Source organism: Miniopterus natalensis, chromosome 4 (genome assembly GCF_054644295.1).
Source record: "Miniopterus natalensis isolate mMinNat1 chromosome 4, mMinNat1.hap1, whole genome shotgun sequence".
Lineage (NCBI taxonomy): Eukaryota > Metazoa > Chordata > Mammalia > Chiroptera > Miniopteridae > Miniopterus > Miniopterus natalensis.
Window position 1 is genome coordinate 84998071 of NC_142084.1, and position 71312 is coordinate 85069382.

At 40.4% G+C, this 71312-nt stretch overlaps 3 protein-coding genes and 1 non-coding gene across 6 annotated transcripts; 2 read left to right on the forward strand and 2 right to left on the reverse strand.

Moving 5' to 3' along the window:
* Positions 1–9908: 9908 nt before the first annotated feature.
* On the reverse strand, positions 9909–30828 carry SOX30 (SRY-box transcription factor 30). Of its 2 annotated transcripts, XM_087816093.1 has the most exons (5): positions 29820–30828; positions 27953–28192; positions 26421–26600; positions 19586–20084; positions 9909–10290 (listed from the first exon to the last, which is right to left on the reverse strand). In XM_087816093.1, exons 1-5 carry the CDS (start codon positions 30826–30828, stop codon positions 9909–9911), a joined length of 2310 nt encoding a protein of 769 aa, XP_087672219.1. The 2 variants fall into 2 exon arrangements, with proteins under 2 accessions (XP_087672219.1, XP_087672220.1); XM_087816094.1 differs by lacking the exon at positions 19586–20084 and having other exon boundaries at positions 10172–10290.
* LOC148093398 (U2 spliceosomal RNA) lies at positions 24947–25144 on the reverse strand. Its single transcript, XR_015714435.1, has one exon. It is a non-coding gene; the product is annotated as a U2 spliceosomal RNA (small nuclear RNA).
* A 7242-nt stretch (positions 30829–38070) lies between the features above and the next one.
* THG1L (tRNA-histidine guanylyltransferase 1 like) lies at positions 38071–44074 on the forward strand. 2 transcript variants are annotated; one of them, XM_016209539.2, is made up of 6 exons: positions 38071–38261; positions 39064–39240; positions 39993–40162; positions 40850–40938; positions 42208–42315; positions 43604–44074. In XM_016209539.2, the coding sequence occupies exons 1-6, from the start codon at positions 38071–38073 to the stop codon at positions 43763–43765; spliced, it is 897 nt and encodes a 298-aa protein (XP_016065025.2). In that variant the 3' UTR covers positions 43766–44074. The 2 variants fall into 2 exon arrangements, with proteins under 2 accessions (XP_016065025.2, XP_087673073.1); XM_087816947.1 differs by lacking the exon at positions 38071–38261 and having other exon boundaries at positions 39091–39240; positions 40088–40162.
* Positions 44075–46775: 2701 nt separating this feature from the next.
* On the forward strand, positions 46776–55041 carry LSM11 (LSM11, U7 small nuclear RNA associated). The gene is made up of 4 exons (XM_087816952.1): positions 46776–47226; positions 51869–52008; positions 53859–53942; positions 54402–55041. Exons 1-4 carry the CDS (start codon positions 46776–46778, stop codon positions 54810–54812), a joined length of 1086 nt encoding a protein of 361 aa, XP_087673078.1. The 3' UTR covers positions 54813–55041.
* The last annotated feature ends 16271 nt before the right edge of the window (positions 55042–71312 follow it).

Here is a 71312-nt window from a genome sequence, read left to right on the forward strand (position 1 = left end):
TCTTAGATGGCTGTATTTTTGTATGGGATAATTCAAGCTTCCTTCTTAGAGTTCCCAGTCATAAGAAATACTTAATAAAAATACTGCCTCAGGTCATACACTCCAACCCAGCTTGACATTGCTGAAATGTGTTGGGGCTATTTGAGTCAGGACGGACTGGGAGGACTACGGCGGCATTTTTAGCCCATTTTTATGGGCTGCTCCCCTCTGAATTGCTCAGGTCTGTCCTATCGGAAGAAAACAAGCAATTATTCAAACTATGTCCAAGTATTTATTTGTTGGGACTATGTGCAGAGAGCATGGCAAAGGGGTTGGTATGCAGGCTCTTGTCAGACTTACCCAAGCCTGGTCCCTGTGTGGCATCAGGCAAGTTGCTCAACCATTCTGAGCTCCCCCAGCAGGATGGCTGCTATGAACCCTCTGAGCTCGTGCCTGATGTCTGGCATTTGGTAAACTTTCAGCAAATGTTAATTCATTATTAGTTTGCTCTCACACGAGGACTGCGAAAGCCTGGTTTTGCCTTTGGGAATTCTATACTCTTATCTTGATACACAAAACATACAGACAGGAAAAGAAAAGAACAACAGAAATGATGAGATCTTATGTTGGTAAAATTGCTAAAGAACATGCACTTTAGTTTTGAGGCACTGCGGGGGCCCCTGCTTCGAGATTTACTAGAGAGCAATTTGTCAGCGGGTGTCAAAAGCCTTTACAATGTGTTCGCCCTTAAGAAAACAATGAAGCCTGTGAGCATATATACTTAGAGTAGCAAAAATCTGGTAACAGTCTAAATGTCTAACGGCAGAAGTCAAATGCATACTTAGACAATGTAATTGATGAACATTGATTTACACAAAGCAGATCACAAAACAGTATGTATAGCATGGGTCCATTTTGCGGGTATGACCTGAAGTAGTGTTTCTGTTGAGAATTTCTTGTAACCAGGAACTCTAAAAAGGAAGCTTGCTTACTCCCTTAAAAAAATACAGGTATAGCCCGACCGGGCATGGCTCAGTGGTTGAGCATCTACCTAGTTAGGATCCAGGAGATCGAGGTTTGATTCCCGATCAGGGCACATGCCCAGGTTGCGGGCTCGATCCCCAGTTGGGGGCTTGCAGGAGGCAGCCGATCAATGACAACTCTCTCATCATGGATGTTTCTATCTCTCTCTCTCCCTCTCCCTTCTTCTCTCTGAAATCAATAAAGATATATTTACAAAATAAATAAATAATAAATAAAAATAATAAAAATGCAGATATATAGGTGTCTGTACATATATACGGGGTGTCCCAAAATAATGTATACTCACTTTAACAGCTGATAGCTCAATTTTGAAAAGGAAATGTATTTTAATAAACACTGCTTTTATAAGCATTCAAAGTGTGTGTACACATTTTGGGGGGACACCTTATATATCAATCTATATCTATATATAGTCTATGGACCTTGGCTTAACGCAATGTTTCATGTATGGGTGGTGCTTTTAAGTAGGTTTTTTGTTTCAGTCATTTGTATTTCTATGGAGATATATTGCTTTTACATAAGAAAAAAAAACAACCCAAAATTAGAGAAAACAGTTTGAGTAATCTTGAAAACAGAGAGAACATAATAAGCATATTCTAGCATAATAAATAAATAGGCAGTCACCTATTTCTTACTTGACACTTCTAAGAATTCCAGGCCCTTCATGTCATTTCCTAAGAATTCACTGATTCACTTCATGATTTTGGCAGGTTCTTCCCTTCCCTGGGTCTCAGTTCTCCATCTGCAAAATGCAGGAGCTGGGCTAGGTCAAGGATGCACTTTCATCTTGAGTGTCGACCCCACAGCATTGCTAGGGACGACCTGGACCACGTCTGAGAGAGAAGGCAAGAGCTCCATGACTGACAACGCCTGTCGTGGATGTAAGAAAGTGGACGACAGAGGAGGACCATGCCCTTCCCATGTGTAGACTTTAGGCCTCTTGGAATTCAGTGAGTCTGGGGCATGTTTAAGCGAACACATTCACCTACCTCCCTGTATTCATTTTGGTTAGGTTGTAGCAGATCATTCATTTTCCGTCTTACTTCACAGAACCCAAGACATCACTCAGGGTTTGCTGAAGGAGAAAACAGTCGCAGCAGTGCATCTCCATCGTATTTTCACCCACCGCCTCCCGCCCCAACAAGGAATAAGTCTGCAGCTGTTACTCAGCTCTTCAATCTGAAACCATTGCAACACCACGGCTGTTAGGGGCCTAAACCTGATTTTAGTTTTGGTTTTGGTCCATGTCTCGTGTTTCATGGGAGTCTCTAGAAGCCACACTTTTGAGGGTTGAGTCAGAGAAGGCCACTTCTAATTATCACGCTCCCAGGAAGCAGAAGGACTGGGCGCCCATTCCCGAGGGGACTTTCCAGTATGAAGTAGAGCCCTTTCTATTCTTGATGCCGTGGGCCGAGGCCCCCAAGAGGGGTGCTGACATTCCGAAAGTCATACAAGTTCAACTACCGCCCTGCTTTGCCCACTGGCAAGCAGACAGCGATTCTCTGGCAAACACTTTGGCTCTCAGCAGCCTGGCTCTTTGGAGGAAGGGGCAGTGTGGGGGGCTTTCCTGCATATCGAGTTCATCACGCTAATCTACCCTAGCTGCCACCGAGAACAGCAGGCTGCATTCAGGGCTCTCGGCAACAGCTGTGCCTTCCAAACCAAGACGCTGTTCAGAAAGATGATCCAAATGTGGGCTGTGTGTTTCAGCGGGATTTGGTGGGACTTGCCTACTCAAATGGCCCTTTGTGTGCCTCTAAAAGATGAGGCATTAACCTCACGCTTGGCTAAAGCATGATGGATGACTTGGAGTTCTCAATTTACATTTGGCTGATGCTCATAACTGAACCATCAAAAATGCCTGGGTATCTGATGGACAGTGCCCGGCTTGTTCAGACTTGTTTCTGATGGAGTGGGTGGATCCTGGGGCTTTAGCTCCGTCTAGGTTTGATAAGCTTACCAAAGCTGGACTGTTACAAAGGCTGACTCCAGAGTTCCTCTCAGGGCAGCAGAATTGTGTCTTAAATCAGTAGCCTCTATTATCGTCATTTATATTTGGTATCTTTACCTACTTCCAGGTCCTCTATGACATCTACCCATTTGTTACAAGGTGTGGCCCTTCTACCCAGCTCCATAAAGTCACCTGCTCGGTCCTGCTGCCTTCTCAGTAAGACACTGTGCAAGTGCGGGTGCTTCTGGATTCATCAGTGCTCTGGACTAGCTCCTCAGGCCAAAGGGAGTCAGAAGTTGACCTGCTGTACCCCTACCTCTCACATAAAATACCACATACAGTGGTACATAGTCGGTGCTCAATAAAGTATAACTCTTATCTATTAACTCAACAAATATTATTAAACATGTAATATATTATAGGCACAGTGCTAGGCATCAAGAATAATGCATCAGGCAAGAAAGACAATGTTCCTACTCTCTTGGAGCTTCAAACAGAGGGGGTTGGTGGGGAGAAAATAAACAATAAAACAAGCAAGATAATTACGGATGGTGATAAATGCTTTGAAAAATGAAATTCTTTCTGTGCTTATATTTATATTAGTGTAAAAATCTTCCTGTTCAAGCTCTCTCTACCCCTTTATGTATTGGAAGCCATTTTCAAGTTAAAGAGAATTTTAAAACTGCATTAAGTATGAGTTTGGAAAGGCAGAGAGAGAGATTGAGAATGGGGTGTTGGTGGGAAGAAAGTCTTGACTGTGCCATAGCTCTCAAATGCCATTTTGCGAATCATTGCCTGGTGGGCTTCAGAATCACCTGGGGAGCCTGAGAAGATGCAGACTCCCAGCTTCCATCTTTAAATATTTGAATTCTGGAGACCCAGAATGTTTTTTAAAGTTCCCTGGTAATTCTGATGGGCAATTAGACATGAGAAGCTCTGCTTGTCAGCCAGCCTCTGAATCCCACTGAGGCTGTTGATCACTGAAGCTGAGACTACAAGACTGTGCCTGTTTTTCTACTGGTCGCCATATATTTAATTCTCTAGTTTCTAGGACATTTGCCCTAGCTGGCTCTCAAGGGGCTTAGAACCTAGCAGGTGAAATAAATGACAATGATACGGCAATATAAAGCAAGAACAGCTAACTTAGTCTTTGAGTTTGAGAGAAGACTTTCTGGAAGGGAAGTATTCTGGATGAGTTAGAATTTGGTTCAACTGCATGTGACAGAAAACACAAAATTACAGTGGATTAAACCAGACAGAAATTAATTTTTTTCTCACATAAAAGTCTAAGGAAAGGAATCCATGCTGGCATTGTGCTTTAGATTCCTTTCTGGTAATTCTGGTCCTTTCTGGTGGCATGTGGTCTAAGATAGTGGCGCAGATTCCAGCCATCACTTCCCTATTCCTGCCAGCAGGAGGGACAAAGGAGCAAAGGAGGACATAGCCTTTCCTTTTAAGGGCACTTTCTGGAAGTTGCCCAGGAAACGTCCATTGATGTCTTATAGTGTGGAACTTGGGTACCTGGCCACACCTTGCTTCAGATGAAGCACAGCTGAAAATACAGGATTCTGTTACTGAAAAAAAAAGAAAGAAAAGAAAGAGAAGAGAAGAGAAGAGAAGAGAAGAGAAGAGAAGAGAAGAGAAGAGAAGAGAAGAGAAGAGAAGAGAAGAGAAGAGAAGAGAAGAGAAGAGAAGAGAAGAGAAGAGAAGAGAAGAGAAGAGAAGAGAAGAGAAGAGAAGAGAAGAAGAAAAGAAAAGAAAAGAAAAGAAAAGAAAAGAAAAGAAAAGAAAAGAAAAGAAAAGAAAAGAAAGAAAAAAGAAAAGAAAGAAAAAAGAAAAGAAAAGAAAAGCAGTCATTTGGAGACAATAGGCAGAGCTTCAGGCTGGGATATGAAGAATGGTAGCAATAGGCAAGGGAAGTTACAAAGCCAAGACTGTCCGGAAAGTGGGACTGGGGTCCTGCTGAAGGGACACCAAGTACCCCTTTCTTCCACATGCTCTGTTCCTCATCTTTCACATTGCCACCCAGCGTTCCATCTAGAAGTGGCCTGCCTCCCCAGCCAACCAGTGCTCAGATCTAAAATGACCTCTCAAGTGACATCAACACCCACCATGTCACTGGAATAATGGCTACTTGAAGAGATCCCCTTCCTTCTGGTCTCTAAAAGAGCTCACCCTGAAATCTCATCATTGAAATTTACTAGGACAGATTACTGAAACCGATTTGGAAAAACTACAATCCTAACCCTTTCATAGGATTAACTATGGCACATCTGCCTGCAGCAATATTATGCAAACATGAAAGGTGATCATTTGTGAAGCTATAGAGGATGGAAAACAGCTCGATAAAATAGTGAGGAAATGCAAATTCGTGTATGTGCATGTGTTGTGATCACAATTGTGTGAAAATGGTTGGGTATGCTCAAATATCAGAAAGAATATCATAAAAACAATTATTAGATAAAGGTTTTTTTCTTCTCTGAAAATTCCCTTTAGTTATATTGTTTTCATAACAAAATTTGAAATAAATCTTGCAAACTTTACATGGTATCAAAGATAGGAGTGTTTATGAATCACATGAGGAGCTTATTTAAAATGCAGATTCCCAGGCTCTAGTCAGAGAGATTCTGATTTTACAGGTTTGGGAAATGGCTGAATTTTTAACAAGCACCCCCCAGGTCCTTCTGTTGGAAGTAGGACAATGACCATATTTGAAAAACACTGCCTTAGCTGGAGTCTCAGAGACACCTAATAAAGTAGAGAGTTGGGACAGTATCTGTGCCAACACAGCCTAGCTCGTGTGCTAAAGACTCTAGGCCAATATTCCACTATCATTTTGGAGAAAACAGTTAAGAAAATTTAAAACAAAGGCTCCATAGTAACAAAGGGCTTTCTCTCCCTGGTTTATAAAGTAAAATATCACTAAAAGGTGCCACTTTGGTCATTTTTCTTTTAGTCTCCCAAGTAAACTGAAGCTGTCTGATAAGGCACCCCTGGTATTAACAGTTAACATATCTCTAGTTCTCTTACAGGCCCCACATATCCTGTAACTTACCCCATGTCTCTGCAATAGGCCTGAAACAAAGTCAGCTAAAATCTTTCTGAATGAAACATGGCAATTTAAATATTTTTTAAAAAATTAATTTGAGAGAGAGAGGAAGGGAGAGAGAGAATCGACCGGCTGCCTCCTGCACGCCCCCTACTAGGGATCCAGCCTGCCACCTGGGCAATGTGCCCGGACCAGGAATCAAACCAGTGACCACTTGGTACATGGAATGGTGCTCAACCAACTGAGCACACCAGCTGGGTAAAGAATGGCAATTTAAAACACTATCTGGATAGCACAATCTGCCAAGCCAGCCCTCCAATGACTCTATACTCATTTTATTCATTGAATAAAGTGACCAGCTTGTCTCAGTTTGCCCAGGAGTTTCCCTGTTTCAGCACTGAAAAGTCCCATGTCCTTGACACCCTGCCCCTCAGTACTGGGCAAACTGAGACAGTTGCCCATGACCTATGTAATGACGTACAGCTTAAAAGACAGTGTCTCAGGGAACATGGGCAAACACTTTGAAAAAGAACACATATAAGATGCTGTTCATTATTTTTAGAAAGAAAACATTTCCCTGAAGTGGTTTCAGAGCCAGAGACCTAAAGGTATAGCACACAGCCCTCCCATCTTCCTGTTTCCTACAAGGATTCATCACTTAGTGAAAAGTTTACCAAGATTCATGTGTTTTAACATCAGAAAGGAGACATATAAGGTTGGACCAAGCAGTCAGAATGCAGAACATAGAAATAAAGAGTAAATCTGTCTAGAAGATATGGAATTTGCCATCAAGTAGATTTTGATAAACTCCCTTCTATATTTAGTTCTATTGCAAAGCCTTTGAAATTATTCTAAAATCCTGAAAAGATGATTCAGAACGCTAAAACAGGATGTGCCTCAGCCGTCTGTTCCAGAAAGAAAAAATTTTCAGAATTACCCTGCCCACATTAAAGTTACACTTCTTTAAAACACTGTAATTCAGAATCCCCAGAATTTCATTTCATAATCAGTTCTGAACTTCAACTTTCAAAAGTAGCTTATGTTTTTGGCTCAGGAGTAATCGTACTGACAGCTAGTTTGCACTGTGAAAATAGGCTTGTATGGGAATTTAGCACATTTGCCCACTTGAAATCCTGCGGTGCGATCTCAACTTTCATGCGAAGGTCAAATTAGTAATCAGTGACAATTTATAACTATTACTTTCAGTTCTTCGCTGTGTTCTTTTTTTTTGAGACCATCAGAAACTCAGTGCAGAAAACACTATATTTGGCCATCAACTTCTCAGTAAAAGGTTTAAGGAGATCAATACAGTAAACCATACGTGAAGACAACAGCTGTAAAGCAAAGCTGCCAGATCTAACTGTAATTAGTATTTGCCAAAGTGGACTCTGTGAGATGTTAGTAGACATTATGTTCAAATGAACATAAAAAGGGGTCTTAAGCTAAGTTTGGGGAGCACTGTTATAAACAGAATTCAACATGTTTCTTCACTTCAAGACTTCTGAGAAATTTAACAGTGATAACTGACACCGTCCAAGGTGGGGGTCTGACATGTGTTTCCCAATCTTAATTCACCAAATATTGTCAGAATACCTAAAAGGCTTGGGTTCCAACTAATACACTTAGAGAATTTGATGTCAGCTACTCTACTCAAATGTTGGGACTAAAGCTATTTCCAGTCTATCTGCAGTGAAAACAGTTATTTGCAAATAGCTAGAGCAAAGAACAGTTCAACATTCTAAACATACTGACACTTAACACACTTTTAAAGGAGGCTATTCTTATTACAAACATTCTTAGCTTCCAGTTTATAATAAGAACAAACCAGGCAATGAGACCTATTAGAAAGTGGTTGTGGCTTCAAGCTTAGAGGATTCCACTTTGATGACCTGGAGAGGAAGATGAATTAGTGCCAACAGGGCAGGGCTTTGTTTAGTCTGTAGATCTCTAATCAGAGCCAACAGTTGTTTGAGGAATTATAAATGAGCAGATATGGGCATTTGTAGTTAGGCTTGCTTATCTGAGAGTACTTTTCACATAAGAGCTACCCATATTTCTTTCTTTCTTTTCTTTATTTAAATATATCTTTATTGATCTCAGAGAGAAGAAAGGAGGGGAAGAGAGAGAGGTAGAAACATCAATGATGAGTCATTGATCAAGCCCGCAACCCGGGCATGTGCCCTGACTGGGAATCGAACCCCGATCGCCTGGATCCTAGGTCGACGCTCAAATGCTGAGCCTGAGCCACGCCTGGCCAGGTGAGAGCTACCCATATTTCCCAGCCCAAATTCTATGGTGGATCTGTAAATAACCTAAACTTCTGACCTCTGATCCCAGCACTGAGGATTGCTCTCTAACAAAAAATTCAAGTTTGCTCTTTAACCACTTTGAAATGACATTGCACAGAGTAATTTAAGAATATAAAATATGAAAATAAAATTTTTATTGGGGACCTCTGTAATACTTTCAACAATAAATATAAATTAAAAAATAAGGGGTTGAAAGTCAATGACAAAAATAATTTTTTATTGGGAAAAGAAAATTTTAGGTACAATTAAGTATAGAGGTGATGAAATGCATTACATTAACCACCTGTGTTTAAGGAGCAACTACAGATTTAGCAAAGGAATAAGTTAAAAGCTTAGAACAGGTGTCCATACACAATTTCCAAGCAGGTCTAAGGAACAAGATCCCAATTTGCATAAATTATACAGATCATTGAGGGAAAAGCTATTGGTGTGTGTCTATTTCCTATGATCAGTTCACTGTGTCTATAGATCTCTTTTACCATGATCCCATCTCTGGTGATGCTGATCCCATCCTAAAGAGATTCTCTCCATCCATAAGTGCGCACTTACCAAGAGGTCACATTGCAAGTAGGATTTCTTTTTTGCTTTGTGAATTAAACAAATTCCAACATGCTCTTACATGAACGCCATGGTTTTAAAGACAGTTGCTTGAACCAAATCTGGAAGAGCCCTTCCACTTTGAGAAGTGCTTAATTCACATGTATATGTGTGTAGAGAGTTTGAAAATGGCATTGGAATATGTGCACATCTTTGTTAATAGAGTTTCAGGTCTCCTGTAAGCTAATAGAATTTGTAATTCTGGAGGCTATTAAGTGAAAGTATATATCTGTGTGGTATGGAAACCATTTTCATTTGAAGAGTACTCGTTTTGCTTATCTATCCCCCAAACAGAAAACACCCAACAAGAACAATTTCATCTATATTTATTTCATTATAACAAAAGTAGAACAAGGAATACCAAATGGAAAAAGATATCCGAAAAAGATGATGAAAATGTTTAGAAACATGACTAATTTTGCTGAAGGAATTACCCAGGTGACATTAAAACACATTTGCAACTTATAATTGGTTATCAGTATAAATTAAATTTAGTAACTGAGTCCCAATTCACTAATAAAGGTTATCAAAAAATTTTTAAATGTTACATAAAAAATGACATCCACAAGTATTACATAAATACCAAACAAAAATCATATAAGAAAAATAAATAAATGTATCCTGAAATAAAATACAAATCACATTTGCCATGCCAGATATACTCCCTTTTCCCTCACATATAATTGTGAGGATTCGGTATTTTGCACATTCCAAGATAAAGTGATGAAAATATATGTTGATGCAAAATTCTGCCATAAAAATAAACTACTTTGTATCTTAAATATTCCTACGATGAAACATCAGGACTCCAGTTTCACTAATAAAAACTTTATGAAGGCATAAATTGCATTTGGTTTGACTCCTCAAATCATGGCTGAAAACTCTCAGCAAAGCATTCTAGGCTTTTTTTTTTCTCACACCAACTGACCCAGAATATATTTTAAGAAATGTTTATTTTCTGTGCATATTTGTTTTAAAATTATAAATTCCTGAGCACTTTTTCTTCTTTCTCCTCATCACTATCAGTGACGTTGACTTGCTGGATGCTAGAGGGAGCCGATGTAGGGGCCGTTAGGACGTTCTCCAAGACTCCGATGTCCAGCTGAGGCATGGGATTGAGGAATTCCTCCCCACTGTGGCCATGACTGTTATAGTACGAGGTCCCATCCATGCTCTCACAACTCCGAGAATCTTCACTGTGCGTGCGTTCATCTGGGTAGTCTCTGAAAGGATAATCTCTGTTTAAAGCTGAAAACATAGCCTCATGTTTTTGGTATCTGTCTTCATAATAACCAAGGCATTCTGGCATTGAACTTGGAAAATTTCCATAGCCAAAGGGAGGCCGACTATAAGGGCACGTGCTGCAGCAGAAAGACAAAAAAGGAATTAGATCATACCTTGCCTACATGTTGCCTTGCATACAGACTAACTGCTCAAGTTTAACTGCATCCTCTTTGGGGCCTGGAAAGTTCCCAAGACAACTTTCTGCTACCATGCCATGTACTCATTTGCTCCTTTACTACTGCTTAGCCCTAACATAAAATAAATGGCAAAGTAAGCTTGTGACTGACATACTCACTAGATATTATCTATTATCAGCCTTTGGTTTCTTTTTGACAGCCTTGATAAAGAAAAATTTTGCTTATCTAGGCCTTTCTCTCCTGATGCCTGACACTATGTAAGGTTTTGGAAATGCAGGCATGTGTGGTACCTTTTAAAAATGGACACTTAGTGAGCAGTGCAACAATTGTTCTTATGAATATTTTAAACAAAGCTTATGAGGAAAAATGTATAATTGGTTTGAAATCAAGGGCCCTTAGGGAAGCCCTGAAACAGAGGATAACACCTTAACTTTTTAACTGACATTCAATAATAAAGTAAATTAAAAACAGTTAACACCAGAAAGGTTTAGAACTGATATTAAACTGTGGTTTTAAAGATCTTTTCCAAAAAAATTTTTGGAGGTCAGGAATGTGAAGAATTGAAAAATTATCTGATTTATTTTAAAAGGCAAAAACACATAATTTTGTTAAAGGTAAATCTAAAATTTCTGCCATTCAAATCCATTTGTCATTAAAAACAATTTTAATTTTAAAGTATTCTCCCTTTCAAAGGCACAGAACAGGAATCCTAGGAAGAGGTATATATAGAAAGTCCAACCAAAACTTCCCTGGGCTCATGGACTCCATCTAGTGACAGATAACATAAACATAATGATCACTCAGCAAAACCTATGACCAGATGGGTGTTTCATTTCATGCTCCCACATTTTTTAAAAAAGTCAACTTTGTTTCCTTCCTTTTAAAAACATAAGTATGATCAACATCCTAGACTATCATCTCAAACTCTTCGAAAATATGGTTATATTCAGTGGATTGGTGTCTCACCCCCACATCTCCAAGTGCTAGGGACCTTGCCCATGTTAAATACCACAAATATGAGGCAAAGTTTCTAAAACGTTTCAGGTTTCTATTCCTACTGCCACATCCTCATTTGGGCATTTTAAGTTTAATTCATATGTCCTGAACAATTGTGCTCCCAGCTAGCTACCTGCACTGTTCAACCTTCAGGTCCCTCGATCTAGGGGGTGCTACCTCCTCTGCCAAGCATTCATGTCAGCTAGAAACAATTCAACCACTATTTTTTTCTAGTCTGAATGTAGGCAAGATACTATGCAAGGCTTGGCAGAGAATTTGTTTAAAACAGGTCTAAAATCTAGGTGTATACTAGGCATGTGCTAAAATCTAAAATGCAAACATCAGATGGCTATATTGGTGTGTTAGTGTTATACTCAGAGAACAAAAAAAGATCAGTTAAGACAAGGGTAATCATAGAAGGCTCAATGGATGAAAATGACTACCTATAGAAGCATCATGGTATAGTGGGAAAAGCATCAAACAGAATTATCAGAATAATAATATTAGCCAGCATCTAATAAGCATTTACTATATTTTCTAGCAGTGGCTAAGGAGTATATATGTTATCTTAAATATTCCTTAGAACCACTCTATGAGATAGGTACTATAATATCTCCCACCTTACAGATGAGGGAACAGAGCCTTAAAGAGATTAGGCAACTTGCTCCAAGTCATATGATTAGTAAGCAGTGGAACCGAATCAGGCGACCTGACTCCAGAACTTGTTCTCCGAACCCCAAGGCACATTCCCTAGATGCTAGTACTAGCTGTGCCAAATGCAAACCTGGTAATCTTTAGTAAATCTTAAGTTATCTGAGTCTTATGGCTTCCTTATATAACATAGAGATAATATTGCCTGTTCTGCCAACTTAAAAGGTCCATTAAAGGAACTTGGAAGATGATGTATATTGAGTACTTTGGAAACTAGAAACACTTTTAATGTATGAATAATTAGCCTTATAAGAAGTTACATTTAATAATGTATTGGTAAATACACACATACATGTACATTTTGCTTTCATTTTCAAAAAGGAAAAATGTAAAGACAAAATAAAATCTAATTAAAATGGTTACCTATAGGAAGAGAGAAGAGGAAAGGAGACAGGAAGAAAAGCTACACTTCTCAACATGTACCTTGTATTTTAGTTTAAAAGGCAAAAAACATGATTTTTTTAAAAGGGCAAATGTAAAATTTCTGACTTTGAAACTATATAAATATGTTATATAATTTTAAACAAATTTAATTTTAAAAAAGTAATCTCTAAAAATTGAATTAATTTCATTGGAATATCTCTGCTTTGAAACTATTGATACTGTTTTGAAATATACTCTCTTCATGTATATATGTGTATGTATATCAGAAAAAAAATGTTTGGTAGGATAAAGCAAGTAAGTGATGATTTTATTATCAAGAACCAAGATTTCTTGGGGGAAAGATGCTAGGCACATAAAATTAAAGAACTTAATTTGAAACTCTACAATATTACATTTATTCTGGAAATAGCAATATAAACTCAAATTTTTTCACTGAAAAAACCAAGATACCTTGTTAATTCAGTAGCAATAAGCATCCCTATTTCCCATATTTATATTTCTAAATATCGCTTTCAGTAAAGAAACTTGGACACCTGGGCAAAATGACTGATTCCAGGTCTGGTACAAATAAGGTACAAGTTGAGTCTGGGACATACTGGGCCAGAGAGAAAAAATGCTATCAAATCAAAGATCAAGGACACAGGAGCAAAGATGTAGCCAACTGGACAAAAAAAAAAAGTGGGGGGGGATTTGAGCATCAAAAGATATAATAAATAATGACTTTAAAGTATTAAAACATAACTAATATATAAAAACCCACTTGTTCATAATGATATTCCCAAAACAAAACAAGATTCATTAATATGTGGAAAGAGAAAGAGTTGATCTTATCCTTCCGAATTCTGGAGTAATCAAATAGTCGATGAGGTAAAGTTTTTCTTCATAAAATAATTCCAGCTAATGAATGAAGGAATATCAAATCAGAAAATCACCAGTTTGCAATCTCATCGGTCTAGGTAAGAATCATCATAGTTACTAAAATAATTACGCTGGCATTTCTCAACCTTAGGTGACCATTAGAATTACATGGGGAAACTTTTAAACAATACTGCTGCACAGGTTCTAATCCCCAAAGGTTCTGATTTGTTTGGTCTGAGGTCTTCTTCAAGTGATACTACTATACAGAAAAGACTTGAGAAGCACTGCTTTAGGTAGGGAAACTTAAGATCAGGTTGATAATACCTGAACCTACAGATCACTCTAACATCACTAATAAAAAAGACTTTATGCACCTCTTGATGTGATTCAATACAAAGTACAAAGCACTACCTATGAGATATTATTGCAAAAAAACATTGAACCTGAATCTAATCCAGTTACAAGATTTATTATTTTACAGGAAAAAATGGGTGATGGGGAAACATGTTAAATAATACCCAAAGATGTAATAAGCCAAATCCAGGACGTGGATAATTTCTTGTTTCTTCAATAAATACATGGTATTAAAAAGGCTTAAGAGACATAATCACATCCAATGTGTATTCCTTGCTTGGATCTTGTTTTAGAAAAACCAATTGTGAAAAGGCAGTTCCAAGACAACGGAGGAAAATTAAACAATAAGGAATTATTAATTCTTTAGGTATGAAAATAGTAGGAGGTCATTTTTTCAAATCCGTAACTAGTAAATATACATACTGATATATTTATAGGTCAAATTATATGACATCTGTAATTTGCTTTAAAATACTTATGACACTTTCTCCCAAATGTAGGAGGAAATAAATAAATGAAGGATAGCTAAAATGTTGGTAATAGATGAAGTTGGGTGATGGGTCCATGGAGATTACTCCATCTGCTTTGCATATGAAAATTTCTATAACAAAATGGTAAATAAGGCAAAAATAAAATATTATGCATGGCTTCTCTGACTTAATAATATGCATGTAAGTTTCCTCCATGTCTTTTCATGGCTTGATAGTTCATTTCTTTTTAGCACTGAATAATATTCCATTGTTTAGATGCACCACAGTTTATCTACTCACCTTATGAATAAAGCTGCTATAAACATTCACACGCAAGTTTTTGTATAGACATAAGTTCCCAATTCATTTGGATAAGAAATGTGATTGTTGAATCATATGGTAAGAGTGTTTTTAGTTTTGTAAGAAACCACCAAACTGTCTTCAAAAGGGGTTGTACTCTTGTGCATTTCACCAGCAATGAATTACAATTCCCTTTGCTCCACATCCTCACCAGCATTTAGTGTTGCCGGTGTTTTGGATTTTAGCAGTTCTGATACGTGTATATTTAAATTTGCAATTCCCTAATGATATATGTGGGGCATCTTCTCATATACTTAATTGCCATCTGTATATTTTCTTTGGTGAGGTGTCCATTCAGGTCTTTTGTCCATTTTTAATCAGGTTGTTTATTTTCTTACTGTTGAATTTTAAGAGTCCTTTGTATATTTTGGATAACAGTCCTTGGTCAGGTATACCTTTTGGAAATATTTTCTTCCAGTCTGTGGCTTGCCTTCTCATTCTCTGATACCACAGTGTTTGATATTGTAGTTTTGTAGTAAGTTTGAAATCAGGAATTGTGAGTCCTCCAATTTTGTTCTCTGTTTTCCAGATCGTTTCAACTATTGTGGGCCACTTACAATTCCATATGAATTTTAGGATCAACTTTTCCATTTCTGCAAAAAAGCCATTGAGGTTTTAAAAAAGATTGTATTGGTTCTGGAAATCACTTTGGGAAGTACTGCCATCTTAACAATATTAAGTTTTCCAATGCATGAACACAGAAATCTTCCCATTTAGTTAGGTCTTTAATTTCTTTCAGCAATGTTTTACAGTTTTGAGTTTACAAGTCTTGCACCTCCTTGGTTAGATTTATTCCTAAGTATTTTCTTCTTTTTGATGCTGTTGCAAATGAAATTTTCTTAATATCCGTTTTGGATTTGGCTCATTGTTAGTGTATAGAAATACAAATGAGCATCCTTGTCTTGCTCCCAATCTTAGGGGGGAAAGCTTTGGTCCTTCATCATTGCGTCTGAGTTTAAGTGTGGGCTTTTGATAAATGTCCTTTATCGTGTTGAAGAAGTTCCCTTTTATTCCTAGTTTGCTGAATAAGTTTGAAATTAGGAATTGATTTTTATCATGAAAAAGTGTTGGATTTTATCATGTGTTTTTTCTGCATCAATTGAAATGATCTGGTGGTTTTGTTCCTTCATTCTATTAATGAAGTCTGTTACGCTGATTTTCAGATATTGAACCACACATACATTCCTGGGGTAAATCTCACTTGTTCCTGGTTTTTAATCCTTTTACTATGCTACTAGATTCAAGGTGCTAATATTTTTTGAGTATATTTTACATCTATATACATAAGATATGTTGGTCTGCAATTTTCTTTCTTGTGATATCTGTGGCTCTGGAAACAGAGTAATGCTGGCCTTAGAAGTGTTTCCTCTTACACTTTTTATAAGAGCATGAGAGCAATGATGTTAATTCCTCTTTAAACGTTTGGTACTATTCACCAGTGAAGCTATCTAGTCCAGGGTTTTTCTTTGTTGGGAGGTTTTTGACTACTGGTTCAATATCTTCATAGAAGTCTGTCTGTTCAGTTTTCTGTCTTCTTAAGTCAGTTTTGTAATTCACGTATTTGTCCATTTCATCTTCGTTAACTAGTTGGTGTACAAGTATTCATTATATTCTTCTATAATCATTTTTATTCCTGTAAGGTCAGAAGTAATATAACCAATTTCATAATTAATTTTCATAATTTGTCTTCTTTCTTTTTTTTCTTAGTCTAGCTAAAAGTTTTGTCAATTTCATTGATCTTTCCAAAAGACCAACTTTTGTTTACTTTTCTCTACTTCATTAAATTCCCTATTGTTTTTCTATATTTTATTTATCTCTAATCATTATTTCCTTCCTTCTGCTAGCGTTGGATTTTCTTGCTCTTCTTTTTTCAGTTCCTTAAGGTGTCAAGTTAGGTTGTTGATTTGAGACCTTTCTTTTTAAATATAGGCCACTGCAGCTATAAACTACTCTATCAGCACTGCTTTCATTATAAAATCCCTTAAGTTTTTGTATGTTGTATTTTCATTTTCATTCATCTCTAAGTGTTTTCTAATTTCCTTTGTGATGTCTTATTGACCATTGGTTCTTTAAGGGTGTGTTGTTTAATTGCCATATATTTGCAAATTTTCCAGTTTTCTTTCTGTTACTGATTACTAGTTTCATTCCATCATAATTGGAGAAGAAACTTTGTATGATTTCAATCTTTTAAAGATTTTGAGACTTATTGTGTGATTTAACATATGGTCTATCCTACAGAATATTATCACTTGCACTTGAGAAGAATCTATATTTTGCTGTTGGATAAAGTATTTTATATGTATATATTTGGATCTAGTTGGTTTACAGTGTTGTACAGTCTTCTATTTCCTTACTGATTTTCATTCCATTATTGGATGTATGGCCTTCTATCCATTATTTAAAGTTAAATATTCACAAGTAACATTGAAAAGCTTAAACAAGACAAGGATGCCCACTCTTGTCACTTTTATTCAACATAGAGTTATTAGGCAAGAAAAAGAAATAAAAGACATTCAAATTGGAAAGGAAGAAGTAAGACTGTCTCTATTAGTAGATGGCATATTTATATAGAAAACCCTAAAGACTCCACCGAAACAGTGTTAGAACTAATTAATGAATTCAATAAATTTGCAGGATACAAAATCAATATACAAAAACCATTTGTATTTCTGTGCACTGACAACAAGCTATTTGAAAAATTAAGAAAACAATCCCATTTACAACTGCATCAAAAAAGATAAAATACCTAAGAATAAATTTAACCAAGGAGATGAAAGACCTATACACTGAAATTATAAGACACTAATGAAAGAAATAGAAGAAAACACAAATAAATGGAAAAATATTCCATGTTAATAGAGTGGAGTGAATAACAGTTAAAATTTCCACATGACTGAAAGCAAGCTACAGATTCAAGGCAATGACTATCAAAGTTCCAATGGCATTTTTTCAGATACAGAGCAAACAACTCTAAAATTTGTATGGAACCACAAAAGACCCCAAATAGCCAAAGCAATCTTGAGAAAGAACAACAAATCTGGAGGCATTACATGCCCTGATTTCAAACTATATTACAAAGCTACAGTAATCAAAACAGTGGCATAAAAACAGACACATGGGTCAATAGAATAAAATAGAGAGCCCTGATGTAAGCCCACATGTATATGATCAATTAACTTATGACAAAGGAGCCAAGAATATATGGGGAAAAATAATATTTCCAATAAATGGAAAACTACCACATGCAAAAGAATGAAACTGATAAACACAAAAATTATAACACAAAAATTAACTCAAAATGGATTAAAGACTTGAACATAAGAACATAAAACTCTTAAGAAGAAAACATAGGCAGTAAGCTCCTTCACATTGGTCTTAGTGATATTTTGGATTTGACACCAAAAGCAAAAATAAGCACATGAGACTACATCAAACTAAAAAGCTTCCACATAGCAAAGGAAATGATGAGTTCAGGTAGGTATTAAATTGTTCATATTTAAATTTCATATTTCTACATAGTTACAGCAGAAGGTATTCCATGTTAGCTAAGTCTATCACGTTTGTTTGAGGCCTTTAAGTTCTCTCCTCCATAAGATTTGGGCATGATTAGGGAAAATCAGTCCACAATTTCAATCAAATTCTTAAATAGGCCTATAACTCAAACAAAAGTAAAGGATAATTGCTTTTAATCTTTAATATGTTGCTTAAAGTTTTACAGTTAACAGTTAAGATGCTCTATATTCTCACAAATCTGGGAATTCTTTGGACTTACCTTCCCAAATATGTGTATGTATGTATGTGTATACAGTATATATACATACATATATATATGATATTTTCTATGTATTTCACTCTAACAAATTCCCATTTGTCTTTCATATCCTTTCTATATACACAAATGCAATAGACTTTTAAACATACTTATTTACTCAATGGTCAACAGAATAAAGATCCTAGATATCTATTTGTAAAACTATAAATACTTCGAGGAAGGGAAGGAAGAGGAGAAAGGTGAGGGGAGAAAAGAAGAACTAAGAACGAACCTAAGAAATTAACGTAGTAGAGGAGAGATGCTTCAATAAGCGCAGTATGAAGATGGTTAGGATCTGAAGGGAGGAAGATGTTAGCTCTCAGAGCTAGGGAGCAGCACTTCCCAGTAGATCTGTTTTATAAAATGACTCCTGATTAAACTAGCTAACCTCTTTGATTTTTATTTTAGATATAGAGGGCAAAATGGACTGCTTGAAAATATGTATATTTGATATATATTTATATAGTTGGTATGTATTAAATGTCATTTCAATTATGGTATTGAAATGACTGAATAATTCTACACATGAATGGATTAGATTAGAAGAGTATATTCTTTACAGAAGATTCTGTTATCAGTTGGGAGAAGAGACAATAGGAAAATTGGGAAGGAATCAATTAATTTTGTTATTTAGCCAGGCTGAATTTTACTGAAATATATTATCTAATCAAGCATAAATAAGATTATCCATTTCCTTGGGGAAATTATCATCATATACACACAGGTATAAGTTAGAAAAGCAATCAAACAATATTATAATTTATAAGGCTGGTCTTCTGTCTTGGAAAACTACGTGCGGCTTAATGTTTATAGCTGACAAACTGTTTTGACATTCTTAAATGAAATACACCAGACCTACCAACTCAGAATCTGCATTTTAACAAGATCACATGTGATTCATATACATATAAAATCTGAGAAACACAGCTCTATACAATAAGGGGAGGGTTCATGAGAAATTAATTGTAAGGTCCCTTACGAATTTCTCATGAAAAATCAGATCTGGCAACACTGGCAATATTGGCACCCACATTTCATGTGGCAATAGTCAGCTGGAGCTGAATTGCAGTTGCCCCATTAGATGGGGCATGCATTCTCTTTGGCTCCCCTAGTCCTCATCTAGCCCCCTTCGTTTGTTTATGTTAACTGCATGGCCCCTATTCAGCCTCTAAGTTAGATTCCAAGCAGAATTGAGGAAGTCCCTTTTTCAGCAAAAAAGAGATGCCTTCAGAGGTAAAAGTTCATTAGATGTTACATGTTTTTAGGTGAAAGAAAATAAAAGGTCATTTACCTTGATGGGAAGTAGTGAGGTCCAGGTAGGAAGTAAGGATGATGAAAAGAGAATCGCGGCGGTGACCCAAATAGTGTGGCTGGGTGGCCAAGGGGAGGGGTCTGGTAGACGTGTGAGTGTGGAAGAGGAGGAGCCTGGGGGATTGGAGCACTTCTGGGACAAGTGGAAACGGTGGTATACTCCTTGGGAGGCTGGATGGGCGAGGCTGCAAATCTGGCATGGGCAGTACTTGTACTAGTTGGAATCCTATTGGTGCTCTCCGGAGAGACAGGTGTGGGTCTCTTTACAGAGTGATTGGCTCCAGAATGCAGCTGATGAGTGTCCGTTTGGGAGGGCCCAGCAAAGCGCTGGGGTGAGAGTGCTGGGCGGAGGGGCAGGCTTGGAGCCTGGACAGCCACCTGGGTAGTAGTACTGGAGACTGCTGCAGGCTGAAAAAGTGTGATGGGGCTCAGGCGCTGGACTGCAGGTGTCGGTAACTGGATGGCAGGTGGGGCTTCACCTTCAGAAATAAAAAGAGCATAGGTCAGGCATTAATTGAGTCACTCCATGTTTTCCTTTTTTCAGTTGAATTTAATAAACTGTACAACCAGAAGCCTTCAGTAACCGCCTTCCCTAACAGCATCACCAATACTGATCCACTCTTATTTCCTTTATAGCATTTATTAGTCATCTTGTTTACTTATTTTATATTGTTTGGTTTCTTTTTCTCACCTAGATTTTAAGTGCCATGAGAAGAGAGGCCTTTTCTGTTTTTTCCCCTGCTATTATCTCCAGGGCTCTAAATTCTGCTAGACACCAAACAGGCGATTGGCACACTGTTTTTGATGAATAAATGAATAAAACTATTGAGTGATGGAATACAAGACAAATAGACACAATGCTGGCATGCATATGTAAATGTTTCTAAAAGAAATAATACGAAACTATTGACAGTGGTTACTTTTAAGGAGTGGTCTTCTGGGAGAGGAGGCAGGGCAGTGGAGCTGTAGGAAAAGCCAGACTTTCATTTTATACCTGTCAGTACTGTTTGAATTTTCTATTATCTAAACATATTCATTCTTTTCAATATTAATAGAGGTTTCAGTGTAGTGGCATGGGTCATTTTAATTTTATTTTGTTTAGTTCTACATATTAAACTAAATTATGGCATTTAATTTTTTAATTGAAAAAAACTAAAGAAACAATTAGTAAAATTATTTCCCTTTATTGCATTCAATGTGAATACAGCAGGAAATTCCAAGTGAGAACAGTACTTGCCACAGGTCAGTTTGTGACAGATATGAAAGGAATATTATTGCAGCAGGGCAGGACAGGTATGGCAGAATTTTTAAAGACAGGTAGGACAACACTGTATTTGATCTTTCTGTTCCAGAAGAAGCGAGGACTGCTGATTGAGTTACTAAATTATCCAAATGACACACTTAACCTAAATTTAACTAATCTTTTCCAAAGAAATATGGAAAGAAGCCATAGCAACAGAGTCATGATCTAGTTTATTCCAATGCAGTCAGATCTCTGTTAATACAGAAGATATAGTTCAAGGACAGACTCAATGGTTAGAAATGTCTCTCAGAGGCTAAAAGTAATGTGGATCTCCACTCAGCCTTGAACTTTCACTCCTTATTCTCTCCAGATAAGGCAGATAATATCCACCTTGAACCTGGAGGTAGGGAATTAAGGGATATATCCATCCATCTGTTTCAAGATAGCCCCTGGCCCAGTGAAGGAGAGGCAACACAGGACCAAGGTATAAGTGAAGCTGTCCTGATTCTCAGCTGATGGGGGTTACATGGAGACAGGCCTTAGTCAGGCCTTTCCTGATTAATCAAGAATAAAGTAATTTCCCTCCTCTTCGTTCCCTCAGAACCTGTAAATCTATCCCTTATTAGAAAAATATTATAAATCTTTATTATTATTTACATATCTCCCACCCCAACCACAATTATGAAACTGGGAGCTTGAGAGAGGAAATTGTTTTGTTCATGTTTATGTCACCACTACCTAGCACAGAACCCGATTCATAATTGCTAAGAAAGGTATGACTTGATGAAAGATAGAATAAACTAACAAGTAAGCCTATAGCTGATAGCACTTCTACCACTGATCTGGTATAAGGAGATGTGACCTCCTCTACACCACTATGAAACCAGGTTGACATAAAATCTCTCAAAGTTGAATTATTACTGCACTCTAGACATCAGCTCCTAAAAGCTACCTTTGATTCAGATTCTTTTCTCTATACTCATTACAAGAAGCTCTTAGTCCTCAGTAAAGTAGAATAGTCTTTCCAGGCAAAGGAAACATAAAATAGTAGCTGCACAGACCACTGCTTTCGTCTCAGTTACTGAATAAGGGACTCATCTTTTAGCTGATAACAAATATTCTTTTCTACCAAAGATACTTCTATAACAGAAGGGATACCGATGAGACATGGGTGTTAAATCATACATTATTTAATTAAACAAATATTCACTAAGTAACTAACATGTGTCAGGCTCTGTTTTGGTCTGAGGTAAAACATTACATAGATAAGAGAATTACATGGAAGTATAATGAAGATGTCCTAAATGTCAAAATTCAGGTTGCTAAGTAAGAGGAAGTGAACATCTGCATCAGTAATCTCTGACAAACTGTCAGTGAGTAGAAAAGACTTGGAGAAAAGGCAGAACCCTAATGTATCAAACTGTAGATAAGGCATGAAAAAAGACTAGCCAGTCACCTGTTTTCTCATCTTCTAGCTCAAGCTAGATTACATTTCCCAGCCTCCCTTGCAATTAGGAGTGGGCATGTAGCTAAGGATTACCCGATGGAATGTAAGTAGAAGTGATGTGCACCACCTCTGAGACTGGTCCATAAAAAGCTCTCAACACATCTGTACACCTAAAATGAACACAATGTTATATGTCAATTAATGAAAAAAATAAAGACTCTCACTCATGATCCTCCATGCTCTTTCCCTTTTGCAGGTTCATGTACAATACAGGGGCCTTGGATGCCACATATTAAAGATGGCAGAATCACAGGGTAGAAGTCTGAGTCCATAAACCACTCCGTGGAAAAGAGCCATCTACCAACCAGAAATACCTGTTTTAGACTTTACATATGTAAAAAGTAAACCATAATTGTGTTTATACTTTGCTGCTTGTGATAACAGCTAGCATTATCTAATCAGTATATGAGGCAAAGAGATGACAAAGACAAAAGAAAAAGTTAAAATTAATAGTTTTCAATAATCCCTGCAAATCTCCTGCTACCCACCCCAAAGAGGAAGAGTCCATTGCCTGTGCTGAATGAATGAAGAGTGCATTATTGGAAAAAACAGCTTTAGCAGAATACACAGTAAAATGAAATAAGCTTGAGTGAGAACCAAATAATGAACATAGGTTGCTAGAAAGTACATGAATTTTGCATATGAAATATTAGGCAATAATGATCAACATATTTAAATTTAATATCCTAACAAGAAAAGACAAAAAAAAATTCATCCGGAAGTTATTAGATTTTTGGAAATACAGATATTGGCTGGGGGGGAGGGGAAGGCTGATAGGGATAATTAAAATTAAAAATTCATAAAAAAATGAAGGTCACTATAATGCTAAAAACCCAGAAGGAAAAAAAAAAAGTACCTCAAAATCATCTTTTTTAAATGAGAAGCTTGTCCAAATGTATAAGACAGAGAAGCCAGTGTGTAAGTTAGATGCAAATGGAAATTAGGCCATCCAAAGGGAACTTGAAGGAGCCACATCTGAGGGACCTCGAAGGCAATACTAATTGATTCTTTAAATACTTTTACAGAAAGAAGAGAATCAGTGAAATAGTCATTACAATAAGAAAGGGAACTGAAAGAACAGACTCAATAAACTCCTTCCTACTAAAGACCTTAAGAATGTTTCTCACCCCTAATTCATATTCTTAGCATAGGTTTAGAATATGAGATCAATGGCAGCATAATGGTAAACTCACAGGTTCTAATCCAAATTGACGAAGTGAATATAACTAGATCTTAGGTGGCATTTACCTAAGAACTGGGTCAATACATAGTGAGAGAAACTCAAAGTTAGAACTAAGAAATATTAGATAAAGGAGATACAAATGGTCTCTCTGCCAGAGCACGTTTAGAAAGTCAACACTACTCCCAGCTATTAGAAATGGTGGCCTGGAGAACGATAGCTTGGCGAGTCTATTTTCCACATCTGAAAAGCTGGAAAAATCTATATAATATCTTAATGCACAAAGCTTGCTAGAAAAAAAGAAAGCTCCTTGTTTCTGTAAGAGGGAAATCATGCTTCACTGGCTTGATGACTTGGTGTCTTTCCTTTGTTTAGTCCTCACCCAAGTATATTTTTCCTACTGCTTTTCAGAGTGGAAGGGGGACAGGGGGGGAGAGATACACAGATATGAGACACACACAATTAGTTGCCTCCCGCTCATGCCCGGACCAGGGCTGGGGATCGAACCTGCAACCGAGGTACCTGCCCTTGGCCGAAACCAAACCCGGGACCCTTCAGTCCAGGGGTCAGTGCTCTAACCACTTAGCACACCGGCCAGAGCTTGATATCTTTCTTCCATTAGAACAAAGCAAACAAGGTTGACAAACAATATCAGCATTGCTTTATATTTAGAATATAATATAAAATTAGTTAAAGAAAGGGAAGATATAAAAATTCACAGAAGGTAAGAGATTAAAAGTATGATTCCCTTTGGGATTTGTACTATAACTTGTTCATATTTAAGTTTTATAAATGACTTAGAATATGATATATACAGTGAAATTTCCAAATATGCAAGTGATACCAACTCCTCTAATACAATGCCAAGCTGATGAGAACAAATTAAAAGAATATATTTCAAGGCTGTAAAACTAGGCAGCAGAGTAACAGATAAATCTCGACATTAACTATTAAGATATATATCTGGGGAAACAATTCCCAAACTATGCTTACAAGATAATGATCTCTATCATTTGAGTTTCAATAAAGGAATCTTTACTGATACTATACATCACCAAAAATAAGATATTATGGGGAGAAAAGCAAACAAACAAAGATTACCTTACCTTAGATTTAATTACTGTTGTGTATGACTCTGAAATGCTTCCTATAATTCTGTCTGCCATACTTAAATACAACATCATGGATGCAAGAACTCTGACAATATTAGAAGAAAATCTTCCAGTTTCTATCTACCCCATAGCTTTACTCAGAATTTTGCATAAAATTAATATAGTCTACCCTCGGTATCTGATGAAGACTGGTTTCAGGACCCCCGTGAATACCCAAGTCTCAGGATGCTCTAGTTTCTTATATAAAATGGGGTAGAGCTATGCATACAGTTGACCCTCCATATCCACAGACTGAAAACAGTATTTGCTATTGTTTGAATCCTGGATGCAAAACCAGCTGATAAAGAGGGCCCACCGTATTTATTTAAAAAAAAAATCTGCATATAAGTGGATATTTGCAGTTCAAACCTATGTTGTTCAAAGGTCAACTGTACATTATACAAAACTGATAAGAACACATACTACAGTTGATTTTAGCCAAAAGGCCGAGAAGCGACTGTACATTACATAAAACTGTCAGCTGCCTCAAATAAGAACACTGCTAAATCTGTCCCTGGGCAAACATATAGCAATTAACAGTGAAGAAGAGCAGATGGAAGGGGGAGGTCTTAGACAAAGAGATTAAGAGAAGATAGATTGTGAGAGCAAAATCATAAATAAGTAAGTTAACAAAAGCATAGTTAAGCCAAGGCTTAGAGAAGATACTGCAAATAGTGAAGGGTAAAAGTGCCTGGCAGGGTTGGGAAAGAATAGGGATATAGGATCAGCACTTTCTGCATCTTTCTTTTCAACCTACACATCTTGAATGTGGCTTTGTTGCTATCAATTGCTAAAATGTTATATTTTTTTAAAGGTGAAAATGCATAAGATTCTAATAAGTCAACTTTCAAGATATCTAAACCTCTTAGCACATAGGGGTGGCTTTATTACCAGAAGGTTCTGAGCAAGTAGCTTTACGTAGTGAATGTATAAAGCTCTACCTTGTTTTGGAAAACAAACCAATGATGGATAACAAGTTGTTAAGATACTAGATATTGGATTCTTTTTTAAAAATATGTTTTTATTGATTTTAGAGAGAGAGAAGGGGAGAGGGATAGATAGAAACACTGATGTGAGAGCGAATCATTGATTGGCTGCCTCCTGCACAACCCCTACTGGGGATTGAGCCCACAACCCGGGCATGTGCCCTGACTGGGAATCGATCTGGTGACCTCTTGGTTCATGGGTCCACACTCAACCACTGAGCCCCACCAGCTGGGCAAGATACTAGATTCTGAATTTGGGGTTCTTAAATGCAACAGGTAAAAATGTTGTAAAGAACTGATTAAAAAGGAGAAATTTAGGGAAAGCCAATATAATGAACCAAATATTTGGTAGAAAATAGATTAGTTCCATTCCTTTTCTAAAGCAGCAAGCTAAATTCCAGGACAGGGTGCCTCATACCCCATTAGTACGGCATTCTTTTATGCTGGTAGTAAAAAGACACTCTGATTTCCCACTGAATGACCTCAGTCATTTCCTGCATTATCTGCCTAATCTATGGGCTCATCCTAATTTGCTTAAAAGGTCTGAGGTTTTACACATGGGATATTTGCTGGCAAACCAAGTTTCTTGATATCTACTGAAAATTGTCCTCCGATTTAATGTTTTTACTCCCCCTCCCTTAATACTGTTTTTCTAAATTCTTTAGCTAACAGAAACAAAATTTCAACTTGAGGCAAAATTGTCACACAGCTATTTAAAAATTCATAATCTACAATAAAGCCAACTCACCAACTGGATGAATGATGGTGTTCTGCAGGCTGGGAATCACCACAGAGTAGGCAGGCGAGCGATAAGGGTAAACTGCTGCAGGATTTGTCGAGGTGATATTCTGTGTGGTACCAGAAAATACATTGGAAACACTGAGAGGGAAGCGTTTTCGCTTCCCTGGCCGAGGCTGATAAACCCAACCTATAGAAGAAGATAAACTATTTTAAATTTGAACATATAGACCCTATTTAGCCTTTAAATAGTTCTTTATATACAGGGTAGGGCAAAAGTAGGTTTACAGTTGTGAGTATGTGAAGCAGTTCACTCTTGTATTATTATTTATTGATTATTGTATTATTTTCCATACCAACAACTGTAAACCTACTTTTGCCCCACCCTGTATTAAAAGTCCATAACACTTCTAAGATTTAAAAAAATAAGTTATTGTATAAAGTATATTTTCCAGCTCTATGATACTATTTCTATGCATTTTAGCATATATATCCACATAGCTCCTAACCAGTGGTCAACCGTGTAAGCGGTAATTCAAAGAGTAAAGTCAAATGTCTTACATCAAACACATGGAATCTTAGTAAAATCAACATTAAAGGCATTGAGTTTGAATCCCAAAGCTTTTCCTCTACCTATAAAACAATGCCCCAGTAAGACAATATTCATCTCCTCCTGTTTCCTTACTTTCTCTAAGATACAATTGTCTGTATCTTACACTAAAACGGTGACTAATGAGCAATCACTAGTTTTATGCCTAGTTTAGGAAGAGTCCCTCACTTAGACTTGGCAGTCTCCAAGTCTACAAACAATCTAATTTCCTTCCAAAGTCAGAAGAGTGGAGTTATGTCAGTTATAGCTACAGTATAACCAGGAGAATCATCACTGCCTCTGACACCCCACCCCCAGAACCGCTGTGCTCATACTTTAGGAAAAAATAATTACTTTTCTACCATGCATAGTCATACTGGCTGCTATTCACTGTGCATTTACCCAAGCTTAATCTTAATGTCCTCACTGCTGGGGAAGAAATCAGAAATCATTTCAAACTACATCGTGGTGAGGATAAATCTATCGATCAGAAAGCAAGACTATGTTCTGATAATCATATAATATTTTGAAAAACCATGGTGTTAATCCCTGCATTCTCATTGTCTTTAAGTGTGCACTGCATTTTTTTCTACTGCTATAGTTTTAAAACTTTGTCTTCTAGTATTTTTACAAAATTATAGCCTAGAACTCTGGAACTTTTACCTTCATAAGTTTATATTTATATATTTAATCAAAACCACAGTAAAACTGTATGTCTCCTGGCTTGTATTAGTTAACAAATAAGAGACCAGATATCCCTCTAATTGGTTTTGTTTAAGGAAACTTATGCCCAGTATCAATTTAATCATTAGTATAGTTAGCCATGGTTCTTTACTGTACGTATCAGATTTTAAAAAAAGATTACATACTTTGTCTTTCAATCTCAGCCTAACCTAATCTTTACCTAAATAAATTAATTTAAAAGAAATTAGAAGCTTTGTTCATTTGATTACCAGGAAATTCCTCTCTGTGCTTTTCTTTAATCTTTTGCGCTTCATCATAATAAGGTTTCTTTTGCTCTTCACTAAGTTTGTTCCACTCTAACCCGAGCTGGACACTGATTTCTGCATTGTTGGCTGCTGGGTTAGCTTTGGCTAGTGCTGGCCGGTGGATCCTTGCCCAAACCATAAATGCATTCATGGGTCGCTTCACATGACCATTTCTGTCCTTACTGAAGGGAGTATCTGGTATTCCTACATGACAAAAATTAAGAGACTAAATTAATGTGTTTCACACACACACATGCAACTTTAAAGTGAAATGCACCTCCATTTATATTTATTTTTTAATATCTAGAGAAAATATACACTTGAATAAAGTCAAAGAACTGCCTGTGTTCCAGAACTCCTCACTACCCCTGAACTCAGCATTCTAAACAGTAGTTTAGAATGACTCTTCTTTTCCTCATAATAATATTGTTTAAGATATTATGGAATAATGTTGAAGGCAGTAAACTGCTGGCTTATTACTTCTTTGAACTTTATCAATACCTCTAATAATCAGTAACATTTAGTTTATATCCCATTAAAAATATTCTATTAATGGGGGACAAGAACTATGACTTATTGATGACTATAATCCCAGCACTAGGTAGGTGTTCCCAAGATATTTAAAGGAACTCATTTACATGCCACTGTAGTGCCCATTCAAGTAAAATATTTATAATATTATAATATTTATATATTAGTTGTATTTCATTATGAAAGAAGCTCCTGCCAAGATGGATCATCAACGCTAGTCCCATGTCCTGGGAGAAAAATAAGAAAAATGCTTTTGAAGAGCCACAGATCCAGCTGAAATTACAACAAAGTAAGTTGACCGAATTCATATCTCTTACATAATTCATCAAAAACCACCATCTATAAACTTTTTATACTATTTCTCTTTTAGGGTTACTTGATATATAAAAAAATTTAAATGCACAAAGGATGAAATAAGTATTATAAAGAAAGCTTTCCCTTTCATTAGAAAATAAAAATAACATTTAAAAACTACTGAAGATTAAAGCAAGAGGGTGAAGTAAGGAGAAATAATCAGTAAAGAAAATAACAAAAAAATATATAAAAGTTAATGAAAACATGAAGATTAATATGACTTCTCATGACATTCATTGGCATAGTGTTTCGTCTGAATTAAACCTTAAAATAATAATTTTCTAACTATGTATTTGGAAATAATGGATAGAATAAAATATCTACTTGTAGTTACCACTGTAACTATAGTCACTTCTTTGAAAACAATTTTTCTAGCTTATTCTACAGTATTTTCATTCTCCAAGTTTCTCTAAGTCCTCAGGTTTCATTATACTAAAATGTTACTTAATCATGTACTGTTTTCCCCCAGAAAAATGTTTATTATTCATTTTTAAAGAAAAACCACCTCTAAATTCAGTAAAACTTTCCTTTTTAATAACCATTTTTTCATCAAACTCTATTTCTTTTGCTTCTTGATACACGTAAAAATATTGAGTTCCTATAGTAATTTAAAATGTTATCTGTAGCATCTAAACTGAGGGCTTTGTATTATCTAACAAAAATATTTCTTTTTGTGTGTGTGTAAACATTAGTCACATAGAAATCTCAACTTCACAGGGCCTTAATACAGATTTTTTTAAAAATGTTTGGTAATCTTGAACATGTTAGTGTATTTTACTGGTATATGTACACGTCAATCGGAAGTGATACCTGTGCAGACTTTGCCCTGAAAAGAATCAGTTCCATGATTTTATTTTTCTATTTTTAGGCTTCTGAACTGCTGACATGTCAGCTATGAGGCAACATAGACGAAATCTGAAAACCACATTCCCCTGCCGTCTAATACCTGCATCTGAGGGAAGCACGGTGAGCGGGACATCTTTGGTTTCAATTTTTACGGAAGGCTCCAGTAGGGATTGCATTTTAATAGGCACTGGTGTCAAGGGGACCTTGGTCAATCGTATCAGCTCTGAAGGTGGAGGTCCCTGAAATTGGATCTGGGCCCCAGGGGAGACCGTGTGGAGAGTCAAAGGGATCCTGAGATCCTGCTGGTGCGGCCCAAAGGCGCTGGACGGCTGGGCCAGGAGGACCTCCTTGCTGCCGTGGACCAGCCCATTAGACGCGGGCTCCCGGTCGAGTCTGCAGTCCTCGTGGAGTCGCTCGGGCTCCTCCGTTTTGATGATTCTTTCTCTAATGGCCGTCAGGCTTTTGCCTTCCCCGCCTTTCTCCGCGTCCCTCATGACCTCCTCCGCCTCCAACTTGCCCTTCTTCGGGTCCCCTCGGCGACTCTCCAGGGCCGACGCAGCGCCTTCCCCCTTGGCCGTCCTGGAGGCCCGCGGGCTCGCCTCGACGGCCCTCCGAGGTCCCCCGGAGGGATCCAAGCCGGGCCCCAGCTCCTGCTTCTCTGTCTTGACCTGCAGCGCCCGGGTCTGCACCGGGTGCAACTCGGGCCTGCAGGGGGCGCCCTCGGAGGCGGGCGGTGGCGGCAGCAGCAGCAGCTCGGGCCTCAACTGCAGCAGCCGCGCCTGCGCGGGCGAGGCGGCGGGGTCTTCGTCCCTGGCCTGAGGCGGCGGTGGCCCTGGCGGCAGCAGCAGCACCTGCTCTGGCTTCACCTGTAGCAGCCGCCGTGCCGATGGCTGTAGGCTCGACGCCGGTACCTCCCCGCACGGCGAAGCCACGGTCGCAATGGCGGCCGCGCAGGGCGCTGGGGGCGACGGAGGGGCCTCCGCGGCCGCTGCCCGAAAGGGGGTGCCCTCGACCAGCAGCTGGGGCGGAGCGGGGCGCAGTGGACGCGGCGGGGTCGCCCGCGGCAGTTGGCGTGGCTGAGGCGGCGGCTCGGGCCTGGCTCTCTCCATGGGCGCAGGGGAACGCCCCGGCCTGGTCCCGGACCGGATTGTGATCTCAGCCGTTTGTTGGCGACCTTCCCCCTCCCTCTTTCGGTTAAGACCCTTCCAAGGCCTTTGCTACCCAGAACCCCGCGCGGTTCAAAAAGCAGACTTTGTCGGTGCCTTGCCCAATCACAAGCGTCCCAGTTCCGCTGTACCGCCAATCACAGGCGCGCTCTCCGGCTCCTCCCGCCCTCCACTCTGGCCTTGTGCGGAGCCGTCGAATCACCCGCGATGGCGGCGGCCGTGGCACGTGCTGCCCATTTTCCCCATTTTCCCGACTCTCCCTTTCATCTGCAGTTCTCTTGTGGCCGTTGCCCTTGGTTACCCCTCCCCCGCTCCGAGCGCCCGGACAATGGTGTCGCCCAGGTAACTGCGGGGTTCTGCGCCGCTGACCTCCCAGGGGGTAAAGTCGCCTGAGCCCCCTACGTGGTCTGGGGAACCGAGCCTGGTACGTGCGGTTTGTTTGCGCTGCCAGGATACACGACAGACCCCGAGGGTCATGGGGGCCTTTGGATCTATGCCAAGAGGAAAAGGGGGAAATTTTGCAAGGTCTCAGTAACTCCATTAGTTGATCCCCTTGCTGGGAAGGGTGTTCGGCTCTGTGCCATTGTGCTAAACGTTCATCACCAGCCCTGTAGGCCCGACTTGCACATCTCAAGTTCATCCACTTCTTTCGGTTTCCTCGCCATTGCTCTGTTCCCAGGTCCCATCACCTCCCTGGATACGGCTATAGCCCTGTAAATAGTCTCCCTGGGTTTCACTCTTGGCCCCTATACTCCAGGGATCTTACAAAAATACAAATCTAGTGCTGTCGCACACCCCTCTCCTAAATCTTTCCATGGCTCCCCATTGACCAGCTGATAAAGGGCTAAGATAAAGACCTTTACTTGGCAAAGTCTATAAAGCCCCAAATAGCTTGGACTCTAGTACGACTCCTACTCACCATGGTAGCTCTGGCCCCGGGGGGGTCCAGCCACACAGGCTTCTCATCGTTCTCTCTCCTCCCTCAAAGGCCTTTGGATATGTCCCCGGTGCTAGTCCTCCCCTAACTCCTCCAGCTCATCTTTCATACTGAGCTCAGCTGGCGCATCCTGAGAGGAGCATTCTCTGACTCTGAAAATCAGGTCAAATCCTTATGTAGTCATACCTCCGTCACTTCTTTTAAAGTTCTTACCACAATTCGTAAGTGTATATATATATATAAAATCACCAAGGAAAAGGAAAAAAATCTTCAATTAACATTTGCTGCATTTCTAAGTGATATCCCAACTAAAAGCTACAAATTTATCTTGAAGCAGGCGATACTTTTTAACCAAGACAAGTTATCTCTGAAAGAAGACCTGCCCCAATTCTATTTCTAATCTCTGCTGTTAAATGTGGCAAACAGGAGTTCTTAGACCTGGCAGGTACACAAGGGCAGTGGTTCTCAAACTTTTCTGTCGCAGGAAACTTTTATACCCACCAAAATGATTGAAGAGCACAAAGAGCTTTTACTTATGTGGTTTTATCTATCAATATTTGCCATGTTATAAATAAAAACTGACAACTTTAAAAAATATTTAGCGATCAATTAGTTTAAGATATCAATATTAAACCCATGACATGTTAAGATAGTTTGATACTAAAACTATATTTTCCCCAAAATTAGAAGAGTCACATTGTGAATCTAATGTCTGGCTTAATTAAAAACAAAAACAGTTATATTTTCATGTCTGTTTCTGCTTTCAATCTGTCGTGATTCACGTGTGTGTAGGCTCTAGAAAGCTTCATTGTACATTCATGAGCGATTACAGTGAAAAAGGCAAATATTGTCTTAGAATTATTATGAAAATTGTATTAACCTAGCAGATTCTCTGAGTCAGTCCCTGAACCACACTTTGAGAACTGCTGAACTGGGGTTTAACTGATGAAGCCAAGTATGGGCATAAACAAAGGCTGATAAAAGAGGCGGAGAAATAAATCAAGTTGGTGTTGATTTCATGCAAGATCAGTTAGTCCAATCTGAATTAGTAATTCAAAAAAAGTGCTATGACAATCCTCTGTGACCGCAGTGCAAACAGCATATGGGGAGTATGTTTTCAGCAGAAAGCAATCTTTTTCTTAATCAAAAACAGCTTTATTGAAGTTTGATTTATATGTCATAATGCATAATTATGCATTAATAAGTTATATGTCATAATTTATTAAAATTCAGTGAGTTTTAATAAATTTATAAGGTTGTGTAACCAGCACTATAGTCCAGTTCCAGAACATTCTTTTTCTTGACAATGTTTTGTAATTCCCAGTGAACAGTTCTACACTTCTTTTGTTAAATTTATTCCTAAATATTTTTTATGCTGTTGTGAATGTAACTATATTTAACTTCATATCTAGTTGGTTGTATATTGATACTATGGTTATATTTTTGTGCCTTATTGCACTGTATAGAAGCTCCAGTTCAATGTTGAATAGAAGTGGTGAGAGAGTGGACATCCTTGTTTTGTACTCAATGTTAGGGGAAAAGCATTGTCTTTGATCTTTAAGTTTGATGACAGTTGTAGGTTTTATGTAGTAGTTTCCTTCTGTTCCTAGTTTGTGTAGAGCTTGGTCATGTATGTTTGTTGGATTTTATCAAATGCTTTTTCTACATCTATTGAGATGGTCAAATGGCTTTCTACTTTATTCCAGGGGTCAGCAACATTTTCCGGAAAGGGCCACATAATAAATATTTTCTGGTTTGGTGAGCTATGTGATCTCTGTTGCAACCAGTAAACTCTGTTGTAGAGTGAAAGCAATTATAGACCACATGTCAATGAATGGGCATGATTGTGTTTCAATAAAACGTAGTTTACAAACAAAAAAGGCATGCCAGATTTGGCCTGTGGGCCATGGTTTGCTGACACCTGCGTTAGTCTATTAATAGGTTTATTACATTATTAGACATTCAGATGTTAAGCTAACGTGCATTCCTGTATAAACTTCACTCGGTCATGACATGTAATACTTTCTATGCATACTGGATCCAATTGCCATTCCTTTAAGAGTTTTAGCTTTTATATATAGGAAAAGGCCAGCAAACAACAAACAAACTCTGAAGGAGATGGGTAGCAAGCTTCCCCAGAATCACAGAAATCCCCTTGAAAACGAGGGAAACATTTCTGCCAGGAACTGAAAACAGATCCTTATTTTTCTGGGAAGCTTGCCCCCAGGAGAGTTATGGCCTTAAGAACAAGTGTGAAGCATTAGCACAAAACAAAGCCATTTGTTCTTGCGCATTTTATGGTTTCTACTGATCACCATCTTTCACACCTGCCTTTCTGTAGCTCACAATAAAAATCCCTGGATGGTGAGGAGGGTTGTTGTAGCTTCTCCAGAGCCTCAACACTCTGCATCTCCACCTAAATTCTACATTCTTTGTGTCTCGAGTTTTCTTCGCGTCCCGCGAGGACAGCATTTATATTCATGAAAGGTACTGGTCTGTAGTTTCTTGTGATGTCTTTGCAGTTTTGGTATCAGGGTAAAATAAGCTTGAAAATATTCCTTTCTCTTCTATTTTTGAAAGGGTTTGCGTTTGTGGGTGTGTGTTTTTTTAAGGGAAACTAACATTTATTTAGTGCCTACTGTACATGACTGGCCTTGTGCAAGGAGTTTTCATCTACAGCGTTCCATTTAATCCTCACACCAACCTTGTGAGGTAGGTATTATCCTCATTTTTGTCAGACAAGAAGTATGAGGCTCAGAAAGGTTAGGTAGTTTGTCCAAGGTCACACTACTAGTTAGAATGTTTCCTCTTTCATTCCTAATCTCGGTAGTTTGTATCTTTTCTCTTTCTTTCTTGATCATTTTAATAAAATTTCATCAACTGCATAGATCTTTTCAAAGAGCCAACTATCAGTTTCCCTGATTTTAATTGTTTTGCTGGTTTTAAAAAAGTTGTTTCTGCTATGGTCTTTGAACTTGAATTAGGAAATAATTCTCCCCAAGCAAATTTTTACTCAAAAATTAATAGGCCCTGACCCTAGTGGCTCAGCTGGTTGAGCATAGTCCCATGCAGCAAGAGGGTCACTGGTTCGACTCCAGATCAAGGCGCATGCCCAGGTATCAGTCTCAATCCCCAGTAGGGAGCATCCAGGAGGCAGCCCATTGATGGTTCTCTCTCATCAATGTTTCTCCTTTTCCTTTCTTCTCTCTCTAAAATCCATACGAACTTTTTTTTTTAAATCCTCACCTTTGCATAGGCAGGCTCTTCCCTCTTGAAGGCAATGTGTCCACCAGTGTAATGATTGTAAGAGGAAAAAAGACTGTTTTCCCCAGTCGTTCTAGCAGAGTGTCAGACTGTCTCATTGACCTGGTGTGGATCTGGGGCACATCTCTGAACCAGACTGGCCAGGTCTCGGTCATTGGGAGGCCACCAAAAATATTTGTGCACGTGTTCAATGCAAAGAGGACAAGCAGGGGCTGAAATCCAGTGCAGGGCATACTTACCATTCCTTTGACTGGTACATGCTTATGTCTGCAGGAGAGGGGGGCCGTTTTGTAATTCACAGTGAGACACTACAGTGGTCTTGATCATGTGCTCGCCTCAGAGCAAAGGTGAGATGGGGTTATCCCCCATGAACCAAATGGTCTGGGGCTGGGGAAAGGACAGTTGGGTACCATTGCCAGAAGACAGAAAAAGGGATGCTGGGCAGGCAAAACTACAACTTCAGAACCATGCCAGAACTAGGCAGTTTATTCCTGGAAACAATACTGAACATTACTTCCAGCCAGAAATTTGATTAGAGTGGTTTAGGGTGGGGAAGGAGACTTTAGAGACAAATTATTCCTTCTTCTTGTCCCTTCCACCGTGAATTTCATTTGCATAATACAGCTCTTAGTGCAAATGAAATGAGTCAGCATCAGGGAAGACAAACTGAAATATGACATCTATAACAAAGGCAATTACTTTTCTTCCTGTCAGCCTCAGTGAGTGATTTCCTAAGTATAAATTAAAAAACAACAGAGGTCAGCCCTGGCCGGTTTGGCACAGTGGTTAGAGCACCAGCCTGTGGACTTAAGGGTCTCGGGTTCAGTTTCAGTCAAGGGCAAGTACCTCAGTTGCAGGCTTGATCCTCAGCCCTGTGCCATCAATGTCGCTCTCACATTGATGGTTCTCTCTCTCTTCTCCCCCTTCCACTCTCTCTGAAAAGCAAATGAAAAAAAATATCCTCAGTGAGGATAAAAAAAAAAATAGACATTAATGTCCAGTTAGATCATAAATATCTGTTGTATGCAGGTTTGTTTTTTTAAATTATGGTAAAATACATATAACATACAATTTACCATCTTAACCCTTTTAAGTGTACAGTTTAGTAAAGTACATTCATATTGTTGTGCAACCAATCTCTAGAACTTTTTTCATCTTTTACAGAATTGAAATTCTACACCCATTAAACAATTCACCCTTCCCCACTTCCCTTACCCCCTAGCAACCATCATTCTACTTTCTTTCTCTATGAATTTGTTTACTCTAAGCATGTCATTGAGTACCCAGAATCATATGGTATTTGTCTTTTTGTGACAAGCATCCTTACTCCCTTCCCCGTCCCTGGGCCCAGCACAGGCCAGGCTTACTACTAAAGGGACTTGGAGTGGGAGGCCCTGGGTCTGCTCTTTCACTCTGCCCAGACTCCAACAACCTAGGATGGAGGTGGAAGGCAGGGTCTGATTCTGAAACCCTCCGGATCACCTCCTTTTCAAGGTTTATTCCCATCCCATTGAGGGGTGTACTGGGGTGTAGGTGAGGCAGAGGCCTCCTTATGTAATTGGCCTTCAACGTGGTGGTGGGAAATCTTCTCTCTTCCTGCTTTGGCATGGTACATGGTTGAGGCCATTCTTAGCATCAGCTGGATCCTTCTAGGATCTGTTGAAGAGGAGTAGCCATAGCTCCTTTTGGCTCTTCCAGCTCTGTCTCCAAACTCTTCAGGAGGGGTGACTACATAGGCAGTTCCCAGCTTCTGCCTTCCCCTGTAACCTCTGAGCTCCTTCTGATGGGGCTAATGGTGATGATCTTTTCCAGGCCTCAGTGGCTGGGGAAAACTGCAATGAGGCATCCCTGTCCTTTCCTTAGCACATCACATTGCTGCTCCTTCTCATCTGTTGGCCTAGACTGCTCCAAAACCTCTGAGTGTGATGTAATCAGTGGTCTCTACATTCACACACCCTCCCCAAACTTAAAGGGGACAGGAGAGATGACACCTATCAGGATCTTCCAGTGATTCTTTTGGTGCCCTCCTGCAGTGGCAGCACTTGGCAAGCTCTGCAGCTTTCCACCTGGCAAGTGAGGAAGCAGTCCTCTCTTCTTGCCTGCCCTTGAAGGCTCCCCATACCTGCCACTACTTGTCCCGGGGGCAGGGTAGGTGCTCCCAGCACCTCATGGAAGAGGGATGTATGGGCAGGGAAGGAAGTAACATCCTGTTGCTTTGATATATATGTATCAAAAGTGTGTATGTATATATATACACACAGATATATATATTTACACATATATAATATGTACTTATTTATGTATCTGTATCTTTTCCTGGATGGATATACAAGAAACTGGTGATAGTAACTGCCTAAAGTATGGAGTTAGGAGTTAGCAAGAGACTTACTTTTCACCATATATCCTTTTATATTGTTTGAATAATTTTCTTGAGGATAAAAACAATAATGTAAGTAATGAATTCAAAAGGGCTTTATAAATCATCAAACGTAATACAAATAATAGGGTTTGTTACTATTATAGATTACACATTTTGTGTGTTCCCTGTGTAAACACACAAAGAGAAAAGACACTGGAAGGAAACTCCAACGCTTTGACATGGAGAGGGGAGATATGAAGTATTAATTTTCTTAATTATATTTTTCTGTATATATACAGAAAATGGTATTTTACATTTTCTACAACAAATCAATAATTGCTATTTAGAAAGAGAAAAATCACAAAACTTTAAACTTAGAAGAAAATTTTTTTAAACTTCATTAGAGTGATTTGCTGTAGGACGGGAGACAAGCCAGCAACTGTGGATCGTGCATAGGGAAGACTGAAACTCTCCTTCCAGGCCGGGAAGTGGGTTGAGGACTACAAGGAGAGGCGAGAAAGATGCGGACCTCCAGTGAGGCTAGAGCGGCTACGAAAAGACAAGGGCACTTCCGGGGCGGGGCTCTCTGGGCCTTCGCCCTCTGCGCGGCGGGGTAGGGGCGGGAATGTGGGCCGCTTGCTACAGGAAGGTTCGCGATTGCTTGGCTTCCACTTCCGTCACTCTGAAACGGTGCCTGAAGTTGCGGGCGACCATGGCAAAGAGCAAGTTCGAGTACGTGCGGGAATTCGAGACTGAGGACCCCTGCCTGCCCCACTGCTGGGTGGTGGTGCGGCTAGATGGAAGGAATTTCCACCGGTGAGTGCGCTCGGCTTCGGGCCACGCGGCCCGGCGGCGCTTCCGGGGATATCCTGGACCTCGGATCGCAGGCCCGGGCTCTTTGTCACCGGAGTAACGCGGCAGCCAATGAGCGCACGGCATTGAGCATCATTCTACGTGCTGGCTGCTATGTGGTTGGACGTCCGGGTAGTTAAATGGGACATGGTGCTCCCCTCGTGAGAAGCCGGGCCGGGTTGTCTGCGAGCGGAGACCTGTTAGCAAAAACCTTGTGGGAAAAGTCCCTCTCGGACACAGTACTTCAGGTCTTCAGCCAGTTGCCCCGGTATTTTGTTTGAGTCCTTGCTGTCGGCAACTCTTTACAGTATATTCTTTCATTGTCAATAACAGGCCACGTGGCCTGGGCTCAGAAGGAAAAAAAGGTCAGAAAAAAGGCAGAAGTGTAACAGAAAGATGGGAATTTAATTTTTTAAAGTGCCATTTTAGTAATCGTTATTATAATTAACATTGAACACTTCTAGGGAGCCAGGCATAATTACATTTCTTATTTTCCCCTAATCTCCAGGACAATTGTATAAACATTTGCTATCCCCATTTGGTAGAAAAGGGAATTGAGGCTTAGCAATTATGTCCCCTTTTTTCAGTGGGTCAGGACAGAAAAACCTAAATTCTTAATGGAATGGATTAGGTTGTGGCTAGTGGAATGTTTGGACTCACAGCACTAGTACAGTACCTTCCTCTTTAAACAGCCTCTTTGACCCCTAGTGTTAAAGCAAGCTCTCTGCATTTATGCTCTTTCCCCCCCTCTCTTTCTCTCATGAAGGTTTTCTGAGAAGCACAACTTTGCAAAACCTAATGACAGCCGTGCTCTCCACCTAATGACGAAATGTGCCCAGACAGTAATGGAAGAACTAGAGGATATTGTGATTGCATATGGACAGAGTGATGAGTACAGCTTTGTGTTCAAGCGGAAAAGCAATTGGTTTAAAAGAAGAGCCAGGTAATTCCATAGCCCTGCTCCATCAGAATATTTCCTGTCAGCATCTGATTTCTGCTTTTCTTAAACACAGACTCGTAGTCCACAATATGTCTGTAGTATTTGCAACTGTGGAATGTATGTATATTCCTGTTTGGACTGTTGTACTTCCATCTGATATCTGAGCATTTCATATCTGATTCTTTCCATTCCATTCCCCATCACCTTCTAGACTGATTTGGCATTGAACATTAAGACTAGAAAAATAGACCATGGAATATAATATTAATGATTCATAGGTTGGCTTTAGCCAGTGACAGGCATTTATATGGGCATTGCAGTATTGCTTAAACCTTTAATGTAGGAGAATTTCAGTATTTTAGTACAAAATAGACAAATCTCATATCTGAGCATTTTGAAACTCTTGCAGGAAACAAATTGTATAATCAATTGGTATGTTTTTAAAACAATAGTTCCTCTTCTTTTAAGACTTAAAAAAAAAACCCTCTCTAACCGTAAATTCACATTACATACTACAGAAAAAAAAGTTGGTATTAGTAAATTACTTAGAGTACTAAAAAGAGAGGCAGGCTACATTTTAAGTATGTAACTGAAATATTAAAATAGTTTTTCTTGGCCTAGCATATTTTATCTCTAGGTTTGCTGGCCAGTTTGTGTAATCTCTCTGTTTTACCCACAGGGCCCATCTCACTGTTGAATTCATGTCATGTATTTTCTCTTTTCTTGCTCCACCCAATGTGCCTTACACTTGCAAGTAAGTTCATGACTCATGTGGCCTCCCAGTTCGCCTCCAGCTTCGTGTTTTATTGGCGGGATTACTTTGAGGATCAGCCCCTTTGGTATCCCCCAGGCTTTGATGGAAGAGTTGTGGTGTATCCTAACAACCAGACCTTAAAGGACTACCTCAGCTGGCGGCAAGCAGATTGTAAGTGAAAGGAATTAAGCAGATGTGATTTAAATCACCAACTCCATACTTTAGAGGTGGTGGTCTGGTACAAGTTTTGCTCACATGTATTTTGTTTGGAATGAAATCCTCCCTCCCAAAATTTTTTTTTTAAAGTCAGAAGATCTAGCAGTACTAGGTCTGTATTCCCACTTGTAGTGGACAGAACCTGTGCAGTGACTGCTGCCTTTACACACACACACACCAGTATGCCACAGTCTACTATTCCCTGTTCCCCGGGGAAGGGGATGTGGTAGGGAAGGTCACCTCAGTGGGTTTGAGTTGTGACTCCTGCCTTATATGACTGTGATGAAATGTTTGTGAAACTTCTCATTTGGTGTATCTTGATTTTGTCAGAACTGGAAAAGGGGTAGGAGTAATCTGAATCACATAACATGGAAAGTATTTCTAATTTCGGTGCACAAGTTAACAGATATGTGTAAAATATAACTAAAATGGCAGAATAAAAAACTGTTAGGAAATACCTTTGTTTCTGGCTGCCCACTTCCCCCCATATCTCCTGTGTATGGTTTTGGGTGGGTCACTAAATAGCTCTTGAGATCTTTTTACTTTAAAGAGGAGAGAGGTGGGGCTCTAGTACTCACTGAAACATGGATACTGAATAAAGATTATGTATGTTTAAACAGTACTACTTTGTTCTCCTCACAGGTCATATCAATAATCTTTATAACACAGTTTTCTGGGCACTCATACAGCACTCTGGACTAACACCAGTACAAGCCCAAGAGAGATTACAGGTATAAAGATCTTACTGCATTAATGCTTAATTGGGAACAGTTTTCTGTAGGCTCTCCCATAATATTTTGCATTCTTTCCAATTTCTCTTTACAGCTTTGATTTGAAAGCGTATAAAAAATCACTAGTAGCAGCTCTGCTGTTTGCTTGCTCTGTGACGCTATATGAGTTACTACTTCTCCCTGAGCCTCAGTGTCCTCAGATGGAAAATGGGATCAGTGACCTTGGCTCTGCATTCCCACGTAGTAATGCTTGGCCAGAACTGAGTATTGGCTGCCCTCTTTAGACAGGGCATGTGCTGCTCTTTTTCTGTCAGTCCCACCTGGCCTATTTTCTCATTGCCATTCCCTGCTGGGCACCTTTAGATTTTTGGGGTCTATGACCCTTATGAATTATAAAGAGTCTAGACTCTGGGAGTCAATCATACTCAGATCATGCTTCTTAATTTTATCTTCTCTGCCTAGTTTTTTATAGGTAAAATGAGGAAAATAATAGTTCCTACTTCATAGGTTTACTTTGAGAATTAAATGGCATGACACATGTAAAACATAGGATGGGACAAAGCACATTGTAAGTACTTAATAAACACTGGCTTTTATTATTAGATGACAGTGCTACTTATAGGATGATTAACTCTGAAATGAGATGATGTGTTATAGCAACTAATACAATGCCTGGTACTTTATAATTATTCAGTAAATGACTGTCATTATTAACAGCGATGATGAGGATTTATATATAGCAGTGATAGGAATAAGAATAGGTCTATCCCGTTTGGAAGAGCCAAGTTAAGATTTTGGTTCTAGACAAATAAGAGCAACCTATAGTCTTGGGCAATTTATATAAACTTTCTAAGCTTCAGAGTTCTCATCTGTAAAATGGAGATGGTTATCAGAGTCAAATAAGAATCTATACATAAAGAATCTAGTACAGAATAGGTAATCTCACTATTAATTCCTGTCACCCCATCACATTCATGACTTGTGAAGCCATTGTTTGCTACAGAAGAGAACTTGTTTTTACATTCAATATTATTTTGTATTAGTTTCAGGTATATAGAATAGTGGTTAGCAGAAGAGAATTTTATGAATTTACACATGTAAAGATTTGAACTGCTCTTAAAATTATGCAAATTCTTTAGTATCAAAAGATACTTGATAAAACACTTCCACTTGATTTGTTTGTGGAAGTTTAGGTAGAGGGTGGACTGGTCAGGTTAGGGGAGAGATAAGGCATAACTAAGGTTTGTATGTCTCTCTTTATTTTCTCAGGGAACTCTTGCAGCAGACAAGAACGAGATTTTGTTTTCTGAATTCAACGTCAACTACAATAATGAGCCATTGATGTATAGGAAAGGGACTGTGTTGATATGGCAAAAGGTAATGCTGTTGTATCCCAAGAAAAATGGAGGTCAAAAAAGAAGAGAGTCTGTACCCATCCCAAGTTTGTCTTGCTTGCTAGCTTTATGCTGATATGACTGCAGGTGCTAATACGAATTAGCTCCTTTCCAAAACGAGATGCTATAGGTTACTATCTCAATGCCTTTTTTTTTTTTGGTCAGACCATGCTCATTGTATCAGTTTGTCAGTGAACTTTGTTATCTTGAATCTCCCCTATAAGTAGAAACACAGATCTTTAGAACTATTACACTTATTTTTCTGTGTCATAAGTTCTCTTCAAATCAAATGAAACCCTGTTATAGGGTTACAGCGCAGGTATGAGGATTGCGTTCGTAGAACATTTGTAGAAATACTTTCTCCCACACTGGATAATACCATTAAATGGTCTATCCATCCTGTGACAACTGTAATATGAGTCCCTAAGAGATGTTGATATGAGGGTTCTGACATTTGCAGAATATTCGTGAGATTCCCCAGACACTCATACTTAATGTTCTGTAATGAGTCTACATTTACCTAAATCCTTAATTCTACCAAAATTTTCTCTCTTGTTTCAGCTCCTGGGGCATAATGATTTCTCTAAACCTCTTTCCTTCCATCCAAAGTAGTTTTTCTGAAATGAGTGTTTTTAAGTATTACGGGGGAATCTTGAGAGCTAGTCATTTCACTAGCAACTTCAGCTCTTTTATTAGTGTTTTTAAAGCACATTTGTTCTTTGGCACAGGCTTGGATACTTCTTGGGAGAGCAGAAATGCCATTAATTCTATAGTTATTGCTAACAAGGAACAAGAAATCTCTTCTTTATTCCTAAGATGTTCTTTCAGAATATAGCAACATAACTTTTTTTAAGTGTTTTTAAAATTTTTTTTATTTTTATTCATTTCAGAGGGAGGAAGGGAGAGAGAGAAAAACATCAATGATGAGAGTCATTGATCAGCTGCCTCCTGCACATCCCCTGCTGGTGATCAAGCCCACAACCCAGGCATGTGCCCTGACCAGGAATCGAACCATGATTTCCTGGATCATAGGTTGATGCTCAACCTCTGAACCATGCTGGCTGGGCAACATAACTCTTTTTTAAAAGCATTGTTAATTGTAAAGAAATTCATGTATGGTGAGAGAGGTGTGTGTGTATCTGTGTATCTTCTAAAAAATATATATGTCTCAGAAGTATATAAAGTAAAAAAATGAACCTCCCTCACATCTCCCCCTCCTCTCTCAAATCCACTCTCAAGTTAACCATGTCAATATTTTAACTTACCTGTAGGTGGATGAAGTCACAACCAAAGAAGTTAAGCTGCCAGCAGAAATGGAAGGGAAAAAGATGTCAGTGACCCGATCCAGGACTAAGCCAGTGCCCTTGCACTGTGATATCATCGGGGATGCTTTCTGGAAGGAACACCCAGAGATCCTAGATGAAGACAGCTGACCCTTTACTTTTCTGTCCTGCTGTGCTTAACCACAGAAGGCCCCCCCCCCCCAAGTATTCTGGTCTTAGGTGGCCCAAGCATCCCTACTACCCAGAACAGTGTCCCAGGAGTGACATGACTGGCTGGGAGGGGAACAGGGAAGGAAGGCATGGATGAGGTGATGTATCGTGTTCTGCTTTAAGTGGCTATGTATCGTGTTCTGCTTTAAGTGGCTCACCCTTTTTGCAGTGTTGGAACATGCTTCCTTTGGTAGAAGTGCATTTTTTTAAAAATTGTGGTACTATTTTTATAAAGTGAGAATTATTTTATGCCTTGCAGAATGAATCATTTTTAGATTGTGGTATAAGTCTTACAAAAACCTGCCAAACTCTTTTCACCTATGATGGAAGATGAGCCCAGGGTTTATTCTTGTGCACCTGTTCCTAACTAGAGAATCCAGTGACCTTAAATCTCACCTTCCCACCCCCCACCTGCTTGCATTCATCTTTGGCAGACCTGGAGATAAATATAGCTTGATGCCTGCAGGATGTCTCTGAATTCAAGAATTCCAGGAAAAACTCAGGGCTTTGTGTTAATCTCCAATTTGGCAACGTTGGCTGAACAAATGAGTAGTTTGGATGTTCTTCTTAAACATTCCATAGATTGATTTTGTAGAGTTAATTAGCGTGATCATCATGGTCTTGCCAGGGGCATTGCTTGCAAGGCTAATGATCTCTTTCTAAGAAGAATTATGTGTATGAGAGAAAGAAAATGTGTGACAATGAGTGAACGAGGAGGGAGAAACATTCACTCTGTGTCCTTTAGATACTTAAAAGTCACCTTGTCACCTCTTGGACTTCCTGAAAAAGATTCTCAGGTAGCCTCTGTATAATCAGAACAATGACATTTGAATTGGAGAGCAGAGGGGTCAACACTCCCCTTGGGGTTACAGGTGGCAGGTGTCAAAGGAGTCCTAATAGCTCCACCTGCTGATGACCAGTAGAGATGGGTTGGTTGAAGTGCCCAGAGAGCCGCAGCAGTAATTTCATGTTGCCAAGCTCTTGGCCTCTGAAAAGGGGGAGGCAGTGGAGACAGGTGGTGAGAGAACTCACATTGCCTCTTGTCCTCATTTCATGTTTTAGAAGAAAGAAGTTATTTGGCTCTATTAAGAATTAAGAGACAGCCCATGTCCCAGTGCCTGGTCTTGCATTGCAGAACTTACAGCCAAGAAGATGTATTTTTGAAAGAGTGACGGCTGGTTGCATCCCTTACCAATTGATACCCCATCTGTCGATGCCATATTTTCCCTTCCTGTCTTCCACAGGAATAGGAGATGTTTTGTAATTGATAAAATCTCTTTGAGAGGAAAAATAAAGGTTTCAACTCCCTTGGGCTAAATTTTCATTTATTTTTCTTATACAAATGCAGTATATGGATCCAATTTTTGTATGTGTTTGTATGTCTACATAAGCCAGAATACATGTGCCTTTCATTACAGCAGTGGTTTACAGACTTCTGGATGCAAAAATTTACTTGAAATGCTTGTTTAAAAGGCCAGTTCCATATTCCCCCATAAAACTCAGAGTTCAGTAATACGGTTTATAACCCCAAAGGCTTCTGATGTCTGTGGTCATTGATATACTGCATTTTGGGCCACAAGGTATACTGTGATAGGCCAAATGAGGCAATAAGATAATGTAGCTGTTGGCTGGGAAATGTAAGTAATTTAGAGCATTTCATGTAAAAATAAATATATAGGCATTAAAATACAAGTTTTCAAGACAAAACCATCTGAAGAAATGTGCTATGTAATACTACAAAGGCTATTACTTGATTTTGTCATAAGATAACGGAGACAGGCACTTGTTCCTTTGAATTTCCAGCAGTTTGCAGCTTTGAGTTTTGTCACAAAGTATTGAGCAAATGAATATCCTAGGCTTAATACTCAAACACTATAACTAAATCTGTAGTGCTGTTACTTAGAAGCCGCATGCTTGATGGGTTTTGTTGTATGTATTCATTCCAATGTATATTGCAGTTTTATATTCATTTTCATTTTGCTCTCTAAAAGAATAGTATTAGGGGCTTTCCTTTCTGAATCTAAAGAAACTAAGATATGCACAAAAGCAGCTGGTATAGTTAATACTAGTTGACAGTTTCGGGGAGTGGTGGCAGTTAGATTTTTGTGGCCTGTAGGTGACTGGAATATTTTACCTCTGCTGGATGAGGGAATAATACCTGGGCCTTTGGTACAGACTATCATTTTAATATCAAAAAACAAAAAATGTTTTGCAGAGCAGAGGCTATTCTAATCCTGTTTTACAAGAGCTGAATCTTTTCCTCCAGTTGCTTAGCAGTGCTTAGAAAATCAGTGATATAATGAATTTTCTTTAATACTAAGGTTTCTTGTGTTAGTGCAAATTACTTTTTTTATAGGATGTAGGAAATGGGAGAACTGGGATCTACCCACTGTAAATTATTTCACCAATATTAGCTAACATTCATAGAGCACTTATTATGCACTCTGCATGCACTATATCTTCATTCTTATATAAAGACCAGGAAAAGCTCAAGTAATTGGAGCCCAGGTAGGGTAACTCCCAGTGGTAACTCGGCGGGAAAGCCGACTGGGACGTTCCTTGCCCCCTTTCCCAGCCTGCTCGCGCTGGGAGCAGACCGCAGCCCCAGAGAGCAGGGAAACGCCGGGGGAGTTCGTTGCCATGCTGGTTCCGGCCTCGACCCCGGGGAATCTGGAGTATTAACAGACACCCTAAGTGATAATGACATAGATGAGGAAACCCTGCATTAAAGCAGGTTAACCTGTCACCCGCGCGCTGGGGCCCGGGGGGGGGGGGGGGGCTGACCCCCCGCAGCCGAGCGCCCCGCCCCCGGCTGAGCAGACCACGGGCAGGTGCTGCCCTCCGGCGGCCGCGCCGGCGCAGTGCGTCCCTGCCCCGCGGCTGCGCAGTGCCGCCCTCTGGCGGCCCCGCTCCTCCTTCCCATCGGCCTCAGCTTGCGGGCCTTTCAAACATGGAGGAGCGGGAGCGGGAGTGGGGGGCGAGGTCGCCCGGCGCCGGCAGCCCCGCGCGCCCGCCCAGCCCGCGCCTGGACGTCAACTCTGACAGCTTCGACCCGCTGCTGGCCCTGTACGCGCCCCGCCTGCCCCCCATCCCCTACCCCAACGCGCCCTGCTTCAACAACGTGGCCGCCTACGAGACCTTCCTCAGGACCGGGGGCCGCGGCGGCGGGCGCGGGCGGACGCGGGGCGCGGACCCGGGCTCAGGAGCCCCCGCCGCCGCCGCCGGGCCCTCGGGCAGGACCCGCCGCCGCCCGGACGCCCCCGCCCCGGACCCCGAGCGCATCGAGCGCCTCCGCCGCCTCATGGTGGTGCGGAAGGAAGGGGACGAGGCCGCCGGGGGCAGCCGCCGCGCGCCCGCCCGGAGCCGGAGGGCGCCGCGCAACGTGCTCACGCGAATGCCCCGTGAGTGCCGCGGGCGGGCACGCGGGGGGCGGCGGGGGGCGGCGGGGGGCCTCGGCGGAGTGACGGGGCGCGGCGTGTGAGGGGAGGGTCGCGGCGCAGGTTCGCGGGGAGGGGGCGCTCGGGGAGCGTGGGACGTGGGGCGGCCGTGTTCAGTCAGGAGGGGTCGGCCTGAGCCGGGGGGGAGAGGAGGAAGCTGTAGGGGGCGGTGCGGAGCCGCGGGGGGCCTGCGGAGCCTTGGGCGTGTCGGCCTGCGGAGGCGGCGGGGTCGGTGGAAGCGGCCGCCGGGGCGGGGTGACGAGGGGCCCGCGGAGAGGACCCGCGGGAGTGGCGGGGTCTGCAGAGGCGGCCGTGCCCGCGCGTCACGGGGAGAGTTTGCAGGGCGATGGCAGGTCGGAGAGGACCCGCGCGAGTGGCGGGGTCTGCAGAGGCGGCCGTGCCCGCGCGTCACGGGGAGAGTTTGCAGGGCGATGGCAGGTCCTGGGGACCGCGGGCGGAGGCGCTGGCGCGGAGCCGGTGTTGGGGGGACGCGTGTTCGGTCGGTGGGATTTGGAGAGGACGGGGTGGAGTGTGGGGAAACCTGTCCAGCCAGCACACCGAGTGACGGCTCGTCCTGGGGGCGCCCTAAGCAGGAGAAGGTCGCAGGGTGCTGATACACACATGTTCGCATTGCCACATCCCAGGCGCCGAGCGTGCCCCAGGCACAGGCTCCACGAAGACGGGCATGTTTTACAGCCCCTCTGCCAGGCTGGGTGCAGGACTGTCCGTCAGGCTCGGGTTACCATGTGCACAGGTTATTTAAAGTTCTGAAGTGGAAATAGCTCAGGGGAATTCCTCAGGGCCTCCTAATACATCCTTAGAGTGAAGCTGTAAACAGCAGAGGTTGCCCATGCGATGCGTGAGTTAGGTCTTGTATAAACGGAACACAAACAGCCCAGGGTTATGTGTTTTGTCGTCTGGCAACCAGTTCTCACATCTGCCCCGCAAAGGCAGTGACCTACTTAGCCGTTCAGAGCATCTGTATCCTGATCGCTACGTTGTGACATTATTAAGTCACCACTGCCTTTGGAGTGGAGGGTTGTGCTAAGCAAGGGTATATTTTGTTTCATTCCTAGAAATGTGTTTGTTAAGAGAGAAGCATCCTGAAAAGCTGTGCGCTGTTAGGGGTGCGTTTGTGAGATGACTCACCATGCCCCAATGTCCCTGACCAAGCTTAGGGTTCACCCCGGCTTGCTTGTCCAGCAGTAACAGAGATGGAGTATCATGTTCCTAAAATAAGACCAGTTTGGAGGACCTGACTTTGGCTCTACTCTTTGCCACATCAGACTCAGAATGCAGCATTCATTTTCATTTCGTCAGTTATTGCTTTGCTAGTGAGATTGTCCAGGAAAAGAAATATTTGTGTGGTGGGTGGCGTTACCTTTATCTATGGAGCACTTTGCTGTATTGTTCTGACAGAGTGTGAAGACCAGCTTTGTCGACTTCCCAGGGTAAAATATATGCCTGGAATCGAGGTCTCAGAGAATATGCCCTAGGCACTGAAAATTTTAGCCACGCCACTGGAAACAGTGGAATGTATATGATAGAGATGGGTAGACATCACAGAGTTGATGACCTTCAGAAAGCAAGAAAGAAAAAAAAACAGCATGGGTGAGGATTAGATTCATTCAAGAAAGAGTTACTATAAAAGGTAAGCTTTAGGTCTTGAAGTTAAGGAGGAGCATGACTGTGGATAACAAGTAATTATTTGAAAATCAGGCTATTGAGGTGTAATTTACACATAGCAGAATACAGCCTTTTATTTTTATTTTATCTTTATTGTTGAGAGTATTATAGATGTCTCCCCTCCTTTTATCCCCTCCACCCCACATCCAGTGAGTTTTGAAATCACTACCGAAATCAAGATACCGAACAATTCCATCAGCCAGAAAGTTTTCTCATGCAGCCCTTTATAAGTCAGGTGATAATTTCAGTGTTGCTAATTATAGCTACTGTAATTGAACACATATGTGCTGTACACTTTGCTAAGCCCTTTAGATGCATTATATCTCATTTTGCCCTTAGATACAACTTGATAGATGAAGGAAGATACTGAAGCTTAGTTATTAACTGTTATTGCCCAGGGTCACATAACTGGTTACTTTGCAGCTGAGAATACTGGTTTTGTCCAACTCCAGGGCGTATGTGCTTAACCCATTATGCTAGTCTCAGGAGAGGGAAGAGGAGAGTACACTGTAATGGTTGCTTGTTTTGGGGGTGTGGAGGGTGCTGCATATGTGAGGCAGAGGGTTTGTGTCCAAAGCAATGAGAATGGAATTTGGGTCCAGAGAGGGATTTGTTGCTAGAATGTGTTGAAGAGACAAACCAAAAAGTTTCTTTTGACTTTGTGATGATAGAGAGAGAACGGTGTGCTATTTTTTAATTTTTTTAAAATATATCTTTATTGATTTCAGAGAGAGGAAAGGAGAGGGGGAGAGAGAAATAGAAACATCAATGATGAGAGAGTCATTAATCAGCTGCCTAGCCCGCAACCTGGGCATGTGCCCTGACCTGGAATCGAACCCCGATTGCCTGGATCCTAGGTCGATGCTCAACCGCTGAGCCACAGCCGGCCGGGCTAGTGTGTCTATTCTTAAGCAAAAGCACTTTTAGGGCAAATGTTTCTAGGAGCTAAGTTTCTAGTAGTAAAATTATTTAGGGGTAGAGCAGAACACAGTTTGACTATCTACGTTTGAATACTGGCTCCTCTACTTTCTAGCTATTTTAGTTTAGGCAAGTTACTTAAACTCTTTAGGGCCTCAATTTCCTCATCTGTGATATGAGGACAATGATAGAATCTACATATTGTTGTGAGGTTTAAATTAATTAACACATTTAAAGCACTTAAAACAGTAATCATCCTTAGCATATATGGAAATTCTCAGTGAATGTTAAATGTCACTGTTAGACTGTCATAATTAAAAGCTGTAGGTCAAGATGCATGTGACCTGACATTGACTGTTGGCTCAGCTGTTTACTAAGTAAGTAACTTTGAGCAAATTATTTAAACTTTTCTGAGCCTTGGTTTCCTCATTTATAGAATGAGGGGAAATAAGAGTATGTGTTAGCTGTAAGGATTAATGAAAATAATGTACATAAAGTTAAACTTACCACGGGGCGTGGCCCATACTGAGGGCTCAGTAATTGGTGATAATGATGGTGACAGTGATGATGATGATATGGTTAGTTGTGGAAGGAGACAGGTATTAGTTATTGAAAATCTGTTGTCTGAATTTTGTGATTGCCATGAGCAAGGAGAAGTAAGAGTGGAGTAAAGATGACCTGGACTTGGAAGGGTGTGACCCAAGCATAATGGCAATGCAAGGGGGATTGAGAAGAAAAAGTTTCTGCAAAGATGAGGCTTTTTTTTCCTCTCCCTTTGGTCATATTAAGTTTTTATAAGCTTAGCTTATATCTACTTGGAATTTGTCAGAGACTGCTGGAAAGAGATTCAGAATGTGCATTCTGATTCAGAATGGGGAGCTCATTTTTGCCTTGGCAGTTTGCTCTGGTAGGTGGTGCTAGTGTCGTACCTTTGATCACAGGAGAGAAATGCTTCCTGGAATTACACCTTATTAAATTTTTGGAAGAAAAAAAATCAAGAGAAAGGCACAGATGTGAGAATTGAAAGACCTGAGTTTGCCATTTGCCATTAGAATAAGAGACTGTTGTTAAGATACTTGCTTTTCCTTTCTCTTTGATTTGGGGTGTGGGGGAGAAGTGGTGCCCTGTTTTTTCCCCAAGTTAGAAAAAAGAATGGTCTGTCTACTCTTTGAGGGAACACATGTGTATGGGGGTGAGGTGGGGGCAGCGTATGTATATAGGCAAAAGGAGTAATCCAGGCATTATAATCAGTTTCTAAGACATTGAATTATAGAGATTTATTCCTGAATCTAGAAGCTGACTAATCATCTAACTTTATTTTATGAATAAGGAAACTTGGACTTGTAGAGAGAAAGTTACCACCAAGGTGACACAACCAGTGATAATGACCTAAATGGTGTTTACGGTGCTGGATTTAACACAGTCTGTGTTAAACATACCCAGGTACATATACACATACATGCACACCCTTATATGTCAAAGGTTCAGAGAATTTTAGAATATTGCTAGAGGAAGGGTAGGTGATGAAGGTCAGACCAAGCTCTCATGTTCCTTTCCAAGGCTGCTGTTTCTGCCACTCTGCCCCACCTATGTCTTCTTGCCGAATCTCCAGTCTGACATAAGCTCCTACTTCTTATCTGTTAAGTCACTTTCTTCCAAGAGTACTTTTCATCTGTTAATTTATCACCACTATAATTTATAAGCCCACCCACGCCTGAAGAATGAGGAGGTCAAGGGTACCCATCCTAGTTATCCAAGCTGTAGCGTGGAACTGTCGTTCTATTTTATGTCACTAGGAAGAAAGCAGAAAGTGACTTTTTTGTTTGTTTACTATCAGTGGCATTAATCTCCAAAGAATTTTGCCTTGCAAACTTGGGAGGGAGGGAAAGACTGAGACTGTGTATGCCTGAGTGTGAGAGTGTGTGTGTGTATGTGCGAGAGAATATGTGTATGTGTGTGATTTAGTTGTTCATGCTATGTGACTATTCTTTTCTCATTTCAGTGCACGAAGGCAGCCCTCTGGGTGAACTCCATCGTTGTATCCGGGAGGGGGTGAAGGTGAACGTTCACATCCGCACTTTCAAGGGACTTCGGGGTGTCTGTACAGGCTTCCTCGTTGCATTTGACAAGTTCTGGAATATGGTAATTAAGCCTTCTTCAGGGGCTGGAGAACCTCTTGGGGATTAGATCTTTTACAAGTCTAAAGGTCCTGAGTAACCTTATTCAGCGAAGCCTACAGAATAACTTCCCAGAAGAACTAGAATCCTTACACCCTCCTGAGAAACAACAAAAAAGTTCCTTTTATTGCTTCCTTTTCATTGAGGCAGTGGCTGTCAGCAGGGTGGTTTTTCCCTTCTCCTCCTTCCCAGGGACATTTGGCAATGTCGGGACATTTTTTTGATTGTTACAACTGTGGAACAGGGTGCTACTGGCATCTAGTGGTTGGAGGCAAAGGATTCTGCTGCATGTCCTACAGTACACAGACGGCCCCCAACAACAAAAAATTACTCAATGCAGAATGTTTTTAATGCCAAGGTTAAGAAAACCAACCTTAAGGAATGATTACTTATTTCAACTGTTTAGTATTTTTATATTGATTTCCTATTAAAAATATTTATTGACGTCCCACTTTGGCTGGGTATAGTGCTAAGTATAGAAGTTTCAGAAAGGAACTTTCACTCTACTGTTTTTGGAAAGATAGATAAGGAGGATAGGGGGAGCAGACATATTAATAAGTAAGATAGTTTGCATGGTGTTTCTTTATGGAATGTACCCCCTCCAACCTTTTAGAGTCTACTGTTTACTAGATATTTGAAGAAAAGAAGGGGTATATTACAGCACAGCTATAATGTGGGGCAGTTCAAATAGGAGCCACCAGGACTTTGCAGTGTTTCTTTTCCATATGGTTGTTCATCTCCAGCTTTTCTTCTCACTGAGCTTTATCTCCATCACACATTCCCCTGGGTAATAGTAGTAGTTGCTAATATTTACTAAGCACTTGTTATGTGCCACATACTATGTTAAGGACTTCATATTATCACAATGAATGAGTCGTAGGTCTATTACTGTTCCATTTCACAAATGAAGGAATTGAGGCTACAGATTTTAGAAGATTGGTTCAGATCACTCTCTCAGTAAGTGGAAGTACCAGGACTTTATTACAGGTCTTTCTGACTTTTCTAACCATTATGGAATCAGAAAACCTGAATTTGAATCCTAGCTTTACTACTTCGTTACTGTGTGACTCTAAGGCTCAGTTTTCTCGCCTCTAAAATGTAAGAAATTTTTTATTATTATTATAATTTTATTTTTGAAGGAAAAGGACTTAAGATAACATATGTAATGACAGTGCTGGTAATAATAACACTGTCAGCTTATACTTGCATGGTGATTTACACTTTTCAAAGTAATTTCTCATATACAGTCTCGTTTGATCCTAACAGCTGTCCTGTGAAATTATCTCTCAGTGACGAGAATTCACCATAATTCATGTGTAACTCTGGTCAGTCTCTGTTAATTGCTGTCACAAAACATAGAAACTGGAAAGGGAAAAGAAGCAGCAGTGTTTCTCAAAGCATTGACCGAGGCTGTCCTGCATCAGAATCACCTGGGGCTTCTGGTTAAAACAAAGTTCCTGGGCTTCATCCCAGACCTACTGAATCTGAATCTCTAAGGGAGTAGTAGCTTTGGATTCATACTTTAATAAGCTTCCTGGGTATTTATGCACAGTGAAATATAAGAACCTCTGTGCAGTTGTAAAGGCCCTTTACCACAGAAGAAATTCATCTTACATGGTTGTAGCCTCTTGGAAATCCTACTCAGAGGGTGCCAGGTATTACCTTTTTTTTTTCTGCCCAAGAGCTGAGTCACCTGTTAAGTTTAATTCTGCTACAATTAGATGTTATTTTGTCTTTAAAATTTTTTTTCTGAAAGCCATAAAAATAATATTTTTAACTTTGCCTCCTTTTTCCCCCTTTGGGCTGTTTCTCTAGGCACTTACTGACGTGGATGAGACCTACCGAAAGCCTGTTCTAGGCAAAGCATATGAGCGGGATTCTTCATTGACTCTCACGAGGGTAGGCAATTTCTCCTGACTTCCTGAGTACCCAGCATGCTTTCAGGCTTAGGAATTAAGATCACTGAGCCCAGTGACCAGGGTTTCCTAGTGGGAAAGCCTGGTGCTGTCAACCAAGTATGCCTGGACCAAGGTCTTCATTAGTGTCTATTCTTATGCATCCAGCTAATCTCAGATGAGCTCCTGCCTTGGACCTGCATATTATTTGAGCAACAGGTTACCTCTTATAAGCCTTAAAAATCTTTCTGTTTTTCCCAGTAGAAATAAGCAGGTGCCTTTTCTCTTTACACACTTACTGATTTATCTGAGTTATGGGTAAAAATAGAAAATTCATTACTAACTTTTTAAAACTTGCGAAGCAAGTTGTCCACAGAGCATAATTGAGGAATCTGGTCTTTTCCCCCCTGTATATTGAAAGAGGGATGTTAAAGGCTAATATTTGTCATTGTTTACCTTATAGCTATTTGATCGACTAAAACTTCAAGATTCCTCCAAGAAGGAGGCAGATTCTAAGTCTGCAGTTGAAGACTCCACTCTGTCCAGATACTCCCAGACATCCACTTGGAAGGTAGCTTCAGTGTGGGGAAGAGGAGATACTGACCGGGGTTCACGCAAACATTCCCGCTCCGTCCCTTCTTCCCTGCAGGCATCTACAAGGGAGGAGTCCAGGTCAGAGCTGTCAGGGAGGACTATGCGGACAGAAGGGTCTAGTGTGGGAGGTACCTTTTCCAGAGCTACTACCCTTTCTAGGGGCCAGTCCCGTAAGAAAAAGAGAAAGCCCAAGGTAGATTACCAGCAGGTATTCACTAGACACATAAACCAGATTTTCATCCGAGGTGAGAATGTCCTACTGGTTCATCTTGCACAGTGAACAGCTCAGCCTCACTTGAGCTTTGGTTTTTAGAAATAAAGTGCATGAATTGCTGCTATGCTATATCCTAGTATCCCAGTGAAACCCTGAGTTGGAATGATTCCTTCTGGTACTGCATGTGTTGAGAAGAGAGCCAGGCTTGGTTTCTCTGGGAGATGAGCTCCCTCAAGGGGAGAAAAGCCTTGGGAGGGTGGGTGCTTGCATTAATATCAAGGCAATAATATCAGGCTGCACATGGGTACACACATCTGATTTGGTATGCTGTACCTCAGACACTCAGACCAAATATAAGATCTTCCATTTGAATCAGGGGTTGTAGTATGAATTAAATTCACTCTATGGACTCTATAGTGTGGAGGAGAGAGACTCATCTCAAAAAGAATGATCTCATTTTAAAAGCTAGTGCCTGGGTACTCATGAATTTGATTCTAAGAGTAGCAGTATAAATTTCCCTGGAGCCCTGTACCCACATCTTGAAACGACTGTTGAATTTTGCTCTACACCATTCTCTCTTAATCAAGAAATGTAATCTATTATCTTAGGATATATATAAGATCTAAGAAAGTTACCAGCTTATGTAAGGGTAAAATTTGAATAGTTGGTATATTCAAAGCAGCCGGCAGTGAATGCCCTGTTTGTATCCCTCTCCTTATTATGGGAAGGAATATGGGACCTCAGTGGTCTTCCCTTACCAGAAGTAACTTCTGTGAATGGCATACCAGATGGGACTGTAAGATGCTCCTGTGGTGGCTTATTGTCCCTTTCTCTAACTTCTGTGGCATGGTGCTAGTGCATGTACCCTGTGTAATTGCCCCTCTGTGACCTGTCCTGTGAGCTTTATGGCAAGGGACTGCGACCTTCATGTGTGGCTTCAAAGAGTGCTGCATGAACTTAGTAATATACATGCATCATACAGCTGAAAATCCCCTTTCCAGGCAGGGCTGGCCCTGTGTAGAATATCTTTCAGAATGGTTTTCATGAGACGGCAGCGGTAGTTTTAATTCCCTTGTATCAGGCCAAAGAGGTTCTCACAAACTATAGTGGGTAGTGTCTGTAAAGGACAGTTCATTCACAGCCTGGCTTCAGTAGCAGAAATACCATAGCACTCTCCAGTACTGCCTGAATCATGTTTTATGCTTTTTCAGTCACCAGTGCAGAATAGGCTATATCTTGACACAGACTGTTAGGCAACATTGATTTTTGTTTTGTTTATATTTGGTTTTATTTTAGATTACTCATGTTCACAGTACAAATAAGAAACAGCTAACTAGTTAAAATGCTTGAAAAGAAGATTTTCCCCTGCTGCATTTGTTGTATAACTTAGGTAAGCCTTCGGAGAAGCAGGGCAAATAAAGGTTATGGAGCTGGGGTGCCTGGTCCTTCTGCTGGCTGGGTCATTGGCTCATCATATAATGAAAGGAGAGCAGACTTAACCCCTCTGTGCCTCAGATTTTCCCCATCAGACACCTACCTCACAGGAGCACTAAGACAAAAGAAATTTAGGAAGGCATTCTAAAGTCTCTGAACTTGTTTAAGTGCCATGAGTAATTTTTGCTAACTGCATTTCATAGTTTGGTTAGAATTCTTATGAGCAAGGCAGGTAATCTCTGTAGGTGTCATAATTATGATCTTGCTGTGATCAGAAGGCCGTAATGTCTTCAGGAACTATTTTCCATATTCCATTCCTTTCTCCTTTGGGATAGTGGAAGTTTCAGAAGAATATCTTCAGTAAAAGGAGAGTAACATTTCTTTGCTGCTCCTCCTACATCCTAGTCCCCACCCTTCTCTGATCCTTATCAGAAAGAATGCCCCTAAACTTCTTAGTGATTTATATGATAATACCAAAGGGAGAATGAGCATCTAAAAATGACACATCCCTAAAAGGGAATTTGTAGAGATTGTTTTGTTTTGTTTGTTTATTTTTATTTTAAAATGCATTTTAAATAGTTTTTTAGAGTCAGAGCAGATGCACTAAACATTTAGAGAGGTTCCAGGTCACAAACTTGAACAGTCATCTTTGGAATCTTCCAGTCAAATCTCTTCTAAATAGTGTGTATAAAATCTCAGTTTCCCAATTAATAGTTGTCTTGTTTAATTATCAGGCATCCCTGCCTCTACCTCTTTACCAATCTCCCCTGTTTGGCTGTCCCATCTTTCTGCCCTCTCATTCCTCAGCTAAAAGCTGTAATGGATACTAGATTTTTCCAGTAAAGTAGAAAATTGGCGTCAAAAGGAATATAATCAATTTCTATTTCAGCCTAGTGCCTGATTAAATCTAACCAATGCTGGTTTTCATGTTTGTATATAATTTTTATATATCCATATAAAGATTGATTTACTGCTTTTCTGCCCAGCTTAACAATTCTGGCTCTGAAGATTATTTTAAAATTGTGTGATCCGTCTTATGTGCCCATTTATTTGTTTGGTTTGGACAGTGATCCTGGAATGAATGAACTATCTAGTATTGTGGTATTTTCTACAAAGCATAATACTTTTTTAGAGAAGTCAGTTTTTAAAAGTCATTGCCTTTTTTTTTATTATTGGAGAAATTTTTCATAAGTAAGAAAAAAATAGGTCCTAACAATGTATATACTGCTCAAAAAATGTCATCACCTAGGACATTATAGTAAGTTGCTATGGAAACAACTGAAGCCTTCCTCAGGAGGAGAGAAAAGGGGGCAGTAACAGCTAGAATGGTAGAGTCCTGGAGGCCTCCCACCAGCTCACCTGAAGGGGCTCTAAGCAGCTGCAGTGTAGCAAAAGTGGTTTCTAGTATTCTCCAGATATTTGGATTTGGGAAACTTGGTAAGAATAGTACTTATTTATGAACATCCAACTTTGGATCTTCAAGGTAATTTCTAAACATGGGAATGTGTTTTCTGGACATTTCACAGGGCATACCTGTGTAGTTGTTGAGGTCCTTTCAGCAGTTTCCAGCTTTGTTAGGTAAGAACAAGGGATTGAGAAATAGAAGATATGGTTTCACACCCAGAATGATTTCATGTGCCATTCTTTGTACATAGAGGTGATTCTACTGCTCTGCCACGAGGAGAACTTGCACTTTAGGTTGCTTGTTCTAGTATCTGGGAAGCATTTATGCTTCCTTTCAGAGACCATCTTATGACAGAGGTGGGCCATTGTTGGTCAGATGGTTAGCCAGAGTTAGCAGTGCCTAATCAGTACCCTGCTCTCTGCATAGTGCATGTCAAATCCGAAATCCTAGAATCCATTAGTATTAAAGTCTAGGTGCATAGGAATCCCTGCTATGAGTTGTTAGTGGATCAAGAGGGGGTTATCTGTTTTCATGGTGAAATAGTCCAGAAGCACCTTTAGAGATTGTCAGGTCACGAGCTATGAGCTGCTCTTAATCCTCAGAAGCCTTATAGAAAGGTGTACTGCTTCTATCCCTTGAGAAGAAATAGAAACCTAGCTTGATGAAGAATAGATATTTTTATTCCTGTTTGCACTGTAGCAGCTGGAATGGGTAAAATCATGAAATAGAATCGGTTCTGAAAATTACATCTTTAAATTTTGTCTAAATTTTATTTTTAGGAAAAAATTTAAATTAATCAAAGACAGCTAGCTGTCACTGGTGCTGCCCTAAAGTTTTTCAACCCTTTGTATATTTTTTTTGAATGAAATGATTTCTTTGGGCAGGTCAAGGTTTATGTAAGTGTATCATGGTATAAATATAGTGGTTTGCAACTGTTTTAATTTTTCTTTTCCTGTGCCAGATACAGAATGCAGTTGACCTCTTTTCACTAACTTCTCTTCATGAGCCTGTGTTTTTCTGGGCAGTAATTCCCAGAAGGCTTTTCTTAGTGATTGTAAAGCAAGAATATTTTATCTGGGCCTGTGTTGCAAAGGTGGGTGGTCTGTCATTGTTTTCTGGCAAATTGAGTGATGGATTTAAGATAAGCCTTTGGGGTTCCTGTCACAGTTTTCTGGGCTCTGAGGAAGGGTTGGGCCTTCTGTATTCCCAGTGTTTTGAGTATTTTTCAAATGTTTGTAAGTTCTCTTGCACTCCTCTAATAAAAATGAAAGCTCTCTGTCAAGAAATGGCTTTGGATGGTTCAGAGATCTAGGGGGAAAAATAAGTACACCTGAGACCTTCAGTTGGTCTTTTATTTTTTTAGAATGAAAAGTAGTTTGATAAGCAACCAGACTTGGTGCTCCTTTAAAAACATTCTCTGAAAAGAAGGGAACTCTCCCTCAGGAAAGCTATAAAAGCTATTCCCAATACATAGCAAATGCTTTTGATTTTTAGTCCTTTGAGCAAACATCTGGTGTTATGTCTGATGTTATGTTTTTAGAGCTGTGGGGGGAAAATGTCTAAAAAATTTTAAGGGATATTATTTAAACAATGATTATCTGACTGAATTATGTGTGAGCTAGGTTCTAGGGCAGCTGTCCAGCTCTTTTTCTGTTGTCCTGAAGGTAAAGCAGATAGTAAGTGATGTCTTGAAAAGTGATTTACTTATTTCATACTGGTATCTAAAGACATTAGCCTTCTGGGCTACCCTGGGGATACCCCTCTGCACCGTGACTTATTAATGTTTTTTTAGACAAGGCTAAACCTGGATGACTCTATGAATTTGTAGTTTTTCTATTCATATACCAGATGCTAAAAGAAAAACCATGACTTGTAACCTTGTCTCAAAATTACTCCTAATTGTTAAATTCACCTAACCTCTTTCTGTTTAGGGAGAATTGCTGCTAGTAACGTCAGTTTGCAATGTTCTGCTTTAGATATGTGTCATATGGGAGTCTGGAAACTGTAATAAATATGATTGTATTAATGTACTGGCTGCTTTGTCTCTGCTGATTTTGGGGGTAGGGGAGAGGAGGCAGGGTAGTCTGTTACCAAGTGAAGAGACTGACCTAGAAAGTTAAAACATTTCCAGCAGTGTCATTGTTGTAACCTTGCGCCTTTTTTTTTAACCAAAGCACACACATCTAGATTTCTATCCTTGAGGTAGCTTTATTCTTCCAAGTTTATTTGAAGTTCATGCTTAGAAAAGAAATTTGGCCTACATTGTGAATTATCTCTGCTAAGCCCCAAGCAATGGTAATTGCCCTGTGAATTCATTCTACCTAATAGCTCACTGGCATTAATCCACTGTCTTCACGATCTGCTGAGGTCACCATTGACTGTTTTACCACACTTGACTAATTGATCCTCACTGCTTCCAGAAATGTCTGAATTTGCCACCAGCTTTTCTCTGTGCATGCATAGAAAGTTGAACTGCGCAAAGATTTGCCACATTGAATACTTGATCACCTCGGTGTGCTTCCAGAACTGAGTCACCTTGGGAAGATAGACAAACAAAAATCATATTGATTCTTAGAGAGGGAAACCTCAAGTTAACTGTCAAGACCCAGTTCCCCACTTTCAAAGCATATGTTATTAAGTTGGGCTCAGTTGACATACAGGAAATTTCTAACTTCCAAAGAAGTGGAGGAAAGGGAGGCAAGATCCAAATGCTCCAGTTCTGGCCCTTGCTTGCTTGTTTTGTATCTCAAAGAGTTCTGATTAAATGAGAACGTCCTCATTAATGAAAATAAAGGCAGAAGAATCAGCTAGTTTGACATTTAAAATACACAGTGACAGTTAAATATTGGCCTGGGAATGGAGGCCAGTGAAATGAGGTATATCTGTCACTCTTTCCCTCTACTTTCTGGATAGGAGCGTCAAAGAAAGAGTTCCTTGCCCAGCTATGTTCTCTCCTTTAGTGAAGCGTTTTTCAGTCTGCTAAGTTACCACTAGGTGGCAGTGGGTTAAAGAGAATGGCTTAACTAGAGGTCCCAGAAGGACCTGCCTCTCCAGATCTCCAGTCACTGCTTCAATTAATTGTTAAGTGCTCACAAATCTGGCTGAGATAATCAAGGAAAATCAAGCTATAACCAACTCGTGGCAATATAAACGTTTCTTACCAATATTGAATTTACTGAAAGCTTAGGAAGCCTGACCGATGGCAATCAGCCAGTGAATGTGCTTGGGGGAGAGTGTTTAAGAGAGAGGTTGCCTAGTGTCCATTGTTTTAGAGAATCTCACATCATGTGGTGTATCAGTTCATCATGGAATATTGTCAGCTCCACGCAGCGTCTTCCTACCTGCTGGCCAAGGATCACCTGGGAAAACTATCCTGATGCCCTTATTTCTCAGCAGCTATTTCAATTTTGGAAACAATTCAGTTCCACCCAGTGTTGATGCCTGAGAGCCCATTTGTGAGAACGGCTGCAGCTGTCTTGTGATTTGACGACCAGAACTGAGCCTCCAAAACTGCAAGCAAATAATGCTGACAAGTCAGAAGAAAATTTATAATAGACACAGAAAAGTCTATAGTTTTAAGCTGGGCACTGGGGAAGGAGTGGGTAGACAGTGCTAGGAAGTCTCAGGACTTCATGCTCACTCCTTCAAAAGACCTTTCCCTCTCTACCTCAAGGAATAATTTCTCAGCAGCCTCTGGTGAGGAGGAATACAGTATGTGAAATAATAAACAGATACTGCCTTCAAATGAGTAACTGAAAATGAGATTACAGTAAAGAGCTTTGTCTCGTGCTTTTGGACCTTGGTAGCTTGTACCACTCTTCACTCAGTCACACTGTGGTCAGGAAAGAGGACAGGGCATGCAATTAAAAGTACTGCCTGTCATTTTTGAGCATTCCAACTCTGTGCTAAGCATATTACATACATGCATTATCTGGTTCAGAAACCACCATGAGAGGAAGACTTTTGTCCCTGTCATGTATAGGAGGGAACTGAAACAGAGGTTAAGTAACTTGCCAATATCTCTCTGCTAATAAATGGTGAATTAGCAATTCTATCTAGATCTCTAGTCAGTTGCACCTTAAAAATACTAAATTCCTTAGGCATTTGACCAGCAAATTTTAAGGGCAAGCTGAATTATCCCTTTAGACTAATCAGATACCGGAGGACTGAGTATTGCTTGTTGGTTTGCATAAGTGTCTCTAGTCTCTTCTGATTTGTACTGTCTGTCCTTTGACGTGAAGTGGACGTGCACTCAGGCCTTCATGGCTTCCAGGGAGAACCAGGGCAGTGGGGACCCCAGGGCAGTGGGCCAGCTGTGGCTCCGGGAAGGGTAGCTGCCAAGTGAGCACCAGAAGGTATTTCACCCACCGGTTAGTTTGGCCGTCAGAGGGGTATCCATCCAACAGTCTTTTTAAAAAGATGATGGAGTGACTCATGGCTTTTCCCAATTCTTCAGTATGCATTCAGAAAGCCTGCCATCCCTTCATTTCCAGTGTTCTCCAGCATGTGGGAAGAAGGCTTTTTCTCAGTCTTGACTATAAATTCATCTTATTCAAACAACTCTTCTCAAGACTAAATTATGGATGTGCTAAAGCTACAGAAAAATAAAGAACCTATCGTCTTTCTCCTGAGACCTAAAAGGGGGCACAAGCAGAAAGGTTTGGCCAGTTGTCTGTCCATATTATGAAATTGCCCATCAACTTGACTATTTGTTAGTTTCCAGAATATCGCAATCCTGGGAAGAGCCCACAGTCCTAGACTCTTTGACTAGTTACCTCAGAGTCTCAGTTTCTGAATCTCTAAAATAGGGATAATAACACCTGCCTCATGGGGTTGGTAATCAAATGTACTCGTTCCAGACAACAAAGACTTGATGTTATTCCTGCTGTGATGAATTTGCTACGTGATGCTCAGCAGCTTTCTTCACCTCCCTGTGCTTGCATTTCATGTCCTGAGACCAGGCCTGGCAAACAAATGGACACAGCAGCATGTTGCCATCTTTTAGTCTTGCACACAGGTGTTCGAAAGATTGTTTCCAGGCTGCCTGAGTTCTCCCCACTTCTTCAATTGGCTCTCCCCAGGTTAAAACTTGAGAATATCATCCGCTTTCCCACTGCTGGGAGAGCTGTGTGCTCCCCCAGGAATGACATTAGGCTCCTCGGGACATTCATTAGTTGAGGTTACGAAAGGACTACAGGGCACTGGAATGGTAATTTCCTACATGGGACCCCAGTGACCCAGAGTGAGCTAGCTCAGCTGGTCTAAGCATGTGGCTAATGAGGGAAGGGTCATGGTTTCACTCCTGTGTGGGCCAATTAGTGTCACGTGGAAAAGCACGCTCCTGGGGCATCAGACAGCAGCCTTGCGTGTGTGTGGCACTGCTCACCGATATGGCTCAGTGTAGCCATCATCACTATTGAAAAACCAACCCAAAGCCTGCATTTTCTTTCTTATTACATGGCCTGTTGCTTCCAAAACTTGGGTCATTTTTGGAGCACCTTCATGATTTTTGCTTAGTAGACCACCACATTTTTTATTTATTCAGTATTTTTCTATAAATTCATTCACTCTTTAGCTTACACTTAAAAGTGATGGTGCATCACTACTATCAATGGAAAATTGGGAAATTCACCCTAAATGTAAAGTGCACATTAAATATACAACTATTGAAATTAAAATGTTTATCTTCATACAATCTGCAAACACCTCCTGAACCACAAGTGATCAGTGTATAGTGTGTTAATAAACGTTGCAGGTAGTAAGCTGCATGTGTTATATAATACATTTTCTGTAATAAAATGGTCACATCAGCAAAAACAATGTCATAAAGCAATTGCTTTAGTGGGAAGAGTTAGGATCAGTGGCTGGAGGGTTTCACACTTTTATTCTTGCAGGAATTTTAACACAGATGTCTTCCTAATAGCCATAAATATGTAGCTATAAGACCTGAATTCTGAACAAACCTAGGGTTTAATTTACATCTAGCTTTAGCTCCAGAGTCGCGGCTTTTGTTCGCACTCCCGGCTGGTATTGTCATTAACACTGTGTTTCTTTCACATCCTTATCATTATCGCCTGTTTGTGATAAACAAAGTACAAGCATACAAAGTAAATGTGTTGTCTTCACAAATCCTCATTCCCCTCCAGTTATGAGCCAGTTCATGCTAATCTCCCCAGCTGGCCAGTTCCTTATGGAGATCGAGACACAACCAATAGTGGCATTGATAATAAAAACGTATTCCCTAGTTAATTGAGCATGTGACATCCAGTCCAGTTATGAAAATGTGCACTGGAAGACAAATACACGTAAAAAAGCAGACACACACACACACACACACACCCCCCGCTTCAGGGCGGAGAGAGAGCTCAACCCCTTCCGTTTTTGAGGTTCCCAATACATTAAAAAATGAAGAAATGTCAAAGCAGTATATATTTTACAAATTCAGGTTGAGTGATGTACAGCTTTCAGTCCTCTCTGTGTACCTGTCAGTGGAGGTTTAGCCTCATTTGGAGGTCTGGATGTGAGGTCCAAAGGGTCCTCCCTCCTTGCCCCCGGGTCAGGAGATGAGCCCTTCCAGGAGCACTGACTTATATAAAGACCTGAGTTCAAATATACCATAAGGCAAAGCATGACATTTTAGCAGTGTGGAAACACAAAGTCGTCTGAGGGGTAGAAGGGTGAGAAGGTGAATGGCTTTCACTTCTCTTCTCACGCTCCCCTTCCCTTGTGGATTCTTGCTGCAGTCACTCCTGCTCTTTCAGCGCTGCTTGGGTTTTCCCGCATCTATAGCTTTCTCAGCTTGGAAAGTCATTAATTGGCAGCAAGAGGGCCAGGCCATTTTATAAGTGCCAAAAGACGTACTTAGACCAGAAAATCAAAATATTAAGAGGCATAAATGCAATTATAGCTTTCTTCCGTTGCACGTGGACCTGATGAGTACTTTAACCACGAGAAATACTTTGAGTAACTGTGGTCACACACCCCCCCACACACATACACACGGTAAAGAGCAGGGAAAGGACTTCATGCTGTTAACATCTACAATGTTCTTATTGCACAATACTTGCTGGAATAGTAAGATTGTGTACTTGGGGAATGTGGTGTATGTATTTATATAAAACAGTATAAAATCATTTACTTAAGAATGACCTATTAGGATTCTGTTTGTATGGCCTTGTTCTAAGACTGATACATACTTGTGATCGCTGCCTCTGAGGGCAGAAAGCGATTAGTTCATTTGGTATTCTGTGTGAGGAGTCTGCGGCTGGCATTAAGGCCTCTTCCCTACCCTTGCCAACTCCAATTATGCCTCAGCAAGGCCTCTCATTCCCTCCTCCCCTGTCCCCAGAGTTCATCTGTACACATCTGTTGCTCTGTGAAAAGTATTTTGGCAAAAGCTTCCTTCCCCTGTGCTGGAAGTCATCTGTCCTGACTGGCTTAGAACTTTTTACTTTGTGTGTGTGTATGTGTGTGTGTGTGTGTGTGTGTAGAGGCATTTATATACCTTTATATATTAATATATATGTCATTTTAATAGAGAGATCAACGTTATGACATCAAACCAAGTGTAATATAGAGATTTCAGTTCCGAAATGGTTGGGAGAAACTGATTTAAACCCTCAAGTGCCAGAGGAAGAGCACAGGATTCTGAATGTGTCCTTCCCGCTCTACCTTTCATGTCGGTCCTTCCAGGATATATACCTCAGTAATCATACCTCAAATCTGGGCTCTCTTGCACTGAGTGGGTATTTAAAAATTAATACTGACTCTTCATTTTGAAAGATATTACCAATGACCTACTAGACTTAGTTTTGGTCACAGAGATCTTACCAGAAAGTACCATCCCTGGGAACTCATCCTGCACAGAACTGGTAAATGGTAAGCCATGGCATCTTGAATTATATAACTGATGCCTCAGTTCGTGGGTAGCTGGGCAAGTCACCTCTAACCACAAGCATCAATGGCTTCCTCAGGGTCCCTCGGGGGAGGCTGAATGAAACAAGCTAGGAAGGTGTGGCCCAGGGTTATGCAAACATCAAACCTGACAAGCCTGACATCCAGATTATTTGTTCCATGTCCGCGAGGTGAGTGCAGCAGCTAAGAAGTTGCTTCACATCTCAAAGCCAGGGGTAACATATGCTCGGGCCCATCATGGGCAAAGGCACAGGGTAGCCACCAAAGGAGTTCGTGTCCCAGGTGCCCCAGATGCCAGCACTGCCTACATAATTTGCAGCGCCCATGAAAAATGAAAATGCAAGGCCATTTGTTCAAAAACCATTTCAAGATGACCATTGAACCAGGCATGGGGTCCTTCTAGGCGTCCATGAAGCTGGTCCTGCAAGAAGCACACCACCAGGCCAAAGTGGAGCCAGTTCGAAGTTCAACAGGGCGGGGAGAGGGGTAGGGGGCTTCTTGGCAGGCCCAGTGCCAAATCTGTCTTTACACATATTGTATTCTTTCCTCTGTTTGTGATTGACATGCCCTTTCAGTGGTGTCCAAGCCGGCTGTGCTTAGCAACTACTCTATGCATGAGTGGTCTACGGATTAAAGCATTACCATTATTTTGAAATACTTTAAGAAAGTTCCCAAAGATTTGAAATCCATTCACACAACCTCAAAAAATGTCACTAGTGCAATTGTCAATGAAAGAAAAGGAAGAACTGTTAGATTCTTTAACTATGACCCAAATGTAAAACTCAGAATGGTTTTAAAAATGTGATTTTTAAAAAAATGTGACTTATTTGTGTGAACAAAGTTTAAAGTTAGTGATGACTATCAAGAATTTGAAGAGACCATCATTAAAAAGTCATGATTGGATTTAAAAATCTTCATTGGGAATTACTATTTCAAGCATAAAATCTGATATTAAAAAGCTATATTCATAAAAAGCAAATGCAAATTTCTCGTTAAAAATTAAAGAGATTATTTTTTAGAATTTTTATGCAAATTTAGTATTTAATATCTTCCCTAAATTTTGAATTTTGTTTCTCATAATTATATAATAAAAAGAAAGAGTAATGAAGGCTTTTTCTAAGCCCCCATAGATGCCCCAAGTCCCCTCCAGTTGACTCCAGTGTGGACCTTAGACTATTACCATTTTTTATGTGCTACAAAGTGAAAATGTTGGAAGCAGCAGTCCAGCCAGCAGCTTTCTGAAGGAGTCTGAAAGAACTACTGCTTTCACCCACTGGTGGTGGCAGACTGTTGAGTTTGGCTTAGGAAATCAAGGCATGACTGAAACAGGATTCAGTCATGGTGGCAATTAATAGTACTGCATAGGGCTGTTCAAATGATTGCATGAGATACTGCATGTAAAATGCACAGAACAATGCCTGAAGTATAGGAAATACTCAATAAATGGCAGTTATTTACTCTTACCTGACACCTTGGATAGCCAATGAGTTAACAAATTCTGTTGATGCTGTGTCTACAGTGCCTCAGCTCTGTTCTTGGCCTTACTTTCCATTCCTCCTATCCCACCCCACCACAATTTAGCATTTTATCACTGCTCATCTGACAGTTATATTAGCCTCTTAATTTGTCTTTCAGGCTCCAGTGTCTTTATTTTAAACCCCTCCGGTTCAATGAAGACACTTTAGGTGGCAAGTAACAGAATATCCAATTTAAATTTATTTTTTTTAATTAAGTTTTATTTTTTTTATCATCATTTATCTCCTCTATGCCCACTTCTACCTCCACCCATCCCCCTCCACCCCCGCAATCACCACACTGTTGTCCATGTCTGGGAGTTTTCTCTTTTTTTTTCTTTTCTGCTCAATCCATCCCCCTTCCCCCCTCCCCCAGCTGCCTGCCTGCTCAACCTTCTTTCATACATTAAGACATTCAAAGTTCAGGGAGTGTGTGCGCACACACATGTGTGCTGTTTTGTTTGTTTTTGCCTTCCCCCTCATGGTCTCAATGTGGCTGCTATAGCTCCAAGTATCACCTCCACTCATGATGACATCTAAAAGCATGGAGGAAAGGGATGTTTTTCTTGTGTATCTCCTTTTATTAGAGTGGAAAATACTTCCAGAAAGCCTCTTAGCGTCCCTCAGAACACATTTACCTTTAAGCAGTCATAAGCAAAGAGTAACGGGATCACGATAATTGGTTTAGGTGACTCATCATTTATCCTTGGGTCTGGGCCGACATCCCCTGAGCATAGTACTGGTCCCATACCCAAACAGAATTGGGATTCTGCTAGCCAGGAAAGAGTGATGGCTGTTGGGGTAAACAACCAAAAATTCAGCCAGTCCTATCTATACACCGTTTACAGATTCACCAAGCATTTCTCCCTTGAACAAGAATTCAGTCTGTTGGGTCCCCTCACCTGGAGTTAAGTGTTTGGCCCCTAATCTGGCATATCCTCTTGGGGCATCCTATACTTCTGCTTCATAGCTCCTTATCACACTTTGTAATTCTACATGAATTTAGTGCATGACTAGTATCTCTACTCAACTAACTCTAGAATGTAAACGTCATTATTATTGTATCTGTTTTGTTCATTATTACACTCAACACCTGACACAGTCGGTATTCATAAATATTTGTTGAGTGACTGAATGTCTATACCTGTCAAAGGAAGCAAGCAGAATTTCAACAGTTAGATATTTAATCTAGCAAAAGCAGTTTTCTATGTAGGTAACAAAAAGGTTGAAAGAATTTGGTGCCTCAACATCACCAACATTTTGTTAAAGAACTAATTGCCAATCCCTGTGTGCACATGGGACCATTAGTAATTCTGTAGCTATGCAAATTAAAACAGTGATGTATGATTTATAGCTTTAATAACATTCTGAAGGCTCTTAAATTTTAATCACTTGCAACATCCTTTTTAATATTCAATTACTTTATTAACTAATTAGGTCACTTGCTGAAAAAGCACATAAGGTTGGTGCTATTTTAATATCAGCTGAGCCTCACAAAATACCTTTGAAATGGTGCAAATGGTTTATTTATTTTAAACAGATCATTAAGATGCTATAATTAATAAACCAATTACGAAAAAAGGCCCGATAGTGATAGATGCACAAATACAATACCAGTGTCCGATATATTAGTCATTTTTACACACATACATCAAGGGGCAAAACTTAAATGAAAACCCACTGTAAAAAGTGCTTTCCTAAATAATTAATTTGTGTGATGACTGATAACCCTATCACGGCAAACCTAACTTGAGGCTCGTTCATTATGCAAACCTGTAATATGTACTTTCGTTTCATCTAATGACACTCACGATGGAAAATCCATGGCACGCTAAACTCGGTGTGCCTTGATTACTTACAAGAGCCTTAATTTGCAGACCGAGTTGGGCACTTCACGACTTATCAGTGCGTTGGAGTGAGCCAAGCCTCCCAGAGGAGGATCAGGAGACACATGTGGGTCAGCAGCAGCCTTGCTTTATTGATTTCCCAGCACCGAGTTAAGGTCTTTAAAGCAAACAAAGTGAACAAAGAAAGCTAAGGCCAAGCCTGTGGGGATTTTTCACCCAATATCCTCAAAGGAAACTGGATCATAGCATTAAGCCCACATTGCTAATACACAGAGATGTTGGAACTAGGGCTGAGCGTGGGTAGGGTGCAGTTCTTAGGCTTGGAGTAGAATTTTATTTCTAGGATCAGGGTGAGGGGAGAGGAACCAAATCATTTTGCTGGGCTGGGAAATAATGCTATCAAATCCTGGAGGCCAAGTAATTTTTCTGGGCAAAAATAATATAATGAAAATAATAGCCACCATTTATCGAGTGTTTAGTACCGCTAGACAGTGTTGACCGCCTGAGTTATCTTCTTGGATAGTTCATGGTACTCATTTAGTTGACATTTATTTACTGAGTACCTCTGAGACCGGGCACTGTTCTAGGCACTGGAGATACTGAGGGTGAACTAGATAGACAAGTGTCTTGCTCTCATGGTGTTTGCATTCTGTTGGGGAAGAGGGACAAAAATCATACGTTGCATGGAAGCAAAATATAAGCAACAGCTTTAGGCAACGCCGAGTGCCAGGAAAAAATTCAAACAGGAGAAGGGAAGACTGATGGACGGTGACTGGGGCAGCTCTTTGCGATTGCATTGTGATCAGAGAAGGCCTCTCAGAGGAGAGGAGCGATGCTTGCAAATGGGCAGGAGGGTCTTGAACAACGTAGAGTCTGTTCTTACCTCAGCGTCACCAGTTGTTTTCTGCTTTGTGTCCTTTTAAAGTTAGCGGAGCTGAACGGGAAGGTGACTAGGGAGAGAGCCGGGGAGGCGGGCTGGGGGTGAGAGTGGTGGGTAGGGGAGAGGCTGAGGGAAAATGGTAGGTGGCATCATTATTATTCTTTTGCAAGGGTGGTCACTTTTTTTGCAGTCAGACTCCAGCACGGACTTGCATGCATCTGGTGGTTCATGTGCTTGCTGGTGGGTTCAAAACTGCAGAGAGCAGTTTCTCACCCCTCCTTCCTCCTGCCACTGCCACTTTCTGCAAGTGGTTACAGCTATGTTTTATATATTTCCAGTCTGTTTCAGCACCTTCATGATGTGCTGATGAAACTTTAAAATATTTATGAATTTCCACATTGTCCCACGGATGCTGAGTTCTTTGGGAAGAGCAAGTAGCCCCAACAAGAAATCTAATGTGGGTGCTACTCAAATACATAGGGAAAATAATCATTTTGCCTAATGGAAATAATCAGAAAGAGCCCCCATCATCTCTGTCAATTGTGAAACAAACTGCAGTCCAGCAAATTGTGCCCCTCCCCTCCCTGGCCCCTTATCTGGTGGACTATTGGGGCATTTTTTTTACATTTGTGGGCCCCAATGTATATCCACTCCCACCCCATGCTGAGTTATCTCTGAGAGGTGTGTCAAGAACATTCTTTTCAAGTGAGACAAGTAAAGGTTAAATATAAGCAGACCCCTACATTAATGGATAACTACTTTGGTGGGTGAAGTTCCATCAGAGCCAAGTGAACATTTCCCTCTTCAGCGGCCCAAAGTGGACCTCAATTAGGAATGTAAATGAAAGGAGTGTACTAGTGGTACTCAAGTATTAAGGAAGAGAAGAGCTGTGAGCTTTGCAGTGAACCTGGACAAGAAAAAGCTAGTTCTGTGCGTCTCTCAGGTCCTCGAAGCAGGCTAGAAGGTTTTTTCAGAGTCTTCACCAAAGCCTTTATTTCTCATTCCCATGGATTTCTCTATCTAAATATATTTCTCTAACAAAATAAATTATTCTTATTCAGTTTTTTTCCTTTGAATCACTAGCATTGGAACAGCACTATAACCTGTAAATTGTCATTGCATTTGTCTGTTTCTGCCACATTGAGTATTACATGGATCTTTTCTAAGAAAATGAATTATTGTAAACCATTTTCCTAGAAAAATTAATAATGCTAACAAATTTGGGAGCATAGTCCATTTGTGGCCTGAGTCTTCTTTCCTTTTTAAAATTTGTAACTGGAGCAAGATGGTTGTTTTTTGTTTGTTTGTTTATTTGTTTGTTTGTTTTAATATGTCTTTATTGATTTCAGAGAGAGGAAGGGAGAGGGAGAGAGAGATAGAAACATCAATGATGAGAGAGTCATTGATCGGCTGCCTCCTGCACACCCCCTACTGGGGATCGAGCCCGCAACCCGGGCATGTGCCCTGACAGGGAATCAAACCACAATCTCCTGGATCCTAGGTTGATGCTCAATCACTAAAGCATGCCAGCTGGGCAGGATGGTTGGGTTTTGAGGTCTGCAAAGGACTGTA

What these genes read in the sequence shown, in the direction of transcription:
- THG1L (XM_016209539.2), top strand. Translation starts at nt 38,071, where the DNA reads ATGTGGGCCGCTTGCTACAGGAAGGTTCGCGATTGCTTGGCTTCCACT. An exon ending in CAGCTGGCGGCAAGCAGATT is followed by an intron (nt 40,163 to 40,849) that starts GTAAGTGAAAGG and finishes TTCTCCTCACAG; the next exon opens with GTCATATCAATAATCTTTAT. An exon ending in CTGTGTTGATATGGCAAAAG is followed by an intron (nt 42,316 to 43,603) that starts GTAATGCTGTTG and finishes ACTTACCTGTAG; the next exon opens with GTGGATGAAGTCACAACCAA.
- LSM11 (XM_087816952.1), top strand. Translation starts at nt 46,776, where the DNA reads ATGGAGGAGCGGGAGCGGGAGTGGGGGGCGAGGTCGCCCGGCGCCGGC. An exon ending in CGTGCTCACGCGAATGCCCC is followed by an intron (nt 47,227 to 51,868) that starts GTGAGTGCCGCG and finishes TTCTCATTTCAG; the next exon opens with TGCACGAAGGCAGCCCTCTG. An exon ending in TTGACAAGTTCTGGAATATG is followed by an intron (nt 52,009 to 53,858) that starts GTAATTAAGCCT and finishes CTGTTTCTCTAG; the next exon opens with GCACTTACTGACGTGGATGA.
- SOX30 (XM_087816093.1), bottom strand. Translation starts at nt 30,828, where the DNA reads ATGGAGAGAGCCAGGCCCGAGCCGCCGCCTCAGCCACGCCAACTGCCG. An exon ending in CGTGCTTCCCTCAGATGCAG is followed by an intron (nt 28,193 to 29,819) that starts GTATTAGACGGC and finishes TTTGTCATGTAG; the next exon opens with GAATACCAGATACTCCCTTC. An exon ending in CCTCACTACTTCCCATCAAG is followed by an intron (nt 10,291 to 19,585) that starts GTAAATGACCTT and finishes TTTCTGCTGCAG; the next exon opens with CACGTGCCCTTATAGTCGGC.